Source organism: Mixophyes fleayi, chromosome 5 (genome assembly GCF_038048845.1).
Source record: "Mixophyes fleayi isolate aMixFle1 chromosome 5, aMixFle1.hap1, whole genome shotgun sequence".
NCBI lineage: Eukaryota > Metazoa > Chordata > Amphibia > Anura > Limnodynastidae > Mixophyes > Mixophyes fleayi.
Genome location: NC_134406.1, coordinates 104,688,857 through 104,760,945, shown reverse-complemented (window position 1 = coordinate 104,760,945; position 72,089 = coordinate 104,688,857). Strand labels below are relative to the sequence as shown.

At 40.6% G+C, this 72,089-nt stretch overlaps 1 protein-coding gene across 2 annotated transcripts; it reads left to right on the top strand.

The window, feature by feature from the left end:
* The first annotated feature begins 19,561 nt into the window (after window positions 1-19,561).
* Window positions 19,562-66,061, top strand: SPMIP7 (sperm microtubule inner protein 7). 2 transcript variants are annotated; one of them, XM_075211293.1, is made up of 9 exons: window positions 19,562-20,053; window positions 24,953-25,032; window positions 45,968-46,038; window positions 51,511-51,649; window positions 52,063-52,130; window positions 54,993-55,034; window positions 55,443-55,550; window positions 61,959-62,066; window positions 64,820-66,061. In XM_075211293.1, the coding sequence occupies exons 1-9, from the start codon at window positions 19,831-19,833 to the stop codon at window positions 64,953-64,955; spliced, it is 975 nt and encodes a 324-aa protein (XP_075067394.1). In that variant the 5' UTR covers window positions 19,562-19,830; the 3' UTR covers window positions 64,956-66,061. The 2 variants fall into 2 exon arrangements, with proteins under 2 accessions (XP_075067394.1, XP_075067393.1); XM_075211292.1 differs by having other exon boundaries at window positions 19,562-20,323.
* Window positions 66,062-72,089: the final 6,028 nt, after the last annotated feature.

Below are 72,089 nucleotides of genomic sequence, written 5' to 3'. Positions count from 1 at the left end.
CCTTCCAAAGGGAATGACTAGTTGATTTTAGGGCAGAGCTGTCACAATTTTTGTGCAATTCTTTTACAGCAGAGCAAATATCAAAATGTTTAGCAGACTCATCTGCATCACCACTGGGTGTCTTGGGAAAGCAATTTCTTTTACAGCAAGCAGTTGCCAGAGAAACTGAAGGAGAAGACGTCCCAACAAGATGTTGATAAGTCTGGGATCCTTGCAAAGAAAATTCAGTATTTAATCTACAATTAAAATATAGTTAGCACATTTACTTTGTTTTATTGCACACTATAATTTTATGTAGCACCTTTTCAAAATCTATTATTAAGGCAATCACTTGACTCAAGCTAACCGTGTCTGCACTTTCTTCACAGGTAACTACTTCGCTGGACTAAAGTATATTCCCCTCAAATGCTAGTCTTCTTGCAGCTGCTGCATTCTCCTACATGCTGTTGCAGAAACCAGAAATTGACCCTAAATGTTTATGGACACAAACAGCATCTCCTGCATGTCATTTTTCAAAAGTTCTGTAACACCAAGTTGATAGTGTGTGCAAAACAGGAAATGTGATGGAATTCAACCCCGCTGTAATGCTTGACCAATATTGGGGTCGTAATCAGAAATGACATATCCTCAGGAGACTCCAAGCAGGATTAGCCATCTTTCAATGACATCCCTTAGTTTTTGGAACAGTTTGTCAGTTGTATGCCTCTTAGAGAAGCTGCTGATACACAGAGTAGCCTACTTCTCAAAAATGTGATGTACCTGGGTACATGCTGCTGCTGTCCATGCTGGGGAAGGCAAATGACCAACCCAGTGGGCTTTCACAGTCATATAATCTTTTGCTTGCCCAGTTACGCTTGTACACATATCTGTGGTTAAGTATACAGTGGGTAGAATACCATTTTGTCACCCAATAATGAAATTTTTAGGAACTTTCCGGTACAGGAGAGAATTAGCTTTTCTAGTAAAATGGTATAGTGATGACATTTGCTAACAGGGACATAACACCACAATTAAATGTCTTAAACCAACTGTATTAATAGTGGACATTGGACGCAGATCTAACACTAGCATAGTATCCAGGGCGTCTGTGATCTGCTTTGCGACTGGGTGACAGGTTTCATTCTTGCTTCCTCTTGCAGAGGATTGTTTAACTGCCAATTGTTTGGGGGGAAGATTGCAGGTGCTGGGATGTAGATGAGAGAAGGGAGGTAGATTATGCTGGAATGCTTGTTGTTATTTTTTTTAACCGAAGTTTCTGATTTTCCCAACAGTTTTCCAATAACTCGCTGAAAAATGACGAAACATGGATGAGGATCCCAGATGGTTAAGGTCCCTACCTCTACTGAGTGTGGCTTTAAAAATGCTACAAATGGATAGACAACTCTTGCCAGGATTCGTGTAAAAATAATTCCACACTTAAGAGGTGGATTTTTTGGTTTTATGCCCAGGCATGACAATGGCCTTTTTGTTATCACTGGCAAGAACTGCAACAATTTTTCTTTTCAAGTGTATGAAAATCATATTGTGACATAGGAGGTGTTCAAAATTGAATAAAAAATGACTGCAAATTAGTGTTACTGAGGTTAATAATAATGTAGCTACAAAATAATACCTAAATTATGTTATTTTAGCACCAATAAATGTAATTTTTTTAACATATTGCAAAACAAAACCAAACAAAACCAAAACCAAAACCAAAACACGCAATGGCGGTTTTGCAAAACCAAAACCAAAACACGACGGTAATCCAGATCCAAAACCGAATCCAAAACCAAAACACGGGGGTCAGTGACCATCTCTAATTTTAACTGACTGTTGTATCCTCTAATTCAGAAGCATTGATAGCAAATACGTTATTAAGAGTAAATTAAAATGGAAAATATAAATGAAATGTGAAAAAAATAAAGATGAAAAACAAAAAATAAGTCCCTCCCATGCCTGAACTCTTTTTCTAGCCCATCAAAATTTTGCCAATATATCCTGCTGGCCAAGAATGCATCGTGCATTCACTAAGGCATTAATGCAAATGTGGGAGAAAAAACAAAACTTATTTGGGTAGACTAAAATATTTTTAAAAAAGTAGTTCCTATTTAAACTGACACCTCCTAGGTAGAAAAGTAGGCAAACCTACCAGATTTGCCGAATTTTACAGCATTGAATGGTGGGGGAAGGCTTAATTGAGTCATTAAACCCCGCCCCCGCTATTCCATGCCGTGAAAGGCCCACATATAGACTCTGAAAAGGAAATCCTCATGCTTACACTCCCCTAATGTGAGATCAATGCAAGTGCTCCTGCAATCTTTAAAAACAGAAATTATGATAAATATTTAGCCTCATTGAGCAACATTATTATTATTGTATATTTGTAAGGTGCCACAGTGCTCCGCAGTGTTGTGCAGTAGGGAAAACAGGACATATTTAAAACAAGGATATACATAAAACAGGGACATACAAGGCAGACAAAATAAATGCAGACATGAAAACTAAAGGTATGGAGGACCCTGCTCATTAGAAAACCTACTATACATTCTAATGTAAAGAAGGCTCAGCGGAAACAAGAGGAGTGAGTGTGGCTTAGAGTGGAGATTGGGACAGCTGTGAGGATGTATTACTGTGACTAGTACTATAAGGCATAAGGTAATCTTTAAAAAAGAGATGTGTTTTTAGAGAAAGTGTAACCTCCTGTCACTGTGTAGTGTGGGGTGCAAAGTTTATAAAGTGCACCTCCTTCTCCAGCCCTGGCTAGCTGATGGGCATGGGTGTAAATGACCAGGAGGTCCCTGCACATGCAGTTGTTTGTTTGTAAGTAGTGGGACACAGGGGATGTCACTGTGGTGCAGTGCAATAAAAGTCACAATAATTTGGGCGCCAGACCATCTCTATGACAAACTGAACTCTTTATTTACACTCCTCTTCCTCCAGCACAATAATCATAATGGTTGCGGCAACAAAGAAATACATACAGCTCCTTACCCTCTCCAGCACAGTTCTTAATGAGCAATATGAACATGGTTGCAAGTATCTCTCCTTATTCCTCCTGCACACATCTTACACTGCTGGTGTTGTCAAAGTATGTACCAGGTTTTCCTGGTCACAGTAATACCACAACTAATCACAGTTAAGCCTCTGTTTCCAGTACACACATGCAGGAATCAGAGGGCAGCTTACCTCCAGCATATACTTATAGCACTGACCCTTTTTCTGTGTAGCTCACCAGGGGCAAACGCAGTATTTGAGGAGGGGGGTTTCCACGGCACACCACCAGTATGCTTGGGGGCGTGGCTATAATTTTAGACAGCGCTAGGTAGCTCTCCAACTCTTCCAATCCCCCTTTAAATACACGAGCAATACTGCGTGCACTACTGTTAGGTGCGTGCAGCTCCCCCTTCATGAGCAGAGCAGTGTGAAGTGGGACATACCTCCCAACTGTCCCTGTAGTTGGGACAAAGTCCTGCCTGAGTGGGTCAGTCCCCAAACTCAGGACTGCCCCACCAGAACCAGGACAATTGGCAGACTGTCCTGCTCTCACATACCTGTTCTTCCTGCTTTCAATACTTGTGGCTTCTGCTCGTGTCCTAAGCTCAGTTGTGCTTATCTGGATCCTGGAATGTTGGCTCCCTGTTTGGAAACAGAATAGGTACATGAGATATAGAAATACCTAGCGATGAGTGAACACAGTAGTCCTCCCTGCCTCTATGCAGTCCGATATTAAATCAAAACAACTCATGTTTTATTATTAGTGCCCCTTCCTTATAACCAGATGGACTGTAAAATTATTTTATTCACCTTTAACAAAAAGACCTATTTCCCCCAAACATCCCAACATTAATTGCAATCACATTTATTAAATAAACCTATTTCCTACCATACATTAAATAACTTGCATTCACTTTTAGGAAATAGCAATCCTTTTTCCAAAACTCTGCCACACATTTAATTGATAGCGTTCAAACCACCCCAACATTAAATTAATTATCCCACCCTACATTAATAAGTCTGCACCAACCCCACTATTAAATTAAATTCCCCCACCATAACCACACAAACAAAATAACACCAATTAATTAGACACCATGTACCTCACACATTGCATTGCCACAAGCCCCCTGTGCCATCACACACACTACATTTCCACAAGCCCTCTGTGCCATTCCAAACACACTACATTGTCACAACCCCCGTGCCATCACACACACACACTAAATTGCCAAAAGCCCTGTTCCATCACACACACACTACATTTCCACAAGCCCCCTGTGCCAGCACACACACACATTACACTGTCACAAGCCCCCATGTCAAAGCAAACACACACACACACACACACACACACACCTGACATCAGCATCTCTCACTTACCTTTAGGTGCACTTCTGCTTCATCCCTGCTCCCTGCTCAGACAGGAAGTGAAGTGAGCACTTCCTGTCTGAGGCCAATCAGCAGGCAGGACAGGGGTTTCCAGAGACTAGGAAACCCCCCTGCATGTGCCCCTTCTCACAGCTCTGCAAGCAGGGGTAAAATCCCTTCAGCTGTAACACTCTTCACTAGTGTTCTCCCTGCTCCTCTCTGGGTTTCCCACAACTCCACAACTGCCCCTATTTGCTACAACCTTTTTTCCAGGGATCTCTGCTCTGGGGACTCTCTACCTATTCAGGGCACACATTCCTTGCCCTGGCGCAATCACTGTGCTTGCACTCCCAGGCAATGCCAGGGGAGCCTGGGAGGTCACCAGTTTCTCACATAATCTCTTTCTCTCCCTCTTTCTGTCTCTAGCAGACTGGGCTGGGTTGTCCCCATAGCAACCAGTCTTAATCACTGCTTTTTCCACAATCACCCAATTCGCCACTAGGGGGCGTTACAAACATCTAAACATTTAAAGGCTGTGGGGAAGCCTGATTGGTGTGGTAGGGAATTCCATAACTAGGGAGCAGCACGGAAGAAGTCTTGTAGGCGCGAGTGAGAGGTGGTTACCAGAGACGAGACAAGGCTCATGTCAGAGGTAGATTTAAGAGGGCGGGAGGGAGAGTATTTTGATATGAGATTTGAGATGTACGAAGGGATGGTGATACATATGAAATCTGATTAAAGCTTAGAGGCAGGGTTCAGTATCTACTTTAATAATGATTAATAAAATAAAAAATAGCGGATCCTATAACATTTTTGCTGCTTCAACTAAAAAAAACAATCCTATGCCATCTAGCTGACTTTCAGTTTATATAGTACCCAGTAACTGTAAAATAATATTAAAGTAAAATATATAGTATATTTAAATAAAGAATATATATCCTATATTTTTATATATAAGTAGCTGAACGACCAGTGTAACTGGCACTCACCATTCAGCCGCAGGGCACTAGTGAAATGGCTTGGTTTGCTGTTGGGGGAACCTATTTATCAAGCACTATTAATAGATCATCATACAAATAGCACTACACTATTTGTATGATTACCTATTTGCACACATACACAAAAAAAGCTCTTTTTTAACAATACCAGTTAAAAAGATAATATTAAAAAACTGAACATACACTTATCTGAATAAAAGTGATTGCAATTTCTTTCTCTTTTTCTTTCTTCTTGCTGTGCCTTGTTCTTCTCTTGAATAATGGCTGCAGGGGTGGGTGTTTGTCCTGCCTAAATGGGAGCCTCCTAATGTATAGGAAGCTCCCATTGTATTGGTGGGCACCAGTATATAAAGCAACAACAGCATAATATATATATATATATATATATATATATATATATATATATATATATATATATATATATATATATATATTATATATTTATTAATTTAGTTTTACTTACTTCATGGGAGCCCCTCCTAGTGAGATTGAGGCTCCCATGTATATGATTGATTGGGGCTGCCCCAATCATATTTGGAGGGCTGTACTATGGGGGGAGGAGAGGCAGGACACATGGTGTCAAACTGACACCCTGGCCCTCAGTGATTTGCTGCTACAGGGCTCCCGGAGGCTATGGGATGGGCCTTGTAGCAGTGTTCAAAATCCATTTCATTACTGTATATGTGGTGCCATCCGCATATACAGAATACTAGCCAGCAAACAGACGGCCGCATCTCATGCCACTCAATGCGGTCGCATCACATGACACTCAATGCGGCCGCGTCACTCATGATGCGGCCGCATCAGGTGTCGTGATGTGGCCGCCTGTGCGCTGGCCACATGATGCAAAATAAATATATAAAATATTAACACAATATAGAAAAAAGAGCTAAGCATTGGGTATTATGAAAATAGAATTGCATTAATGCAGTGATTGAGAAAACAGGTAAGTCTTGAATTTGGTTTTGAAAATTTCTGGAGAGGAGGCTTCTTTGACTGTTTGAGGCAGCAAGCTGCAAAGAGTAAAAGCCACAACTCCATATGAAGTATAGAACATTTTAAGTACTGTTAATAGTACTTCATCTGCGGATCGAAGTGAATGAGTGGAACTAAAGGGAATCAGAGGCTGCTTCAAGTGTCTAGGACCCTGATTATATACAGCTTTGACTAAGTCAATTTTGAAACACATTTGTCATTTTCAGCCAGTGAAGAGAATGAAGGTATTCTGAGTGGAACAGGATTAGTAAACAGTCTGGTTGCTGCATTATGTTGAATATTTCTCTGGGAGATACAAGTTTTGCAATAGTTCAAGCATGATGAGACAAATGTTTGTATGAGTGTAGGAAGGTCTTCTGGGGGGAATCAAATGCTTGATTCTGACAAGGTTCCTGTAAGTAACCAACCTTTCCACGTTCCTGCTTCCGATCTCAGTCACCGCCCTGTTCTTCCTGGCGGCGGCGTTCCTGCAGTCATGTGACTCAGGGCCAGGGAATTTGAATTCCTGTCTCCTATGTCTAGCGCGCTCTGACACCTTGCCTATGTGAGAGCAACAAGTTACCACTTGGTGTCTGGCTCTCTTTGTATATCCTGAGCTGCTTCTGGTGTTTTGCCTGTGTATGACTTTTGGCTTATTAAGACCTCTACTTCTGGATCCACTGCTGCCTGTGTACCTGTGTATTCAACCCAGCTACCCTTATTGACTACGCTGCTGCTTGTGTACCTGTTTATCTGAACCGGCTATCCTTATTGACTGCGCTGCTGCTTGTGTACCTGTTTATCTGAACCGGCTATCCTTATTGACTGCGCTGCTGCCTGTGTGCCTGTGTATCTGACCCGGCTATCCTTGTTGACTAGATGCTGTCTGAACACCAGTGTATCCGACCCAGTGACTCTCCTGAGTGTGGTGTATCCCCAGTGTATCCAACTCAGAGTTCCACTGTATACAGCTTGGTTTCTTCTGAATGTGCTGTGTTTCTTCAGCTAACTATCTTGCTCCTCTGTGCTGCTCTACACTACCTCTACAAAGCCTATTCTCCTTTACCCTGCCTCATCTCTTTCCTACCGTCTATCACCTATCACGTCAGTCGACTAACCTAAGGGTCGTGAACCTCTGGCAGCAAATCCCATCCCACCTTGCAGCGCTTCTGGATGAAGACTGGGGGGTTCTTTAGACTCCACGCCTTGGGAAGGTCTGCGTTAACACTGACTAATAGGAATCTTCCGTGAGATGTGACAGTTCCTTAGAAGAAAGAATGAATATTTGGTCATAGCTGATACCTGATGCTTAAGTGTCAAGTCACAATCAGGACAACACCAAGATTCCACACATGATCAGAGTTTGGCAATTCAGAATCCCCAAGTCTAAGCCCAGTTGATTGACCCAGCTGTAGTCTTGTTCTTTGAAGGTGAGCTCCCATCATAAGAGCTTCAGTTTTATCAGGATAGAATCCAGCAACCCAGTTGCCTGAGTTCCAGGCAACTCCTGGAACTCAGCTAGACCTTTCTTAACCATTAATATTGGGTTCTTTGTACCTGGAGAGCAGGACAGGTACAGTTGAATATCACCTGACCTGTATAGCAGTGTTAATTCAAGCCATGACATTTGATTATTTCGCCCAGAGGCAGTATATATACTATAAACAGCATGGGAATTAAAGCCAGGTGGAACGCTGCATGATAGGGACAGCAATGGAGATGAGTGCACTCCTGGAGACACTATCTGTGGCCAGCCATTGAGTAAATATTTGAACCAACTATGTGCAGTTGTATACAAACAGAGGTAATGGTATCTGCTGTTACCATCACATTCATAGTATAGTAATTGGCAAGAGAATAAGGATCCTCCCATGCACCCATTACATCAAAGAGATCCAGATTTAACGCCTCTCACTGGATGAAACCTGGTCATCTCTATGGGCATAACTCTATTTTGAGGGTTTAAGACTGAGAACAAAATGGGATAGTGGTCTGACCAAGTAATTAGGTTTCTCTTTAGGCCAGAGACTTCTAACACATTCCGGAAAACAAGTTCAAGTGTGACCACTTTTATGCATAGCAGAGGGGATATATTTTGTGAGGCAAAGAGCACTAATTTGTGCAATAAAGGACTTGACCAAGGTGACAGAGTTTATCATTAACTGACAAATTGAAATCCACTATGAGAAGCAAGAATGGCTGTGATTTCTTGCAGAAATATCTTCCCATATTCTGTATAGGAAGCTCCCATTGTATTGGTGGGCACCAGTATATAAAGCAACAACAGTATAAAATATATATATATATATATATATATATATATATATATATATATATTTATTTTAGATATTTATTAATTTAGTTTTACTTACTTCATGGGAGCCCCTCCTAGTGAGATTGAGGCTCCCATGTATATGATTGATTGGGGCTGCCCCAATCATATTTGGAGGGCTGTACTATGGGGGGAGGAGAGGCAGGGGTTGGTAGATGAGAAGTACTTTGAAACTCAAACCTAAAGAACTCCTGGCAGCAATACACTTAAAAGAGCTTATTATTCCTACTAAGTGGGCTAAAAGTTTAAATGATTTTTAAAGCAGATTGGTCCTCCGCCTTCCCTGCAGTCCTATCTTGTGCAGTGGACCACAGAGTAATTGGTTGGGGCTGCAGCTTTCAAAGTAGTGGCTATATTTTCTTCTAGCCTGGTCTTTGTACAACATGCTAGATCTGATGATTTAATATGGTGAGTATTTGTAGCTGTCTTGTTTCTTATAAATTTAGCATTACATAGGTGGATCCTGATAGGACATACCTGTGGGCCTGAGCTAGTTTCTGCATATCCAGTGAGGGGTCTCAGGGGATGGGGGTCATAGAGGAAAAAAATCACAGTCCTGTTCCTCGAAACACTAGATTGTCTGTTGGACACCAAATCTATCTGTTTCCACTTTCGAAATAAGTGTGAACATGATGAAAATGGACTTAAAGTAGTACAGGATACACAAGAATTTTGTCCTACCTGTCCTCCACAGCAACATCAGTGAGTTATATTAATGATGCCAAAGGATTAAAGGATGGAAGCCTGTGATGGATTAATAGAAACAGCAGCACGTGGTGGACTAAGTGAATAAATGAAGTTAGAGGTATAGGGATGCATAAGATCATCAAATGTTTTAATCAGACTATGTTTTGTTAGTGATAGTAGAGGGAGGGTGATACAAAAGTATGTGTGTGATCCCAAAAATATATTGAAGTAATGTGCAAAGTCTAATTTATATAGCAGGTCTTGGGCAGCACAGTGGCCTAGTGGTTAGCACTTCTGCCTCACAGCACTGGGGTCATGAGTTTGATTCCCAACCATGGCCTTATTTGTGTGGAGTTTGTATGTTCTCCCTGTGTTTGCGTGGGTTTCCTCTGGGTGCTCTGGTTTCCTCCCACTCTCCAAAAACATACTGGTAGGTTAATTGGCTGCTAACAAATTGACCCTAGTCTCTCTCTGTCTGTCTGTGTGTATTAGGGAATTTATACTGTAAGCCCCAATGGGGCAGGGACTGATGTGAGTGAGTTCTCTGTACAGCGCTGCGGAATTAGTGGCGCTATATAAATAAATGGTGATGATGATGATGTTGTGTCCAATATTTTTTTAAGAATTTACACTCAGCGTCCACTTTATTAGGTACAATTGTACACCTGCTTGTTAATGCAAATATCTAATCAGTCAATCATGTGGCATCAACTGAATGCATTAAAGCATACACACATGGTCAAGAGATTCATTTCTGTTGACACCAAACACCAGAATTAAGACGAAATGTGATCATGTGATCTAAGTGACTTTGACAGTGGACTGATTGTTGGTGCCAGATGGAGTGGTTTTCAGAAACTGCTGAGCTCCTGGGAGTCATGCACAACAATCTCTAGACTTTAAAGATAATGGTGTACAAAACTAACAATGTTTAGGCTCCAGGCCTTCCCTTCTAAGATGTTAGAATCCACAATGTCAGAATTATCGCACTATTGCCCCGTTAAACTCAGTTCTCAAAATACATGCTTAATTGGCAGAAACTAGATAAAACTCTATCCTTCCACTCTTGGCAACAAAAATAATCAAGAGAACTTTGTCCAGGGCAAACAAGCTCCCAACAAACCCCAATGAATTCTTAACCTGATTTCTTCTCATCTGGTCAAGAACCTTTAAATTTTGCTTTTATCCCTCAATGCCAAGAAGGTGAGACCCCCTCCATTGGTCCTAGCTCATAAAGTAAAACGTTTGGTTTCAAGGGACATATCCTCCAAGGTATCCTGGCTCTCTTTCCATTGATCTAGAGTGTTTAGTAACAGATTTAAATTGAAATATTTTCCAATCTCTAAGGGAACCAGACAGCGTTGACCAATTTCCCTTTATTTTTTAGTTTTAACAATGAAACTCCTGGGCACATTCACGGTATACCTAAGTCCCACTCTCAATAACTAATATATTATTGTTATTATTATTATTAATTTTTATTTATAGGGCGCCACTAGGTTTCCGTAGCGCCGTACAGGGACAGACAGAAACACTATACAGGGTGAGACAGCACGGTACAGTTAACAAAAAGCACAGTAACTCAGAAGCTCAATGTACAACTAGATGAGAGGTGAGAGCCCCCAGCGGGGTAGAGAGAGGGGTAGGAGGGCAGGAGGACCTCACGGAAGAGACAAGTAGCTGGAGAGCAGAGTTAAGGTGGTGGAGAACAGAAGGAGAGGAGGCCCTGCTCGAAGGAGCGTACAATCTAAGGGGAGGGTAGGACGGACAGAGACGTAATGGTAGGAGGAGGCAAAGGGGAGAACAGAGGCAGAGATGGAGAGGAGAATGAAAAGGAGGGAGGTAAGAGGGGGACAGGAGGGAGGGCAGGCGTGGGAGGGGGGTAGGGGGAGAAGGGAGGGGAGAAGGAGATTTTGAGATGGATGGCCTCGATTTTAGAGGAGAAGAAGTAGGCAAAGTCAGTGGTGGTCAGGGAGGAGGGGAGAGGAGGGTGTTGAAGGTGGCGAAGAGGCGGCGGGGGTTGGAGGACTGGGAGGAGATAAGGGATTTAAAGAAAGATTGTTTGGCGAGAGAGAGAGCGGAGCTATAGGAAGAGAGGATGAACTTGAAGTGGAGAAAATCAGCCAGGGAGCGGGATTTTCTCCAGTGTCGTTCAGTTATACGGGAGAATTTTTGGAGGAAGCAGGTGAATTTGGAGTGCCAAGTTTGGGGTTTGGAGCAACGGGGTTTGACAGAGTGGGCCGGGGCGATGGCATCAAGAGCAGAGGTGAGGGTGTGGTCTTAGAAGGAGACCGCCAGGTTGAGGCAGGCCTGGGAGGAAAGGGGAGAAAGGACAGTGTCAAGAGTAGAGGACAGAGTAGCAGGATCGAGGGCGTCAAGGTTGCGCCTGGAGTCAGTAGGAGTGGGCATGGGGAGGGGAGCGGGAGAGGAGGAGAGAGAGAAGGTGGTGGTCGGATAGAGGAAAGGGAGAGATGGAGAAGTCAGAGAGATTACAGAGGTAGGAGAAGACTAGGTCGAGGGAGTGACCAAGGCAGTGGGTAGAGGAGGAGGTCCATTGTGTGAGGCCAAGGGAGGAGGAGAGGGTGAGCAGTTTAATGGACGCAGGGTCAGTGGGGTTGTCAATAGGGAAGTTAAAGTCACCGAGGATGATGGAGGGGAGGTCAGAGGAGAGGTGGTGAGGAAGCCAGGTGGCGAAGTTGTCGATGAAGAGGGAGGTGGGACCAGGGGGGCGGTAGATGACAGTGACACAGAGGTGGATGTGGTAGAAGAGATGGATAGAGTGGGCTTCAAAAGAGGAGAAGGAAAGGGAGGGTTCAGGGGGGATGACATGAAAAGTACAGGCGGGGGAGCGGAGGAAGCCCACACCACTGCCTGGACGGGCTCCGGGTCTGGCGGAGTGGGTGGAGAGGCCACCATAGGAGAGGGCGGCGGGGGAGGCAGTGTCAGAGTTGGAGAGACAGGTTTCCGTAATGGCAAGAAGGTTAAAAGAGTTGGACAAGAAGAGATCATGGATGGCGGTGAGTTTGTTGCGGACGGATCTGGCATTCCACAGGGCACAGGAGAAGGGGAAGGAGGGAAGAGGAGAGATAGGGATGAGGTTGGCAAGGTGGGCAGAGTGCCCACTCTGCCCAATATAGTTGCCAAACCAGTGCTTGAAGTGGTGCTAATATGACATACCATCACTTCTCCACATTTCTTAGCTGCATGCATACATGTCCTCTGACTGTTACATCAACTTGTGACTTCACTAGTGCTATCTTTCATATTGATGGAAATCACAACATTTTAGCCACTGTTTAAAAACCAGTGAAAAAAAGTTAAATAACGAATCTACTTTCATAATCAGAACATCCAAATGCTAATTTTTTTCTAAAAAAAATAGATAGTTTTCCTAAAACATAGAATCATAACTAGCATCTTAACATTGTTAAAAATAATACAATTTAATTCCAGAAGAATAAGGGGTCATTCCTAAACATCCATTTTGACTTCATTGACAGGCATGTTGTAGAAACAATATCCATTGCCTGTAATGTATATGATATGTAATATATTCTATTTACAATTTAGATTTAATTAACTCATCCCTTGCTCTAGTTACTGTAAATATTACATTTGAATATATCAGCTGCCACATATATCATCCAGGCCCTCAATATCTTCCATTTCACCCCAGGGTTTATCTAGAATGGATAAGATGTTTATTTAACTTTGTTTTATAATATGTTGATACTGTTTTATTTAGCGGTAACCAACATGAAACTTCCTTTATTGTATTGCCTTCTAGTGTAACTCTCATCAGTTTAATCAGCAGACCAACAGCATTCTTCATTTGCAGGTACTGTATATAAGATTCAAAATGCTGTATAAAATAAACCAAGACTTGTGCCCATAATAATGGATTTATTTCAGAGCAGTTTTTACAGAGCTTGCCATTAACTTTGTTGTTTATTCTAGCTGTTGTCATGAATAATTTTATATATTCTCCGCACTAGAATATTTCTGATGTAATTAGCTAGCTTCCATTTGTCATCATAGCATACAACAAAAGAAAGAAAAAGATAGAAAAAGATACTATCTGTGGACACATCTCACATGTGTATATTTTTATTTTATTTGGCTGTATAGGGTAATTGGTCAGAATGAAGGTATCCCCATGAAATCAAATACTATGCCAAAAGTCACTGATTTGTAAAAGAAAGAAAGAAAACACATAAAATAACCTTTATTAAATTCAATTTAAAACGAAACGCGAAATATTAAAAATTTGAGTCAGTGGAAAGCTCAGGAGTATAATATTATATTCAGATTTATTAATAGTGATTTGTTATTATTAACATGGTTCAAACACTTCCCTAAGCCAGCACTCTCAGTGGTAGTCCGGTACTTAAATGTTGCATGTTACAAATTTTAACTACTGATATATTAACTGTTAGTATGTGTCTCTCTATTAAAACTAATGCTATTCTTTGGGGGACCATAGTTTATATGCATAATGCGGTCACAATAAGACACCCACTACTGATTCAGTATATCTGGCATGCAAATATCTCCTGTCACTTAAGGCATGATCCGATATCGGGCAGCAGAATATGTGGCTATATGCTTCTCTATTTAGAAATAAGTAAGATTAACATCTAGACTAGAGATGTTTGAAAAATCTACTATAAAATTGCAGAGTAAGCAGAGTTATAATAAAGGATCATACTATTCTCAAATAACAGTCTTTGAGTACAGATTGTTTAAATTTTAGAAGTTGCACTAACAGGAATAATTTCAATCAGCTTAATCTACGGTATTAGGTTGTAGATGTACATAGATTTATAAATTCACCTATTCAATTACCTAGTATAGACTTGTAAATATTGTTTTCTGTATTAAACATCTGTGAAATTAGCCGCTAATTGATAATGTGTGTATGGAATCTAACACAAGGGCTAATCCCTATGAAAGTGTGGAACTAATTCAAACATAGAATATACAAACTGCCCTAGTTATTTATTAGAACTGTATATATAGACTATTGAATTTGAAGACTCCAATTCAAATCAGATCTGTCTCACCTATATCTTATGCAGGTAATTAACCCCACACACGCCTGTGCTGGAATGCTTCAATTATCCATGGACCTGCTAATTCTAAATACCACGGCTGCATATACAACATGAAACTAATATTGCTGCAACAAGATTCTATTAACCTATATAAGGTCTCATAATAGACGATGTGAGGATCTTTAAAGCTCGACTTATAGGGGTCTATGTATCAAGGTAATTTTAACTTAAAAGATGCTGAAACGGCTGTTCCCGCATCTTTTAAATAAGTTTGCTATGTATTAACTGCCTAACGAGGAGATTTCATAGGTATCTCATCCGTTTAAGCTAACATCGTGTAGCATCGCAGTCCCCATAGATTACTATGGGGACTGCAATATTCTGCAATGCATGAAGCTTTGATAAGCTTTGCATTGCACGGACAGGTAACGCCATCTCAGGATGGCGTTACCTGTCATTTTGTATTGGATTCTGCTGAAGCCTCTGTGGCTTTGCAGAATCTGGTACTGTGGAAGTGTTGTGTGCATGCACAGCACTTCCTCCTGTCGGTAAGCAGCAAAAAATTATCACAGGAGAGGGGTTCTCCCAGAGTAGCCCCGGCATGGTGCATTTTAGCGGTACCTTAATATACATCACTGCGATGTGCAGCGATGCATATTTAGCTGTAGCGCATCTTATTAATGCATAGACCCCATAGTGCATTGCCTTGATTCCTAAAAAGGATTACATGAGAATAGAGTTGATGCCTAAGTAAATGCATGGCTTGATTTCAATTTCAGAAGGGTAGTAGAACCTAATCTCCTCAGCTAATATTCCACGACTACATTAAAACCTAACGTACGTTTCGCTAGAACGCTTCATCTTAGAGGCCTTCCACAGATAATATATTTTTCTTTCTTTTGTTGTTTACTCTAGCTGTTGACCCACCAACTTTGTTAATGAAAATAAATACAGAAATTGAGGGTTGGAAATTATGGAAATTAGAAGAAACATTTCACTAAATGTAGATGATATGCTATTTTATCTGGCAAATGCAAAAAACTGTTTGAGAGGTCTGCTTGAAGTAACAGAAAAGGTTGATACCTATTCTAGCTTAAAAATTAAGTGAACAAAATTAATAAAAAATTATTTTAGATTCTAGTAAAATGATATTGTACATTAAATATTAACCTATAATTAATGTATCATAACAGATGCTGAGAATTGAGTCTAGTGTACAGAAAAATATAATGTTCACCCTGAGGTTGTATTAATTTAAAACTAGAGATGGTCACTGACCCCCGTGTTTTGGTTTTGGATTCGGTTTTGGATCTGGATTACCGTCGTGTTTTGGTTTTGGTTTTGGTTTTGCAAAACCGCCATTGCGTGTTTTGGTTTTGGTTTTGGTTTTGTTTGGTTTTGTTTTGCTATTTTTTGGGAAAATCCATGTTTTTGGGCCTAAATTAACCCAATTTAGTGCTCCAACTGTTTTAGAGACAAGTAATCTAATTGTTGAGGTAATAAATCATCCAAAAAAACAGTTTAATTCTTCGTTGGTAGGCCTATTCTACACACAAAACAGATTGTCTTCCTCTCCATCTATGCATATTGGCAATGCAGCCATCGTCTTTGAATGTATATTACACCCTACACTTATAGTTAAATATGTAAAGAAATGGAAAAAGCCAGTTTGGTTTCTGTCTCTCAAGGCCCCCCTCCACTTGTATAAAATACCAAAAAATTCAGCCATTATAGACTGTACAATATTAATTGACATGGAGAAAGCCAGTTTGGTTTCTGTCTCTCTAGGCCCCCCTCCACTTGTATAAAATACTAAAAAATTCAGCCATTATAGACTGTACAATATTAATTGACATGGAGAAAGACAGTTTGGGGTCACTCTGTCTCTCTAGGCCCCCCTCCACTTGTATAAAATACCAAAAAATTCAGCCATTATAGACTGTACAATATTAATTGACATGGAGAAAGCCAGTTTGGTTTCTGTCTCTCTAGGCCCCCCTCCACTTGTATAAAATACTAAAAAATTCAGCCATTATAGACTGTACAATATTAATTGACATGGAGAAAGACAGTTTGGGGTCACTCTGTCTCTCTAGGCCCCCCTCCACTTGTATAAAATACCAAAAAATTCAGCCATTATAGACTGTACAATATTAATTGACATGGAGAAAGACAGTTTGGTTTCTGTCTCTCTAGGCCCCCCTCCACTTGTATAAAATACAAAAAAATCCAGCCGTTATAGACTGTACAATATTAATTGACATGGAGAAAGCCAGTTTGGTTTCTGTCTCTCTAGGCCCCCCTCCACTTGTATAAAATACTAATAAATTCAGCCGTTATATACTGTACAATATAAATTGAAATGGACAAAGGCAGTTTGGTATCTGTCTGCATCAGATCCTCTCTCCACTTGGAGTAAAATAGAAAACTATTCAGCCGTTATATAATCTAGAATATAAATAGAAATTGAGAAAGGCAATTTGGTATCTGTCTGCATCATAATCATCAACATCATCATTAGCGCCCTCGTCGCCTACACAAATCTCCCCCTCATCCTCTTCTAATTCCAAAGTGGCATCCTCAATTTGGGTATCACCGGCTACACTCGGGCTATTAAGGCACACATCAGCAGAATGCTCACGATTAGACATCCCACTGTTGGATGGACTCTCCACAGGGATTGTTGTCATTTGTGAATCAGAGCAAATATTCTCCTGTAATGCCTCACTGGTATCTTGCAGCTCAGCTTTGACGCGTAACAGTAGTTGTGCACCAATTGTAGGCTGGGTAACTTTTTGGGATCTGCCACTAATAGCCAAAGGTGAAGGCCTCATTCTCTCTTTGCCACTGCGTGTGTAGAATGGCATGCTTGCAATTTTTTTTTTATCGTCACTTAACTTTTGCTCAGTTACACTTCGTTTTCGCTTCAATACAGTAAATTTTTTTTTGGTTTTTGTTTTTTGCACTAATTTGAAAACACTCTGTTGTTTGACATCGCCTTGGCCAGATGACGTACTGGGAACACTAACATCAGGACTGGTGACAGAACCTGGTTGCTCATTTAGATCATATGTGGACTGCTTTGAATCCATTGCGTAGATACTGCTGACAGATATGACTTTTGACAGCCAGAAATATTAATGCACAATTAGAGAGGACACCCCAAAAACACTGAGGAGTGCTTAAAATTATTGAGTAGATACTGCTGACAGATATGACTTTTGACAGCCAGAAATATTAATGCACAATTAGAGAGGACACCCCAAAAACACTGAGGAGTGCTAACATTTATTGAGTAGATACTGCTGACAGATATGACTTTTGACAGCCAGAAATATTAATGCACAATTAGGGAGGACACCCCAAAAACACAGAGGAGTGCTAAAATTTATTGAGTAGATACTGCTGACAGATATGACTTTTGACAGCCAGAAATATTAATGCACAATTAGAGAGGACACCCCAAAAACACTGAGGAGTGCTTAAAATTATTGAGTAGATACTGCTGACAGATATGACTTTTGACAGCCAGAAATATTAATGCACAATTAGGGAGGACACCCCAAAAACACAGAGGAGTGCTAAAATTTATTGAGTAGATACTGCTGACAGATATGACTTTTGACAGCCAGAAATATTAATGCACAATTAGAGAGGACACCCCAAAAACACTGAGGAGTGCTTAAAATTATTGAGTAGATACTGCTGACAGATATGACTTTTGACAGCCAGAAATATTAATGCACAATTAGAGAGGACACCCCAAAAACACTGAGGAGTGCTAACATTTATTGAGTAGATACTGCTGACAGATATGACTTTTGACAGCCAGAAATATTAATGCACAATTAGGGAGGACACCCCAAAAACACAGAGGAGTGCTAAAATTTATTGAGTAGATACTGCTGACAGATATGACTTTTGACAGCCAGAAATATTAATGCACAATTAGAGAGGACACCCCAAAAACACTGAGGAGTGCTTAAAATTATTGAGTAGATACTGCTGACAGATATGACTTTTGACAGCCAGAAATATTAATGCACAATTAGGGAGGACACCCCAAAAACACAGAGGAGTGCTAAAATTTATTGAGTAGATACTGCTGACAGATATGACTTTTGACAGCCAGAAATATTAATGCACAATTAGAGAGGACACCCCAAAAACACTGAGGAGTGCTTAAAATTATTGAGTAGATACTGCTGACAGATATGACTTTTGACAGCCAGAAATATTAATGCACAATTAGAGAGGACACCCCAAAAACACTGAGGAGTGCTTAAAATTATTGAGTAGATACTGCTGACAGATATGACTTTTGACAGCCAGAAATATTAATGCACAATTAGAGAGGACACCCCAAAAACACTGAGGAGTGCTAACATTTATTGAGTAGATACTGCTGACAGATATGACTTTTGACAGCCAGAAATATTAATGCACAATTATGGGGGACAACCCAAAAGCGCTGGGGAGTGCCAAATATGAAGAAAAAATAATAAACCTCTATCCTCCTCTCTGCACTAGCGATTTTGGTTAGAGCAATTGCAAGAACAATATTGTATTCTTTCTCTGTCCCTGCTCTAATTAGCCTATGACTACACCCTGCTCTCTCCCTCTGTCAAATGGCGATGGATTGCTGTGGAGGCGTGTATTTATAAAGTTGAAGTATCGCGAGAACCGAGTCCCGAGATCCGACGACGTCACAATGACGTTCGGCCTCGATTTGGATTCGGAATTGGCGGGAGAGTACCGAGCTGCTCAGCTCGGTACTCGGATACCCAAAGTTCGGGTGGGTTCGGTTCTCGGAGAACCGGACCCGCCCATCTCTATTTAAAACACAATGATACATTATACAAAATCTGCATCACTACACATGCATAAGTGCAATACACCATTTATTTGTTAGATCATTTTGCAATGCAGAAATGAAAAATACTGTGCAAAAATAAATATGTTGGTGTGCGTTTATAGAGCACAAGTGACATGCTCTATACGGCAGAGTAAATTAGAACCATTGTATCAATAGGTCAGAACTAGGTTAACAATCATCATTCACATCTATTTTCCACGCCTGCCTGTATGACGATGGCATAATCTGGGCGTTTCTTGTTCTGTTAAGGTTGCGCGTCTCCTAGCAACAGGGACGCTTTGTCTATTTCTCAGCACTGACAGGCAGCGGAGAGGAATATACTTTAGTCCGCGGGGATCTTGTTTAGATTGCAGGCGTACTCTCCACTCAGGGCATACCACCTCACATTAAATTATTAGGGTTAAAAAAGAGAGTAGCAAAAAAAGGATCGAGTTGTTCTCTACGCTGGATCAAAAGTAATTGTGGATATATTTTTAAAATGAACTCTAATGTATTCCACTAGCTAAATTAAATCTTTAATGCAGAACTCAAGCATCGATACGAATTATTATACGAATTATTATGCCAATCACAAGTGGATACGAAAATAGACACAGATTGCCCAGTTCTCAGGGGCACATGGATCAGACCGCCCAAGACTCAATTATCAAGTTACATCCACGGTCAATCTCCTCTTCTACGCCTAGAAATTATTTAAACCCTCTCCGGGACGATGTGACATTGGTGGATCCATGTTCAGGCTTTGTTAGTCCTGGTGCAGATGCGGATTTGAGACCGGGTACAGGTAAATCCATCCCGTGTTTGGTGGATCAAAGTGACGTGAAGCCCCAGCATACTGATCCGTGGCAGCTCAGAAGTCATTTGCAAAATGTTAGATGCTTAACAGCGCCCCCTGGTAGAGCTGTAATCTGTCACGCCCAGTTCACGCCTTCGCCCCCCATGGTGTTTATTAACGGGAGCTACGAAAGTGACCTAAGAGATCTTATTCATAAGGCGGGCACGCGATGGAATTCTGTAGCCAGATCAGATGCAGCACTCAGAGCAACGCTGGGAGGTACAGTCATATCAATTACTCAACAAAAAATGCTGATTCCCTCAGCTTTACACCATACATTAATAATGTTCATCTTAACACTCTAAAACTTAGCTAAAAAAAGACATAACAACTTTGTAGTGACAAATAAAATAATCTTTTTATTTATTTATTTTATCTATTTATTTTTACCTATAAAGGGTAGCGGCGAGAGCGATTCAATCAGCTAACAACTAATATCGAAAGCCGAACAGTGTATGGCCCACAGGCACTAACCTCTGGTCCCAGGCACCACAGTCCTTTACGATCGGCCGGTGCTAAATCTGGCGTCATCGTGACCACTCCCCTCTGGGCTACCCAAGACGTACGCGCACAGTGCAGGTCAAGGGGTCCTCACACAGAGGTACCAAGAGCCAGGGTGCTTCGAAAGGAGCAGTGACGTGCGGCCAATCAGCGGTAGCGGGTGGGCGGGAAATCCTGATGCAAGAGGAAGTTGCACTGCCTAGCCAGGGATATATATGAAAACCTCCTTTCACTCCTCCCCCTAACATCCGGGAGCAGCAACTTCCCAAAACATTAACCCCTAATGTCCATGTCCTGCTTCGTGACAAGCAGCGCCGTTTATTTCCATTCAGCTTAAGGGCTTCATTCTTAAAAAACAATGTAAGCGAATGGACCTATATGTACTCTCTTTCAGATAAATGTTCCCTATGCCCATGTCAGTTTTGTTGTTGACTACAGTTCAATAGAGTTGTATGGGAACGCTAATTAAATACTTAGTATTTTGTAAAGATTCCCACTAGATTTTCTATTGCTGAGTATCAAAAAATGTCACCAAAGCAGTTAAGCGGTGACGGATCAGGCGTGCGAACTGGAACTGGAAACCCCAACTTGGGTTTCCATTTCCATATTCTGCACGAAAAAATGAAAGTTTAAAAAAAAATAAACAAAAATGAATATAAAAAGAGAAACAGAAGATATGCTTTCTTTTGAAAATAAAGCATTTTTTCCTGTGGGAAGCCTCTGCTAACGCTATCCTGAGATGGCGTTAGCAATGAAAGGACAGCTGCGGTACTTGTACCATTGCTGCACTTGGTAAATAAATATGCTTTGCCATGCTTTACATGGGGAACCATTGCAGGTGGCCCCAGCCATAGGAACCCACTGGCGCTCAGCGGATAACTGGGGGCTTTGGTTAATGGCGAGGCGCCCAAATCCTGTGAAAAATCCACTTTTTGCAGGATTTAGGGCTTATCTGACTTTAATAAATAGACCCCTCATTACAGTACACAGTTTTGTCTATACCATTAATTAGTGTTTATCAATGCTTATGCATACAAGCCTTTAGGTGACATCTCGAATAATCTTAGGGATCCTGGATGCTGGGATGAAAAGTTACCTTGAAATGTAAACCAGCACTAGATTTTCCTTTTAGTATACACTGTTAAACTAGTGCATACTTTAATCAACAATTCATAGATCGCGTTTTGTAAAAAACATTAACTCAACACTGGTTATTATACATAGAGCAATGCTTTTTATTTGCTCTGTGCTGGTGGCAAATCAAACTGGAGGCTTACTTGTATAGTAATCAAGACTCATTTCACTAGAACATTTATCACCACTAGCACTAATTTTCCCCTTTTTCGGTTTTGATATGGTATAATTGTAATTCATAGTCATAGTGTAGGCCCATTGGTTACTCAACTAGACTGTTTAGTCTTGTGTGATGGTATTTCTGATGGCTAAACTCAATGGAGTATTAAATCTGCATAAAACCTTTTTTTAGATAAGATTTTCTTGTAAATATATAGCTACTAATGCATTATATTAATGAAAAACATAATTGTGTCAAATAAAGCAGCAGATGTATTTTTGTTTTTAAATGTACTGTGTGCAATAGTAATGTGGAAATAGTACCATAGAGATCAGTGTTTTATTTAATTATTTATTTATTAAGTGTATAAATACTTAACAATGGATTGATACATCATATACAAATTGAATAAAGCATTAGAAAATCTATTATTTTGTGCAAAAAAAAAAAAAGAAAAGAAATATAAAGAATTTCAAGTATATCATTTTAATTAAGAAAAATAAGAAAAATAGAATGTAAGAAAAGGAAAGGTAAAGAAAAAGAGAAGAAACAAGGGGGGAAAAAAGGGGGGATCAGTGTTTTATAATGCATTTTTCAAAACATTGTATATCACGCAGGTACAACAAGTCCTCTGGGCTGATTTATATAGCTATGTTATCTGGAACTTTAGCACAATGGTGTGAACCAGCCCATAGAAAATTATTATTTTGATTAGTTTTTAACTGTTGTATAAACTGTTAAATATCCAGGAAAATTATGTTCATGTGCCATAAGAGTTGACAGCTGGCGATTATTTCACATTAAATGCCATGAAGTGCAGTAGGATGTGGCGAATAAAACAATATAACAGGATTTGTTATCTATAGTTTAAGACTCTACCTGTTCCTGTGGCATATTTTATGCTGATTTCCACTTACATTTATCCTATGAGGTATACAGTTACATGTGTTTCATTCTTTCTCCAGTCATCAAAGGACTTTCATTTTTAGCTCAGTGCTCTCATAGCCAATGCTATTAAATAGCTAACGACATGCTCAAGCATACAATTATACTACATGTCCTTTCTGTGCAGCTTGTTGATGAAGACGGTTCAAGAGAACTTGGATTCATTTGGTATAGTATAATCTTAATAGCCAGATGATTTTTCTGCATTTATGAACTCATTGTAGAAAAAAATCCTTTTAACACCTTTTAATATAATAAATAAGTGCTGAAATAATCCAAGCAGCAAAAATAACATAATAACCATACCTATATGCGACAATTTACTTTCTGTATATAATTAAATATGTTTTTACATTCCTAGTAACTCCATTCACCTATACATTAGACTTTACAATGCACAGGATATACATTAGTACTTAGAATACACAATGTACTAAAATGTAAATACTGTGCCTAACAGACTAAACTACATATGGCCCTCTGCCCAGCATATCAGCCTCATGCCCACCACAGCCCCATGCTCACAATATGTAAGCCCACCACATCAGCCTTATTCCTCTCACAGTCCTATACCCAATATATATACTGCCTGTTCCCAACATAACAACCTCATGCATGCAGTAATATGCTCACCTGTGTCCAATATAAGTCTCCTCCAACACAGTCCATTTTTACCATATACTGCAAAACAAAATCCTATGGTATTTATTTAACACTGACATTTGCCTAGAATAATAAGATGTTCACATCAATACTATGCCCACCATACACTGCCATAATAACACATTTGTTAGTCAACCATACACTTGACTTTATCTACTTAACAAATTCATGCCGACCACTCCTTTGTCTGCCATATACTATTTGTGCCCAGCATAGCCTCGTGCCTACCAGGATCCTGTGCTAACCATATACTCTCCAACATAGCACTATGTCCCCATACACTGCATTCTATCTAGCATAATAGCTTCCTTTTTTCACCACAGCCTTATACCTTATTTTAGGTTATAACTGTATATGATGTATAGAGGACAAACTTGAAAACGAGGGGTGACCCTCAATGTATTTCTTCCTGGTAAAATAGTATATAAAGTATATAAACTCCTGTCTCTATCTGAATTGTCATCTCTTTGATAGACAGTATTTTTTCCACAAAAGCAGGGGGGGCAGAATTAGTGTGGAGAGCCTTTACAGAGGAAACCTTCAAATTTTAATAAATTAAATTGCTAGGCATCTGTGATTTCAAGCAGTAAATGCCCAATGGTTTCACATTGAAACTACTTCTAGTTGTCAAACAGCAACAGCAGTTTAAAATAATGAAACCACGTTTTTGTATTGCATTGTAGAATTAAGCTAATAGAGTTAAACTGTGGTATGTGAAAGCTGTGGCATGTTGCAGGCTGTTTAAAGGCTGGGAGCTCTCCAGTTGGAGAGTGCTGAATACTAATGTAGCCTATATGTCCTGTCACGGTGGCTATTTGCCTGATTATTCAGTTAAATATAAAAATATGATTTCTGGGTAAATGCAAAATGTGTCTGTACACTTATGTTTCTGAGGGTGTATTTTGAGTTGCATGTACCTTAAGATATGTACAACTTTAAAACGAGTGTATAGATACATCCAATGTAAAAATGCAGCCATCATCAACTCCGAAATTTGCACCTGGCCTATAGGACACAAAAAGATAAGTGTTGAAAGTGTATTTTTAAGACAAAATCGAAGGCATCTCTAAGGAGTGTGGTTGACTTTCATCTGCACACCCTTCATATACTGAACTTACATATGAACTCTCCAACAAGCCGCAAGTATAAGATACCCCAAACTCAAGATAAGGGTGTAAGTTATGTGCATGTGCAGTGCATTAAAAATGCAAGTTAAATTATTACATGGTTTTGGGTTGGGGTTTAGTATATAAGTCACAGTCTTTAGGCAAGAGGCCAATATCTGTGGTTCCAGCAGCTCTCTTGTTAATACAGCTCTTGTTATTATCATGACTCTAATTATACCTCTAACAATTTAATTGTAATAGTTTTTTCCATGTTTTTCTTGACATTAGAATTATTTTGTGAACATCAGGAGTCATACATGTCACTGCTTATTTTAACAGGTTGGACAAGCAAAATTAAAACAGTTCCTCAAGTAAACCGTGGACCTGGAACATCATTAGCAAAGACATTTGTGCTTCAGGTAGACCAATTAAATGTTTGATTTTTATTGTTGGCTATGATTTACTATTTTAGTTGCAGAATTATATCTGAAGCTAAGAATCTGACTGCTCCTAATAACAAAATTATAGAAGCAGAAGGTTTTACCTTTAATTAGTATCATAAGATGATACCTTGTATTTTGTGATACTGATCATTAACTATGCAACATTCCTTTTCAAAACAGTAAGGCGAGGTACACACTGGAGGTTTCTCAGCCAAGTATGGGAGGCTAATCACCAGATAAACAACCACTCGGCCACATATCACTTTAGTGTGTATACTTACACGATGAACAACAGTCGTTCCAAAGTGACGATTGTAGTTTCATTTGTTTAGTCGTACTGTTTAATAATCTCGTTTCAATCACCTTCCGATCCTGCAGTGTGTATGCACTCACGATTACGATCTCCATATTGTTTACAGAGTTATGGTCTTTTCAGCTGATGCCGGCAATGAAAATGTCCTGGTGACTAAACGTAGAGAGTGCAGTAGATGGAATAATTTGTTTGTTCATTCTGAGGCTGAATATTTTTTTCAGAGTCACAGAAGCTAACGAAACTCGTTATGACATGTGGATAGCTATATAGTGTTATGTGCGTATTGTCGCTAACCAATAACGATTGTCGAATATCGATTTGTGTTTCCAACGCACAAAGATTTATTCGCAACAAGTAGAATAATATGCTCAAGCGAAGTGATAATAAATACAGCCGTTACTTATCGCAGGCGCTCTGGATCCAGTGTGCAGTCATTCAATCCTGAAGTCTGGGGACAAGATGTCTGAACACTAGATGTGAAGCTGCTGCTTATATACACACAGAAATACAGTAATACAATGAAGATGGTATAGCTTGCATCTATTGGTCCAGGTCTCAGGAAGGTCCAAGGGGTTGTCAATCATTGGCTAGTTCATCCCAAGGAATCCAAAGGAGGGGGTCATCTCTCCAGGGGGTATGCTCGGCTCTTCCCGCCAAGATTCCTTAGTCTTAAGTAGTTCATAATTTCCTATCATTCATAACTTGTGTATGCACTCTGCGATTCCTTCGCAAAGTGAACCAAACAGTAGGAAATGTAAAGAGGTTTATTATGATACCACTCATGATATGATTCCTTCAACCTGTTCCGTATATTTCACTAATATGCATGTAACTTTAATATAACATATAAATACTACTATATTTCGACATAACTGACTATGTGTTGCAACTACCATTAATGTGTACTATTTTATTAGTATGCGTGTTTGTGCGAATGTATGGTAAAAGACCAATTATTGTTGCTGCCACATGTAGTGGATGCGTACGCCCTTTCACGCCGTAGCGTGCCCTTGTACGTCGTAGCGTGCCCTTGTACGTTGTACGCATCTTTTCAGACAAAGACAACCAAGTTTGCTCGACTTTAATTGAAATGACTTTATCCAATTTGCTGACTTCAACAGCTCCACCCTTTGATAGTGTAACAAACTATCACCCAATCACCGTTTCAAGTTCAGGATTATACAATACTTCTTCACAGACCATGATCTCTGTATCTGGTACCACCCTTTCAGTCTCTTTCTCAGTGTTACTCCTATGAGACCGTTTTCCACACTTCAACACAGTAGGAACACATTTGACAACTAAACCAATTGCTAAGATGACACCCAGTATAAGGAGAAGGAGCTTACCTACACTAGCAACCATTTCCTGTACCCACTCCCCCAGACCGGAGAACCATTTCACAGGGTTCAACCACAAGAACCAACCCGCCACCTTCTCCCCGACCTCATATAATGAAGAATTGTGACTCTTTCGAAATTCCCATTACAGCTGCAAAATTTCATCCATCTTCCGGTCTATAACCTCTTTAGGGTCATCCGTATTATTAGTGATGTACGTGCAACATTTGACACCGAACTGGGTGGCCAGTGTTAAACAGTACCCACCAGTAATAGAGGTGAGATAATTTAGTACCAGTCTATGTTGCACCAACTCCTTCTTGTACGCCTGTAGCTCCCTTCCAGTATACCTGAAAGTGTCATCATACATCTCGGTGATATTATCTATTAATTTAGCTAGGTCTTGGATATATTTAAAGTTTAATGTTCCCCGAGCGGTCCTGGTGAGATCTAGAGCAACCATAACTTGGAAACCAGCAGTTTCACTAATCAATTTTGTAGCTATGGGTTCCTCACCAGGAATCATATTTCTCTTGCCACGGTGTTCATACTTTGTGTGTATGTATGGTGGTGATGTAGTCTTGTGAATACCAACCATTTCTTCATGAGTAATAGTCATGATTTCAGGAACCAGTTTAGCGAAGAAACACAAGCCCTTGGAACTCGGAGTCACCCAGGAATAAGCTTTCCTTCCACAAACAAAATACACATCATCAGGGAGAACATAAGGAACAGTATGCCCATGAATTATATCACACAGAGTTTTGATAAAACTACCCATGCCTAGTGTCTCCATTTGCTCTAGACACGTGTCGGCATTAATGACATTTTTACATTTGTCTGTAGAGACTTTTCCAATGGATACCTTCTTATGTTTGGTTATACGCCCTAATTTGTGACTTCCGTCAACATTCCTGCCTAGTAGTGACCTTGTGAGTCTCCCTCTAAAATGAGTGTGGCGAGCCATTGTCTGATCTGATAGGTCAGCCTCCCAATTCTTCAGGCGCTTTGCACGAGATATATTTAGGCACAGCAAAGATCTGCTTATGGAGTATTGTCGAAGCGTCAGACTAGGGGACCTAGTGTTATTGTACCTCCCGTCTATGGGCCTCCCACCCCTCAATTCGAGTACTTCGGATATGTTTAGAGGGAATGGCACTAGTCCTATATTATGCTGCCCTTGCGGCACGTGAGAGAACACCCAACACTCGGTTTGGTTTAGCACCTTACCCACCAGGGAGTGATAATCCTCCAAAGGATGCCCGCCTATATTCAGAGTACTGGGGGACTGGCATCGTTGGATGCATCTCTCTTCAACTAGGGAGTCGCAGAACTTGCAGATACAATACTCATCAGACAATAGCCCCTCACACTGCCTCCCAGTTCCTGAGCTAGCAGACCTTTTCATAACCCCCGGACCAAGTTTGATAATGGGCTGCTCTGAGTATCCTAATAACTTTTCCTCTGCCTCCATCTCATCCGTATCACTCTCAAAACCTTCCTCCGTCCTCCATCCTCCTTCACAAAAATAGAATGTCCTAGAAAGAGTCAAAACAAGGAAAATCCTGGAACAAAAGAAAAACAAAAACCGCCACTCCATCGCTGGAAAGATAGTTCTGGGGCAACGTCTCTGGTTCAGGTGCCTTAACTGCAGGCTTTAGGTCTCCCGGAACAGACTCACAAGTGACAGATCTATGTCGTCGGTCTTAGTTTTATCTTGCACTTTCTCCGGATTATGGACTCTCCTGCAGTGGGTGGAATGGACCCAAGTGTCTCTCTCTACAACCTTCAGTGATGTAGTTCTGGTCAGCAGCACTTGGTACAGGCCTTCCCAACGGTCTGTTAAACAACCTGAACGTAAGAAATTGCGGATCATAACATAGTCTCCAGGTTCAACATCATGACAGTTCGTTTCTGGCATACCAGGTGACAGCATTTTTAGTTTTTGTTGTTGTTGTTTTAGCTGTCTACTCATTCTTATAAGATATTGTACAGTCACTTCATTATTACACTTCAAATCAACTTGTGGACTCACAATCAAATGAGGCTGTCGTCCGAACACTATCTCAAAGGGGGACAGATTAAGAGGAGGTCTAGGAGTGGTCCGAATGCTATGGAGGACCAATGGAAAAGCCTCAGGCCATGCCAACCCAGTTTCAGCCATTATCTTACCAAGTTTGTTCTTTATAGTACCGTTTACTCTCTCCACCTTACCACTGGCTTGTGGTCGGTAAGGGGTGTGAAGTCTGCTACCGATTCCCATGAGTTTACACATATTTTGGAAGATATCACCAGTAAAATGGGTACCCCTATCACTTTCAATGATTCTAGGGATACCGAACCTACACACAAAGTCTTGTACAATTTTCTTTGCAGTGAACACAGCAGTATTAGTGGCTGCCGGATATGCTTCTACCCAACAGGAAAACACATCAATACACACTAACACATACTTTAGATTCCTGCACGGTGGTAATTGGATATAGTCAATTTGTATTACCTGAAAAGGTCCGTCTGTAGGAGGGATGTGGGATGGCTCAGTTGGAATGGTTTTCCCAACATTTTTCCTCAAACAAGTAAGACATGACATTGCTTTCTTACCACTCTGAGAGGAAAATCCGGGAGCACACCAGTATGCTCTCACAAGTTTGCACATACCTTCTTTACCCAGGTGAGTCAGACCGTGTGCTGCTTCAGCCAGGCTTGGATAGTATGTTCGGGGAGCTACAGGCTTACCTTGTCCATCCCTCCAGAGTCCTGAGGACTCTTGACCACATCCCTTCGCCTTCCAGACCGCCTTTTCCTGCAGGGAACACAAATCTTGCATTTCAATTAATTTCTGCATGTCTAATGTCTGAAAAACCATCATAGTCTCGGTCGATACAGTCATAGGTTGCCCTGCTGCCCATTTAGCAGCTTCGTCTGCCCTGTTGTTGCCCACTGACACTGGGTCTTCTTTAAAGGTATGGGCTTTGCACTTTATGATGGCTACTGTTCTAGGTAACTGTATCGCTGTCAGAAGTCCTTTTATGTGTTGTGAGTGTGCCTCTGGTGTACCTGCTGCTGTCGTTTCTAAGACGCCAAAGGGCCCCAAAATCGTGCACTACCCCGAAGGCGTCCCTAGAGTCAGTATATATATTGGCTGATTTACCCTCTGCCAATTCACACGCTCTCCTTAGTGCTACAAGTTCCGCCACCTGGGCTGAGTGAGGTGGGCCAAGGGGTTCATCTTCTACCACATCCTGATCGTCTACAACAGCGTAACCAGTACATAGCTCTCCCATCTCTGTCTGTCTATGACAACTTCCGTCTGTATAAAACGTAAAATCTACATTTTCTAAGGGAGTGTCACGTATGTCGGGCCTTGCAGTAAAGGTCTGATTCAGGTGTTCCATACAGTCATGCGTGTCAGTATTCTTGCCTAACTCATCATCAACCAGTGTCTCCTCACCTCCCACCCTTTGTGTCTCTAGAGACACATACGGAAGGTATGTAGCTGGATTTAAGGTGCTACATCGTTTGATGATGATGTTTGAGGGTGCCATCAGGGCTAGTTCCCACTTTGTGAATCTAGCTGAAGAAACATGTCTGGTTTGGGCTGAATTTAACAGAGCTGATACAGCATGGGGTGTATAGATAGTTGAATTATGTCCTAATACTACGTCCTCGCTCTTACTTACCAGAAGAGCCTTTGCTGCTACACTTCTGAGACATGTTGGGAGTGATCTTGCCACATTGTCTAATTGTGCACTGTAGTATGCTACCGGTCTGCTAGCGTCACCATGTTTCTGTGTGAGGACACCTGCTGCACGACCATCAGCTTCTGTACAAAATAGCTCAAAAGGCTTTTCATAATCAGGTATTCCCAATGCAGGTGCTCTAGTCAGACTATCTTTAAGATTAAAAAACGCTTGCTCTGACTCTTCTGTGTGTACAACATGTTCTGGTTTTGAAGAAGAGACTAGCTCCTGTAATGGTAAAGCCAGAATACAAAAACCTGGGATCCAGGATCTACAGTATCCACACATCCCCAGGAAAGTACGACTCTGCTTCTGGCTATGCTGCAGAGTCATGTGTTGTATGGCCTCAATCCTGTCGGTTGTCAGGTGTCTTAGCCCCTTAGTGAGGCAGTGTCCTAAGTATTTGACCTTAGTCTGACATGGCTGTAATTTATCCTTTGCCACCTTGTGCCCTGTTTGTGAAAGATGAAGCAACAATAATTTAGTATCATGTAAACATGACATAAAAGAATCAGAGCACAACAACAAATCGTCCACATATTGAATTAGAACAGATCCATTGTGGGGTTGAAAGGATTGCAAACAGTCATGTAAGGTTTGGGAGAAAATACTGGGACTGTCAATGAACCCCTGGGGTAGTCTGGTCCATGTGTATTGCACTCCCCCGTAGGAGAATGCAAAAAGGTATTGGCAGTCAGGGTGAAGAGGGACTGAGAAGAAAGCAGAACATAGATCAATGACAGTAAAATGACTGGCAGACGGTGGAATCTGCATGAAGATGACAGCTGGATTCGGCACTATGGGGAATTGGCTCTCAACAACTTTAATAATTCCCCTTAAATCCTGGACTAATCTATAGCCCCTCCCCCCATTCTTCTTCACAGGGAAAATGGGACTATTTGCTGTACTGGCTGTACGAATTAAAATCCCTTGTTGTAACAGCCTCTCAATAACAGGATATACCCCTAGTTCCACCTCCGGTTTTAATGGATACTGTGGGATTTTTGGAGCTATCCTACCACTTTTTAGATTGACCATGACAGGGCTACGTTTGCCATCAGTCCAGTGTCCTGTCCATCTCTGGTCCATAGTGAACCTGGTATTTCCAGCAACATCCCCTTTACTTGAGATGTACTTTGTTCTATAACAGTAGAGTGTAACATTAACCTTTGAGGGGTGTCCAATATATCCTGTACCTCATGTGCGACCTTCTCCGGTATATCTAAGAACACACCATCAGAAGTACAGTATATGACACATTCCATTTTACATAACAAGTCTCTCCCTAGCAAGTTAGTAGGAGCCGCCGCAGCCAAGAGAAACGAATGCTTGGTATGCAGGGGCCCGATAGTAACCTCAGCTGGTTTAGTTAGTGGATAATGCAACACTTTTCCCGTTACCCCGATGGCTAAAATTGTTTTACTGGTCACCTGTAGATTGAAAGGAGAGGTTATCACAGATCGGGCCGCCCCTGTATCTACAAGAAATTTTTTTTTCCTACCAGCTATGTCAACTATCATTGTTGGTTCTTCTCTCTGACTCTCAGTTAACCTCACTGGCTGTAGACTACAGGTATGACCTGACCCCTAGCGCTGACTATTGCTTTCCCGCGCAGCATTTGCTGCTATAACATGCGCAGGTAACGGTGTGTTCTCTTGCCTATGTGTGTTTCTCCGTGGAGGATACCTATATGATTCCCTATCCATATGTGTATCCTGTCTTGCTTTTTTACAGTCTCTTGCAATATGGCCTTCTTCGTTACACCTGAAACATGTGATCACTTTAGGTTTCTTGTTATATGGGTTGTATCCTGGTGGTCGTGTATGCATCCCCTCTAGAGCCTGTATACTCACCGTCATTAACCTATCACCTTTCTCCTCCTTCTGTCTAAAAAGGTTTTTGTCATGCTCCATAGCAGACTCCCTAAGAGAATCTACTGTGATGCCTCTCCAATTAGGTAATGTGGTTTGTACTCTGGTTTTTACATTTTCTCTAAGGCCATCCATTAATACTCCTACAGCTACTTCCCTATGATGTGGGTCCTCCCTTATGTTGGATATCCCAGTAAACCGTGTTATCGCTGCTATAGCTCTAGCAAAGTAATCTGAGGCTGTTTCACTATCCTTTTGTTTTATGGTGAAAATCTTACTCCAATTTACTACTACTGGAAAATAGATGGCTAAGTGTTTGACAATTTGTTCTATATTTTTTTGGTTAATCTCTTCAGTCAAGGTGTTATCTTCTTCCAACAAACAATCTTTAATAAATTTTTGTATGTCAGTATTGGGAGGAAGACACGCCCTCAACACTACACGCCAATCCTTATCGGTTGGTTCGTGTGTATTTCCTAAGTCTTTAACAAATTTCTGACAGTTTGCCAACTCTTTTCTAGGATCTGGGAATTCAGTCATAATGGAACGCAATTCTGATCTAGTCCAGGGACAATGCATTGTAACATTTCTTAAAGGAACTACACCATCCTTATCCAGTTTCCCATTGGGAACTGATATTGTGCGGACTGGGTACGCACCCACTGGTTCACTGACTTCAGGGGACACTACAGGATTTCCTGTTTCAAGATTTAGAACGCTTTCACTCCTAGTGATCACGCTACTCTCACCTATCTCAGCCATTTTCTCATACTTGCGCTGAGCCTCTAGTACACTAACAGCATGGGCAATGGCCGAAATCACAGTGGGTTCATCTTCATCTTCAGATACACTTGATTTAAACTGGCTTAAAACAGGATACAACTTAGCATTTTTTCTTTTTTCAGTTTTAATAACGGCTGTACTTACCGCTCCCGCCACAGAAGGTGTCGGGGGCGCGCTTGCGCTGCGTTCGCCACGCTTCTCAACGGCCACGTCTGTTGTGCGCGCGCTTTTAGCCACGCCTACTTCCGCTGTGCATTCGCTGCTCTGCCACGTGTTACCTTCCATTTGCCACAATTTTAAACAATCATTATTTCTATTTCTCTTTTTCGTTGACTTGATCAACCATACTTTATCTTTTACAGTATTTAGTACCTCTGCATTAAAACTTCCTATTGTTGGGAAAGGCCTATCACAATCTTTGGTCATCTTGACCCACGTGTCACAATACACAGTTGCATATGCACCATATTTCTTACACATGAGAAACCTCGCTGAACCAATAGGACCTTCCTTAGGCAGTACACTGACCTTCTCTAGCGTATGCTTAGCACCAATGTTGAACAATAAAATAAAAAGTTTCCAAAGGCGCCAATGTGGTATTCAGTATACTAATACAAAGTATATTATGAATTTTAATACAACATATAGTTATATAAATCAGTGCACTGATATAAAATCAAAATACATCACATGTATATATATATATATATATATACACATCAAGTCTTTATAGACAAGAGCCTAGTAAATAATAGGCCACTCTTATTTACAGTCCGTGGTAGATTGGTTGCAAGTAAAGAGTTCAAAAGCGAAGATCCCAGGAACCAACAATAAAAACAAACATCCCGTGTCAGGTTCCACAAGCAATGTTAATAATTGGTCAAATGTTGGAATCGGTGTCCCGTTATATACAGTGCCGCCTTTTGCTGGTATGATTACAGGTAACCTCTGGTGTATAGTCCCTCTGAATTTAGGGCTGTATTCAATATGAGGATTTCTTAATCTCACAGTAGCAAACTGGCGTGATTGGAGACACAGTGTGCAATAAATGATAGGAATCCGAGGGATCGCTTAACCTATATTAGAGTTTCCTCCAAGGTGCCGATCCTCGTCATAGTTCAGTTTGATGTGCAGTATGATTATCCGTTTCCTACACGTTTTTCGCCAGGATCTATCTCTGACGAAGCCGTTCTGGCGAAACGCGTATGTAATGGATAATCGAACAACTCACGAGGATCGACACCTTGGAGGAAACTCTAATATAGGGTAAGCGATCCCTCGGATTCCTATCATTTATTGCACACTGTGTCTCCAATCACACCAGTTTGCTACTGTGAGATTAAGAAATCCTCATATTGGATACAGCCCTAAATTCAGAGGGACTATACACCAGAGGTTACCTGTAATCATACCAGCAAAAGGCGGCACTGTATATAACGGGACACCGATTCCAACATTTGACCAATTATTAACATTGCTTGTGGAACCTGACACAGGACATTTGTTTTTATTGTTGGTTTGTCACTCACCGGACCGTGAGTGCCTCTTCCCGGACATTTAGGAACCGTGGCCGTCCTCCATCCTGAGGGTCTGCGCATGTGCAGCCCTTTCCTATACTTCAGTGTATGTCCCTTTAACTCAATTGGCAGATCAGGCAACACTCCCTATATTAAGCACCTGTGGTCAACACCACGTGGCCTGATCTTGGAGTCTCATTCCCCATGAGCCTCTGAAGGTGTTCCTGTGTTTCCTCGTGTATTCAGCGCTGCTGATTCCTGTGGTTTCCAAACCACTTCTACTTCTGTGGTTTCCTAACCACTTCTACTACTGTGGTTCCCATACCACTTCTACCATCAACTGCATCATCGTGACTGTTTGCTGATTCCTATCCGCTGCCTCCGTGCACTACAGTCTCCTATACCACTTCAATGCTATTATATTCCATAGTGACTGTTTGCTGATTCCTATCCGCTGCCTCCGTGCACTACAGCCTTCTCTCCTTATCCACTCACCTGTTCATCATCAAGTCTGTGAGCTGATTCCTATCCGCTGCCTCCGTGCACTACAGTCTCCAGCTGGCAACTCGCCTGTGTTCATCATCGTGACTGTGAGCTGATTCCTATCCGCTGCCTCCGTGCACTACAGCCTTCTCTCCTTATCCACTCACCTGTTCATCATCAAGTCTGTGAGCTGATTCCTATCCGCTGCCTCCGTGCACTACAGTCTCCAGCTGGCAACTCGCCTGTGTTCATCATCGTGACTGTGAGCTGATTCCTATCCGCTGCCTCCGTGCACTACAGCCTCCAGCTGGCAACTCGCCTGTGTTCATCATCGTGACCGTGAGCTGATTTCTATCCGCTGCCTCCGTGCACTACAGCCTCCAGCTGGCAACTCGCCCGTGTTCATCATCGTGACTGCTAGCTGATTCCTATCCGCTGCTCCTGTGCACCTCAGCCTCATCTCATCTCTCCCGTGGGTCCGCAGAGTCCTGCTGCCGCTGCCAGTCCTATCGTCCATCTACTGCTGATCCGCTCTCCACGCCTTCCTGGTTCCCCTGGTCGCTACCCTCCTGTCAGCATTGGATTCGTGTCCCTGTTGGTCTACTTACCTGTGCGCTGCACCTACTAGACTCCTGCTTCTTACATCCAGGGACTTCTCATCCTGTCGGCCTCCTGCCGCCCAGGTATCACTGCACTCCTGTCTGACTGCCTTCTGAACCACGGTATGCATACTTCTCATTGACTGTGCTGGTGTATTGCATATCTTGCTGGACTGTGTTGGTTCTCCTCTGGAGTCTGCAATCCGCTGAGTCTTTTGCCATCATTGACTGTGTTACCTTGTGCTGGATTACTTCAGAGACTTCCTACATTTGCAGACCTGTTCAGTCATTTATATATATTGTGCATATTACTGTGGATCGTGTTTAATGTGCCCGTGTACATCCTGTGTTGCAGTCTCTCCCCGTACACCTCCTCAGATATATTTTCAGTGGTACAACTTGCTGAAGGCAGACCACTGATTCCTGTTCCGGTATCACCTGTTCCATTCCTCTCACATAGCAGTGGTACAACTTGCTACCGCAGACCACTGACTTCCCGGATACCTCCACTTGGATTCCATTCCTTCACTCAGACAGCGGTACCACTTGCTATCCGCAGACCGCTGACTCTCATCACCTCCTCGTTTCTGTTGGACATTCCTCCTCACTATAGCAGTGGTACAACTTGCTAACGCAGACCACTGACTAACTCCACTTGCCCTTGTCCATACAGTTCCTCGTGTATTATTCCCTCCATATTACCAGTGCTGCTAGTCATAGACTTTCCTGAGCATCTCATCATCTACTATTGCCTGTTCCGTGATCACCCTGCTACCAGAGTACACTATTACCATCTACATTGCTCTGGTAAGCTTACCACCTGGTGATCCCTGGGTAAAGACTCCTAGTGCCCGTGACAGTAAGATCAGGCCATGACAGACCCAGATACGGAACCTACCGCCAAAGAGATGCTGCAGCATCTGGTCAGCCGTGTGGAGCAACAGGATGCCCGCCAACAGCTGTTACTTCAGTGTTATCAGTCATTAACCTCCCAAGGAACATCTGGACAGACTGTGACAGCTACTCCTGAGGCTTCTGTGCTTTCCTCCGTTTCCCCAGTGCCATCCCAGGTGTCTACAGCTTCCACGCTTCACCTGCCTACTCCGTCAAAGTACGATGGAGACCCCAAAACTTGTAGGGGTTTCCTTAACCAATGTTCAGTCCATTTTGAGCTCCAACCTCAAAATTTTTCTACCCATCGTTCCAGAGTGGCCTATCTTATCTCTTTGTTTTCAGGACAAGCCCTGGCTTGGGCCTCCCCTCTGTGGGAGAGAAATGACCCTATATTGCAAGATAGTGCCAAATTCATTTCTACATTTCGAAGTGTGTTCGATGAACCAGGTCGTGTGACCTCCGCTGCTTCCAGCATCCTCCGCCTACGACAAGGACCTCATACAGTAGGCCAGTACGTCATTCAATTTAGGATCTTAGCCTCTGAACTTCAGTGGAACACTGAAGCCCTAGTTGCCGCCTTCTGGCAGGGGCTCTCCGATAAAATTAAAGATGCACTGACTACTCAAGAGCTTCCTTCGTCACTTGAAGATTTGATCTCTCTTTGCCATCGTGTTGATATGAGATTTCGTGAAAGGGAGGCTGAGAGAACAACTTCTGCTAAAGCACCTCTTCGTTCTAACCCTCAATTTCGTCCAGTTTCACCCTCTGTGATTCCCATGGAGATAGGACGTTCCAAATTATCTTCCGAGGAGAGAAAACGAAGAGTAAAGAATAGACTCTGTATCTATTGTGCTGATTCCACTCATATTCTCAGCTCCTGCCCTAAGAGATCGGGAAATGCCAGGCCCTAACTAGTTCTGGAGAGGTGAAGTTAGGGTCCCTGGAGTCCTCTCCATCTTCCATGAAATCTAAAGTCTGCGCTTTTGATGTTACGATTTCCTCTGCTACCACAACCTTTGAGTCACAGGCATTAATTGATTCCGGAGCAGCAGGAAATTTTATTTCCAAATCATTAGTAAATCAATGGTCTCTACCAGTGATTACCTTAAAAACACCCATTACTGTGACGGCTATAGATGGATCACGTCTCATCAACGGTCTCATCACTCAGAGTACGTCTCCAGTAACACTTCAGATTGGTGCCCTGCATCATGAAGTAATATCGTTTTTAATCCTTCCTGTTACGACAAGTCCGATTGTCTTAGGCCTTCCATGGCTTCAGTGTCACTCTCCCCAGATTGACTGGCGCACCCCTCAAGTCACGTCTTGGGGGCCTGAATGTCACCATCGTTGCCTTTCCCAAGTTATTCCTCTCAAAGTACAGCAATCTTCCATCTCATCTACCTCACCGGGACTCCCTCCTCAATATGCTTCATTTACTGATGTGTTTGATAAAGCTCAGTCTGAACGTCTTCCTCCTCATCGTTCTTGGGATTGTCCGATCGACCTTCTACCTGGCAAGACTCCCCCCAGGGGCCGGGTCTATCCACTTTCGTTACCTGAAACTCAAGCCACATCTGAGTACATACAGGAGAACCTCCAGCGTGGGTTTATTCGACCTTCCACCTCTCCCGCTGGAGCTGGGTTCTTCTTCGTCAAAAAGAAGGATGGATCATTACGCCCTTGCATAGATTTTCGTGGACTCAATGCCATTACTATCAAGAATCGGTACCCCATTCCGCTGATTACTGAGCTATTCGATCGCATCAAGGGAGCCCGTATTTTTACTAAGCTGGATCTTCGTGGTGCCTACAATTTAATCAGAATCCGTTCCGGTGACGAATGGAAGACAGCGTTTAACACCAGAGACGGGCATTGCGAATATCTGGTAATGCCTTTCGGGCTGTGTAATGCCCCCGCTGTTTTTCAAGGCTTCATCAATGAGATCTTTCGGGACTTATTATATGTATGTGTCGTCGTCTATCTGGACGACATATTGATCTTTTCTCAGGACCTGCCTTCTCACCACCAACATGTGGCAGAAGTCCTCTCCAGGCTACGAAAAAATTCATTGTTCTGTAAATTAGAAAAATGTTCATTCGAATTGCCCCAGATTCCATTCTTGGGGTATATAGTTTCCGGAGTTGGCCTGAAGATGGATCCAGACAAGGTGAATGCTGTACTACATTGGCCCCAGCCAACTACTCTTCGTGCTATTCAGCGTTTTTTAGGTTTTGCCAATTACTATAGACGCTTCATTCAAGACTTTTCTTCCATTGCATCTCCTATTGTGGCCCTGACTCGAAAAGGGGCTAATCCTAAGCAATGGTCCCCTGAGGCTTTTCAAGCCTTTCAAACACTCAAAGAGTCCTTCTCTTCGGCTCCAATCCTTCGACAGCCTGATGTGACACTCCCCTTCTTTCTAGAAGTAGATGCCTCTAATGTGGGCTTGGGAGCTATTCTCTCCCAACGCTCTGAACAGCAAAAATTCCATCCTTGTGCCTTCTATTCTCGGGATCTTCTGCCCGCAGAGAAGAATTATACTATCGGGGACAAGGAGTTACTAGCTATCAAAGCTGCATTAGAGGAGTGGAGATACCTATTGGAAGGAGCTCGCCATCCGGTGACGATCTTCACGGATCATAAGAACTTGTCATATCTTCAGTCTGCCCAATGCTTGAACCCTCGCCAAGCAAGATGGTCTCTTTTCTTTTCCCGTTTCGAATTAATAATAACCTTCAAACCAGCTGCCAAGAACAAAAAAGCTGACGCTTTATCTAGAGCTTTTGTGACGTCCTCTGATATAGAAGAGGTTTCCAACCATACCATTCTAGACCCCAAATGTATCTCACTGGCTGCTTCATCCACCAAAACGCTACCATTTGGGAAGACTCTCGTGCCTCCTACTCTAAGGAGGAAAATCCTTTCGTGGTTCCATGCCTCTCGTTTTTCTGGACACGCCGGTGAACACAAGACCTTTGAGATGCTCTCTCGAAGTTACTGGTGGCCTTCAATGAGGAGAGACGTCAAAGAGTTCATTGCTTCCTGTGAATTATGTTCCCAATTCAAATCTTCCCGCAGAACTCCAGCAGGGTTGCTGCGACCACTACCCATTCCGTCCAAGCCGTGGACCCATATTAGTATGGATTTCGTTACTGACTTACCACCTAGTAAGAATCATAACACTATTTGGGTGGTGGTGGACAGATTTTCGAAGATGGCTCATTTCGTCCCTCTGTCTGGTTTGCCTTCCTCGTCTATCCTGGCCGAACATTTCATTAAAGAGATCTTCCGCATCCATGGATGTCCGTCTGAGATTGTGTCAGATAGAGGAGTACAATTCGTTTCCAGATTCTGGCGAGCCCTTTGTAAAACCTTGGGCATACGATTAGCACTCTCATCTTCTTACCATCCGCAATCTAACGGACAGACTGAGCGTGTCAATCAAGATCTTGAGACTTTTATAAGGATGTTCTCTTCAGCCAATCAAGACAACTGGGTAGAGTTGCTTCCTTGTGCCGAATTCGCCCATAACAACATGTACCATGAGTCATCATCCAAAACTCCATTTTTTGTGGTCTACGGTCACCATCCGTCTTTTCCGGAATTTCCTGCCCTCCCGCCCACCCAAGTTCCAGCGGTGGAGACGGCCTGTCAGACCTTTAAAAATATCTGGTCTCAGGTCAAAACCTGTTTGAAGAAAACATCTATCAAATATAAATCTTTCGCAGATTAGAAGAGGCGGGCTATTCCACCACTAAAAATTGGAGATCGTGTCTGGTTATCTACTAAAAACATTCGTTTGAAGGTCCCATCTATGAAATTCGCTCCTCGTTTTATTGGTCCATATAGGATCATTCAAGTAATCAATCCAGTATGTGTGAAACTTCTTCTTCCTAAGAATCTTCGGATTTCTAATGCCTTCCATGTGTCCTTACTCAAGCCTCTTATTATCAACCGTTTTTCAAAACCTCCCTCAGCTCCGCAGCCAGTTCAAGTTCATCAGGAGGAGGATTTTGAGATTACTGAGGTATTAGACGCAAAAATTTCGCGAGGAGTACTCCGTTTCCTCGTTCATTGGAAGGGCTTTGGTCCTGAGGAGCGCTCTTGGATCAAAGCTGAAGATCTTAATGCTCCTGCCCTTTTGAAGAAGTTTTATTTCAAAAATCCGGACAAGCCCGGTTCCAGGCGTTCTGTGCCCACCTTTAAAAGGGGGGGTACTGTCACTCACCGGACCGTGAGTGCCTCTTCCCGGACATTTAGGAACCGTGGCCGTCCTCCATCCTGAGGGTCTGCGCATGCGCAGCCCTTTCCTATACTTCAGTGTATGTCCCTTTAACTCAATTGGCAGATCAGGCAACACTCCCTATATTAAGCACCTGTGGTCAACACCACGTGGCCTGATCTTGGAGTCTCATTCCCCATGAGCCTCTGAAGGTGTTCCTGTGTTTCCTCGTGTATTCAGCGCTGCTGATTCCTGTGGTTTCCAAACCACTTCTACTTCTGTGGTTTCCTAACCACTTCTACTACTGTGGTTCCCATACCACTTCTACCATCAACTGCATCATCGTGACTGTTTGCTGATTCCTATCCGCTGCCTCCGTGCACTACAGTCTCCTATACCACTTCAATGCTATTATATTCCATAGTGACTGTTTGCTGATTCCTATCCGCTGCCTCCGTGCACTACAGCCTTCTCTCCTTATCCACTCACCTGTTCATCATCAAGTCTGTGAGCTGATTCCTATCCGCTGCCTCCGTGCACTACAGTCTCCAGCTGGCAACTCGCCTGTGTTCATCATCGTGACTGTGAGCTGATTCCTATCCGCTGCCTCCGTGCACTACAGCCTTCTCTCCTTATCCACTCACCTGTTCATCATCAAGTCTGTGAGCTGATTCCTATCCGCTGCCTCCGTGCACTACAGTCTCCAGCTGGCAACTCGCCTGTGTTCATCATCGTGACTGTGAGCTGATTCCTATCCGCTGCCTCCGTGCACTACAGCCTCCAGCTGGCAACTCGCCTGTGTTCATCATCGTGACCGTGAGCTGATTTCTATCCGCTGCCTCCGTGCACTACAGCCTCCAGCTGGCAACTCGCCCGTGTTCATCATCGTGACTGCTAGCTGATTCCTATCCGCTGCTCCTGTGCACCTCAGCCTCATCTCATCTCTCCCGTGGGTCCGCAGAGTCCTGCTGCCGCTGCCAGTCCTATCGTCCATCTACTGCTGATCCGCTCTCCACGCCTTCCTGGTTCCCCTGGTCGCTACCCTCCTGTCAGCATTGGATTCGTGTCCCTGTTGGTCTACTTACCTGTGCGCTGCACCTACTAGACTCCTGCTTCTTACATCCAGGGACTTCTCATCCTGTCGGCCTCCTGCCACCCAGGTATCACTGCACTCCTGTCTGACTGCCTTCTGAACCACGGTATGCATACTTCTCATTGACTGTGCTGGTGTATTGCATATCTTGCTGGACTGTGTTGGTTCTCCTCTGGAGTCTGCAATCCGCTGAGTCTTTTGCCATCATTGACTGTGTTACCTTGTGCTGGATTACTTCAGAGACTTCCTACATTTGCAGACCTGTTCAGTCATTTATATATATTGTGCATATTACTGTGGATCGTGTTTAATGTGCCCGTGTACATCCTGTGTTGCAGTCTCTCCCCGTACACCTCCTCAGATATATTTTCAGTGGTACAACTTGCTGAAGGCAGACCACTGATTCCTGTTCCGGTATCACCTGTTCCATTCCTCTCACATAGCAGTGGTACAACTTGCTACCGCAGACCACTGACTTCCCGGATACCTCCACTTGGATTCCATTCCTTCACTCAGACAGCGGTACCACTTGCTATCCGCAGACCGCTGACTCTCATCACCCGGTTTTCGCATTCGGTATACCTGCCCTGTATACCGTCCTTCAGTTGGGCAATCCGCCTCGTCAGACAGCAACTGAGCACAATGAAGAGTAAACAGTGTATCTACGTTACAAAATCACACACTATACACCTTTTCTGCGCAGAAAATCAAAATTCCCAACAACAGTAATAATGTCTCAGAGGTTTTCACAAGTAATTATACTATATACATATAATAACTATCAAAACGATTGTTTAACCACGTGGCAAATCTACCGGAAGTTTGCGTACGCACAGCAGGAAATACACATACGCTAAGCAATGCAATACAGTTAAAACGCACAATGACCGTAAAAAGAAACAGTTTTCTCTTTTGTCCCTAGGTTCTAGTTAGCGTGCCCTAGACAATGCAAAATGGACATTCGGTTTCACAACACAGAGTAAAATTCAGGTTTTGAACACATTGCGTTCTTACCCGTATATGACGCGTCTCCACCCTTTGTTGCGGAACCGAAATCCGTTGGTCTTGCGTATCATCGGCAACGAAACCTCCAAAGCTCACGAGCCCCCAAATTGTTATGTGCGTATTGTCGCTAACCAATAACGATTGTCGAACCTCGATTTGTGTTTCCAACGCACAAAGATTTATTTGCAACAAGTAGAATAATATGCTCAAGTGAAGTGATAATAAATACAGCCTTTACTTATCGCAGGCGCTCTGGATCCAGTGTGCAGTCATTCAATCCTGAAGTCTGGGGACAAGATGTCTGAACACTAGATGTGAAGCTGCTGCTTATATACACACAGAAATATAGTAATACAATGAAGATGGTATAGCTTGCATCTATTGGTCCAGGTCTCAGGAAGGTCCAAGGGGTTGTCAATCATTGGCTAGTTCATCCCAAGGAATCCAAAGGAGTGGGTCATCTCTCCAGGGGGTATGCTCGGCTCTTCCCGCCAAGATTCCTTAGTCTTAAGTAGTTCATAATTCCCTATCATTCATAACTTGTGTATGCACACTGCGATTCCTTCGCAGAGTGAACCAAACAGTAGGAAATGTAAAGAGGTTTATTATGATACCACTCATGATATGATTCCTTCAACCTGTTCCGTATATTTCACTAATATGCATGTAACTTTAATATAACATATAAATACTACTATATTTCGACATAACTGACTATGTGTTGCAACTACCATTAATGTGTACTATTTTATTAGTATGCGTGTTTGTGCGAATATATGGTAAAAGACCAATTATTGTTGCTGCCACGTGTAGTGGATGCGTACGCCCTTTCACGCCGTAGCGTGCCCTTGTACATCGTAGCGTACCGTATGCATCTTTTCAGACAAAGACAACCAAGTTTGCTCGACTTTAATTGAAATGACTTTATCCAATTTGCTGACTTCGACAATAGCTATAATAAGGCTGTTAATCAGTGTGACAGGAATGAATGAATGCATATTGTGCTGTCATTTTCTAAAGGACTATAGGACCAGATGAAGAGCACAGATCTTAAAATAAGTGTTTAGTGTATATACATGAATCACTTGACTGATCGGACCTACAGTCGTAAGCACAATCGTTGTAGATAACAGATTGGTGGGAAAATTCTCCAGTGTGTACCTAGCCTAAGCAAATGAACCATGATGCATCTCAAAATTATAATGTCAGACTCTATATACCTTGGCCATTATCTTTTGACCGAAGCTCTCATCAAGATATTCAGTCAAATGATTTGTAGAATTGCAAGTGATTTGTTCCATACATGCAACAAACCAAATATAAATAATGAATGATCTAATGTGATTGACTCTTGAAATTAGGAATACACAGTAAGCTTTAAGGACCAACATAATTTAAACTCTAGATTTTATTTTGGAATATTAATATACTTTGACTGATCCAAATACTGTAAGAATGATAATTTTCCACGTGAAACATATATTAGATCCACATAAAAGAACAAAAATGATGTCATAGGAAGTCTTGTGGGCCCATAAGAAGTTACTATCTTAGTAACTGAGGCTGTTGACACCCTACTTAATTCCTGATTTGTATAGTACAAAGACACACAGGACGTCTGAACAGTGGGTCAGAAGGGCATTGTCTTTGGGCTATGCTTGCTATAACACGTGAGAGCAGGTACTAAGTGCTCAGTTACTGTGCATAGCACAGGTGTCTGCATGGTTATTTACTTGGTCTCTATTCCATACTAGAAGTCACAAATGGCTTTGGTAGTAAATCATACACCTTTAATGATACCATTTTGTACAGGGCAGTCTCAGTTTCCCACAATCAAAAAGATTACGGCCTTTTAGACTTGGGGTGTGGCTAAGTGAATTTGGGTTGTGTTAGGTGGTGTTCTGTAACTATGAGTATCCTGCATAAAGACACTAAAGCCTATGCAGTCCTTTCCATAATCAAATATTGTAAATGTGGGGATATGAATAATAATGCTTGCCTCATTTGTGTGGTTGGCAATCCTCCCTTGCTAACCCAGTAACACTGATATAAGTACCTCTCTCTGACAAAGTTGCCTGAACTAAATATACATTTATTTCATATGTGAAAACTTCTAACTCTATATATCAATATACAGCCAAATGGAGAGGTCCTTAGAGGCTCATGTTTTTTCTAGATCTAAGGCTGAGTTGACCGGCTGATAAATTGCTCTATATCGGTTCCATGGCCTGTTATAGCTATTATGCTGAGCTTGACTTTTGTCCAAGGCTTAATACTGCTTAATGCAAGCTTCTCTTAGATAATACTTCACCCTAATACAATCTTGTGGTATTCTGGTTTAATAATCAGTTTAATAAAAAACTGATGCAACATTATGTACATTGAGCTCACTTAGTGAAAGGTGCAGATAGTAAAGGGCTGGCTACTGTTTGATTTACCTATCACTTCCCACAGATAGACTGTATGACAGGTTCAACATACCAATTTTTCCTACCTACAGGGCTGTTCTGACCACAACTAAAACAATGCCCAAGGTTGGCACAAGCAGCCTCTTCATTGTTAATGTTATTACTGGTTTATGGAGGAAGTAGACAGCCCTCTTAACCCCAAGTAACAGGGGCTATTGCCAACATACCACCCATGCCAGCCACTCTTGGTGTACATTTATAAGTGAGGACACATCCATGTAATAAAAATATTTAAACACACTCATGTAACGCATGCAATAAATACAGTCATGGGGTCCCTTTACTTCAATGATTAATTTGAGGAATACATGAGGTTGGCATGAGCAGTATTTTAAGACTTTTTTCTGTCTAGTGGTTTTCTTCACCCCACATAAATTTATTTAAAATATGTTCCCTTTAAATCCATACCCACAAGGTTCAGCTAAGGAGCTGCAGTCTTCTGCATGGAATGTTAGTGAAAGGTGGCCAGGGAGCACCTTAAGGATGAGGGTAGTATCTATTTTTGCTTGTCTCTTCTTTATGAATGTTTTATTGTTCCCATTATTAATCATTCTAATCATTCTTGTATTATTTCTGACAGCGGTCACATGATGCTTCATGTTCAAGAGATGACATTGTCAGAAAATTCATGTATACGTCATCTACACAAAGGTGAGGTAATAATTTTGGGTTAAGCTTTAATGTCCACAATAAGTATTGTGTCTTGCAATTTTTTGACAATACTGTTACATGTTACAAGATGTGGACATCGCTGTTTGACTATTCGACTTTGGAATTTAAACTACAGATGAGTTACAATCCTATATTGAACAATTTACTTAAATATATAATATGTATCTTGAGAGAAGCGGATATATCAGTAATATAGTAACAGGCCCAAGCTCTGAGCTACAGGTTTGCTTTTCAGTTTGGCTGCTTACATCAGTTGCCTTTTAGTACAGTCTGCATATTATCGCACACACAGGTTGACAGCTGTCATCTGCCAACTTTATTCACGAATATGGTACAGAATGGTACAGAATGATTCAGTTGATTTTGCTTATCTTATTCTTGTCAATCATACTTAATTTTAGGGGGGACATGTGACAGCATAGGGCCACATGGCATATATTGCTATAAACATTGAAATAGGTTTAGACAATGAACTCAGTTAATGTACTAACAACCATTAATTAATTATTATTACTATTACATTATTATTTGAACTTATGTTTAGATAGATTGATGATATTGTAAATTAGCATAAAAAAAATGCCTGTTGACCTGTAGAGAGGAAGTCAGTTTAATAAAAACTAGAAATATAATAAAATGAAGATGTGTTTTCTTCCATGTTTGACATATGAATAGATGTTTGTGTGAAACCCTTGCTGGTCATGTGTTGTAAGTTAGGAACCATGGTGTCATGTAGTACCCCATTTGCTGTTGACCTACTCTTCTGCTCTTATGGCGTGGGTGTGATATCTACAACCAGAGTGTCCCCTGAATACTCAGGAGTTTAAACACGAGTGGGCAAAGCTTAAGCTTGCCGCCCCCCCCCCCCCAAATAAAAAAAAAATCTAATTTCCCAGCCACTAACACACTTAAAAATAATAACTCTTACCTCCCCTTGGCTGGCTACAATGCAGTCCAGATGTCTGACGCAGCACTGATGTCTGATACAGAATGCTGTCCAGGCTTCACTGCTGCCCAGGAGCAAACACAGGATATCTAGAGGGGAGGCTCCAAATGCTAGACTTCAGAACAAAACAAATGAAAGAAAAGAAAACATGACATCACTCACCTGTTACACACTGACATGTACCCCGCTGCCCACCAACTTCACTCACACATGCCCATCTGCCCACTAGCTGTTCTCACATATGTCACCCCTTGCCCATCAGCTTGTGTCACATATGCTAGCCACATAATACCAGCTTTACTCACATGCCCCCCTGCCCACTACTTGGCTTTTTTTTTTGGTATTTGGCCACTACTTGGCTCTCCTCTGTTGCTGTCTATTAATGTATTCTGTAGATGATATATTAAATATACTAACACATGCAAATAAATAGAGAAAGGTAATCTAAATGACAGATAATCCAGACCGTTCTATTTTATTTGCATTTGTTAATGTACTCTGCAGATGTAAAATTAATTATACTAATAGAGGGCAACAAAGGAGAGCCAAATAGAGGGCAAATACTAATACACATAAATGGTTCCTTAACTATCCTAGAGTAGCCCCAGCAAGGTGAATTAAAGCTGTGCTTCATTATGCATCGCTGCATTTTGTCACGGCACTATTTTAGTATAAAGACCCCATAGTCTCTAACTCAAGGACATTTCTAAGTGTAATCCCCCGTCTCCCTATTTTCTCCAGCCTCCTCCTCCCCCCCCCAATTTTCTGTAGCATCCATTCTCCCCCCTTTCTGTAGCCTCCATTCCCCCCCTTTGTATAGCCTCCATTCTCCCCACTTTGTATAGCCTCCATTCTCCCCCCCTTTGTATAGCCTCCATTCTCCCCCCCTTTGTATAGCCTCCATTCTCCCCCCCTTTGTATAGCCTCCATTAACCCCCTTTGTATAGCCTCCATTCTCCCCCTTTCTATAGCCTCCATTCTCCCCCCTTTGTGTAGCCTCCATTCTCCCCCCTTTGTATAGCCTCCATTCTCCCCCTTTGTATAGCCTCCATTCTCCCCCCTTTGTATAGCCTCCATTCTCCCCCTTTGTATAGCCTCCATTCTCCCCCCTTTGTATAGCCTCCATTCTCCCCCTTTGTATAGCCTCCATTCTCCCCCCTTTGTATAGCCTCCATTCTCCCCCCTTTGTATAGCCTCCATTCTCCCTCCTTACTGTAGCTTCCATTCCCCTCTTTCTGTAGCTTCCGTTCTCCCCCTATGTATAGCATCCGTCCCCCGTCCCCTCCTGTTATCTGTAGCCTCCTCTTTCCTGTACTCACCTTAACTTCTTCATTTTCCTTCCTTTCTCTTCTTCCTCGCTTCTGTCTTCTTTCTCTGTCTCCTCTACACTGGCAGCGTCGTGCCTCGTGACGTCACGACGCTGCCAGGCGCCGGGTAAATTTTAAACTGCGGTGCTGCTACAGTGCAGCACCGCATTATAGCGATCGAGCGGGCGGGCGGGCGGGCGGGCGGGAGCATTTATTTAATTATCACTGGGTCCCCCACTTCAGTGCCGCCCTCCAGAGCCCGGCGCCCTAGGCAACTGCCTAACGTTGCCTAATGGGAGCGCCGGGCCTGGGGGGGCTGCAAAACATGGTGTTGTGTATGCAGTTTGTGTGCTTTGTGAGAGCAGTTTATCATGAGGGTTGGATGATTTACACAGTAATTATATAACAATACTAATATGTATATGTTATAAATTTTGGTTTAAGTAAACTATACACAAATACACACATATTGATAGAGCCAATAACCGTACTTTAGCAAGGTGTTAAAATATAAATACAGACCCCATTCTCTTGTTACTAACAAATGAATAGCGAAATTTCCAAAACTCTTCTGAAAAATATTTGCCTTGTTCTGCGTTTGCCCTCCAAATTTTGCACATTTTCCCATGTGGAATTTGTCCGTAAGCGTTCCCATGCCTACCACACTCGTGCCACATAGCAGAGTTAATTGAGTGTTGTGGTCTCAGCACTATTCAATCCACAAAATGCAAAGTGCAAAGTAAAGTGCAGAATAGCATTCCTGGAATGGTGAAGCAAAAGCAAAATGCTAAGATTGTTTTGCCAGAACTTTGCTCTCAGGGCCAACAGAACACCCCGTCATCCCTGTGCTCATTAAAATATTTTTTTTTCAGCAGGGCGATGTGCTCCCTTATGTTTTGATTCTCCATATCGGGGAAGTGCATGAACAGTGAAGCGCCACAGGGACTTCACTTTGCATGTGCCAACTCTGGGCAAGGGGGCGCTGGAGATACCGGCCCTGTTTGCACGTCTGCCAAATGACCTGCTCCACAGAAAAATTTAATTTCCACTGAATTTTCTTTCTACTCTATTCTCTGATACCAGTGTTGTGCAATATATGTCTCCTGTACTGTCCTTTTGCATGTATAATAACAAGAAAATGTTAGGCATTTAAATCTATATGTTGCATGTGCTATAAATCATGAATACAGTGGACCAGAATAGAACTCACATGGGGAATCTCCCCTTTCATGTATTTCTTTTATTGAAATGTATTGTGTGTTTGTGTATGTGTGTCATGGCCACTTGAATATCTGACTTATTTATTGAACAAAAATAGAGTAATAACATCAGTGCAACCCTGTATTTTCACCAATATCAAAAGCATCGGTAGCATCTCAACTTTTGCACAAAACTTTTGTCCTCTTTTCACCTTGAGGTTCAGATGTTGGTTATGGAAACTTGCATCAATTGTATAAACACATCTCATGTACTATTTAGTCAGGAGAGCTCAGTGATGAAGAACTTTGAGAAACCAATTTCACAGGTGATTAACAGAATGATTATCCTCCTTGTGAAATTCTATAAAGAAAAGATGACTATTTCATTGGTAACCCATACAAAAACATATTTGTTTAAGCAATGTCTATTTGAATTACCAGATAATTGATAGGTAAGCTGTAGCATTTTCTTCAAAATAAAAGTCCATTCTTTAATAGACTACACAAAAACTGCAATTACATCCTCTAACAACATATTTTAGAAACTCTTCTCATATTATGTTTTCTGAAAACTCAACAAACTTTTTTTTCACCCTGGTTTTTTGTAAGAATTGGCTGGACAGCAAAATGTCCTGGGGCTTCTGTGCAAAATTGTAAACAGCATTCGACTCACACGATTAGTATTTTTTTTAAAATAAAGACAGCCACCACCTACCCATCCACACATTGTAACATTTCACGCTGGTACACTTTCCTGCACATCCCTCTCCTTACTGCTGTTAGCTGGCCTCGAGCGTATCTTGCCCTCTTATTTCATCTATGAGACTGGCCTTTAGAGAAATGTTTACATCCCCCTCTGCATCACCCAATGATTATTGCATCTTGATGATTCATTTTAACAATCGTGCAAGTATTTGGGAATAACTAGTAGTAAAATTCTTTTAAATGTGTCAAAAAAGTAAAAATAACTCCATTTTGGCTCATTTCCTAGTTTGAATATGAAATTCTTTCTTAAATAACCATGTATCTGTCAAGGTTTAGTTGGAGTTAGAAAATTGAAACATGCATTCTGCCACCTGTCACCCCCCAGGGTGGATTTGGTTATCTTGAATGTGTGGGGAACAGACTGATTCATCCACTGGAAGGATAGGTAGATAGAGTCCATGTTTCAATTGGTGCCCAAATACAACTCATCTTCCCGTCTATTTATATTGTACTTGCGGGCACAAGTATCTGACCCAGACCATCATGGACATTGCTTTATTTGTGTCTCCCTTTGGCTCCTAATATAAAGCAGTGTCAGCCAAGGGACATTTTATGGCTAGCATGAGATGGTTTAGTGAGAGAGCTACAGTCCAAGTAGCTTCTGTCCAATCTGGGGATTAGGGAGTGGTCCCATAAGTAATAATGGCTAGTGGTTAGTGCCTTGGTGGTGCAGAGGAAGGAAAGGGTATAAGGTTGAATCTTGGCTAAAGGGGAGAGGGATCAATGATTCAACAAAGTTTTTCACATGGTAATTATAGGAGGTGCTACTACAAAACACAATTTGAAATTGTAGGTGGGCACAGTCTATGTTTAAAGTTGCACCCATTTAAATAAGTGCCTTTCTAGCTTTCTGCAATTTAAAATGAAACAAAGTTTAGCCTAGTAAAATGCTTAAATTGATTGGTTCAGTGCATGTAACAAAACAAACATCTGACCCCTGAAACATATGTCCAGGACAACAATTAACAAGGGATGGGTTGGCTATACCTGTACTAAATAGACTTCAGCATGATATAGTGTACTATGTAATATACATGACAGAGACATTCTCTCTTGATTAAATATGTGTATACTAAATTCAAGAATATTTTCTTTGCCATGTTTAATCAAAAATATTTTGGAAAGACTAGATAACGTCTTTGCAAATGTGATTAGTTAACATGAGAATCTGATTATTTAAAGGGTACTTCATATTTTCACCACAATCTCACAGTTGCTAAATTTGACTACACAGAGCATATGAAGAGGTTCCTTGGGATATTAAGCTACCCACAAAGATACAAGCGCCTGAATCAACAACAGAGAAAGTGGCTGCTCCTATCTCACAACTCATTACTTTGAAAGAATACGAGCTTCAGCCTGAAATCTGGCAAGTATGTAGCATGCATCATGTAAAGGGGCTTCCATAGCTATGCGATCGTCCTTTGCTCTTTCTGTTATACATTTTATGAAAGTTGGCGTGGCCTCTTTAGAGTTTCAGAGTTCTCTTAGAGAGGGGGCTGAGCTTTACATTGTGATGTAAAAATAAATCTATCTTATTTGTTTGCTACATTCAAAAGCACCCAGTATTTTCCCTGCATGCATAAATGCATTTGCACAATTTGCATGGCATCATGATTTGCCCAGGAGCTTATGTGCTCTTGTTTTGCTGTGCTCCTAACACTGAATGAGATCCTTAATGTTCATTTTAATGTAATATAATTATATTATATAATATAATTTTAATATAATTGTAATTTTAGGAATTATCTCTTTAAATCTTCCTTATTGTTTCATCATATTCCAGGACCCCTGTGGAATGTGGGATGGATTGCAAAAAAGGATGTTTCATGCGCATAAAAAACCTCTTACATTGTAAGTTTTTATATTAATAGTCACTGCCCTTGTTTCATAACTGTGAAAATTAGAACTCACCTTCCATGTAAAGTATATGCTAACCTGTCAAAAAGCCCCAATTAGTATCTATGTTAAGTAGACAATTATTAATAAATGTTATCCATACTGACCATGCTCATTCATTAATTGCTGTGTCTACTGTTCATGAATGTGCGCATCCATTTTATATTTAAATCTGCACAGTTGATTGATAATCCATTGTATGAGGCTCTATCCAAGTATTGTTGAACAAAGCATGATTTGATAAGAACTTCGGCACTTGAGTAGGTAATATATCTTCCAGGGGCATTTAATAGTGTAAGTTGTCTAATTGTATTAGGAATCACCAGGGTGACTTACAAGTGATGCTGTATTTCACAACTTTATACATCTTTATTACATGATTGGTAAGATCATCCTCTTCTCAATGGTTTGGGTATGCTTTTAGAGCGGTGAATATGTCAACATTTATACCATACACATCAAAATGGTGACAGTGTAAATGTCGACATTTTTATTCAGTCCACATGTTTAAAATAGTTACATTGTGACTGTCGCAGCCACAATGTCGACAGTCACAATACTGGCAGACTCGGGTATACAGCCGGCGGTTCCGTGGCTTTACAGCCAGCGGACCCGCCGACAAAAAACAGTTCTAAAAAACAAATGCAAACACTAATACTAATAAAGCTTAAAACTACCCATGTTTCGAAATAAAAGGCCTGATTCATTAAGGAACGTATATGCCGATACCTGCTGTATTTATGATTAAAAAAAAACCTGCACATGCCCAGAACCGGACCATAAGCTAGTGAACGCAGTAACGTCCAATTCATATTCGAGCAGAAAAGTACCCTTACTACAGCCTACGATTACATGAGTGGAAAGGAGAGGGGACTGGGCGGATAGACATAGTCAATGTGTAGTAAGGGCGTGCCAAGCTTGAACACATACAGCAACGTCCAATTCAAGCTTTGTGCATCTCAAAGGTACGTGTTTTTCTGTCGTATCATTTGCACCAGCTAGAGGTCTGGTGTAGGTGCCAATTACTAGTGATGATGGTCGCTTATGCCTCCTAGAACATGTGTTTGTAATCAGGAGCAACTGTAAAAACACATTTTATGTACAGTAGAAATTCATAACATCCTAATAAATGTATTTTATGGAAAAGGTGACATTAATTGGAAAAAAAAATTCTGTGCGTTTACTTGATATTCCACATAAGTACTTGTCGTATCCTGCAGTGTGTTGTCTTTCAAAGCAGAGCAGACTTAGACCCGTATTCATCAACAGACGTATCTTTACATCCGCTCTTTGTTGAATACGGATGGGCATATGTCCAATTGACATGTGTTTAAAAAGACCCACAATATGTTCATTTTGGCGTGCCTTAAAGAATCAGGCCTGCAATCTTTTTATGACTGAAGCAATAATCTAACTTCTCTGTGAATCAATACTCTATCTTGCTAAATACATTTTTAAAAGATGTATACTAAACATACGGGGCCTGATTCATTAAGGAAAGTTAAGTAAAAAATTGAGTAATTAGTCTCATGGACAAAACCATGTTACAATGCAAGGGGTGCAAATTAGTTTTCTATTTTGCACATAAGTTAAATACTGTCTGTTTTTCCATGTAGCTGTCTCCGCACTGACACTTGGTGCAGGAGACAGACGCCTGCACCTTCTCGGCAGCCGCGTCCTGTTGCCTAGCAGCGGGACGCTATATCTGCTCACCTGTCGGCAGTCAGCATGTCTGACCGCCAAAATCTCCCTTACCCAATCAGGATGCACCTTATTTTATATAAAGCACCCTCTGACACATGTCTAGTGCCAGAGTATTGGTTGACTCCTGCTCCAGCGCTTCTTGAACTTCTGATCCATTGTTCTTTGGTTCTGACTCGGCTTCCTGTTACTATTCTCCCGTGTTTCGTTTTGGTACCTCACTACATGGCTGGTTTGACTATTTGGCTTGACCTGACATCTCTCTGGATCCTCCCTGTGTACTGCACCGCTTGGTTGGCTCTGACGTGGATTGCCTGACTACGCCTGTCTAGTACTGTCGTTACACCAGTGACTATTCCTTGCGGGGGTCCCTGGTTTATACCGGGGGTACGTTAGACTCCGCGTCTCCCTGTTCAGTTGCGCCAATACCGGTTAGCGGCCATCTCTGCAATTCTGTGACAGTAGCACACAAATATCAACTTTAAATTTCAGTGTAAAAATAAACTATCAACTTGATATTTGTGTGCTATATGAAAAAAACAGACAGTATTAAAATGTGTGTGCAAAGTGGAAAACTAATCTGCACCCCTTGCATTGTAACATGGTTTGAAAATGAGAATGCGGGCCTAATTCATTACGGAAAGTTAAGCAAAAAAATTAGTACATTTTCTTACTCAAGTTTTCTGGACAAAACCAAGTTGCAATGCAAGGGGTGCAAATTAGTTTATTATTTTGCACATTTAGCACACAAATACCTCATTGCTTATTTGTACACTGATCTTTAAAGTTGTTCTAGGATATGCCCTACCCCAAATATAAATCTGCCATCACATTTTAAATTTACCTTCCTCTCCAATGCAACATTTGCCTTACTTACTTACTTCTGCTTAACTTTCCTTAATGAATCATGCCCACTTTGTCCAAAGCAAAAGCACAGCTAAATAAAATAATATGAGTATCAAAGAGTGCACAACAGAGGATACTATATTTGCAATTATACCAATTATTTCTGCATATTTACACCTTTTGCAGGATCTGTTTAACTACATTTGGTTGATTTGTGCAACATTTTTTAAATATCCTTTGGTATTCTAAACAAATTCTTCTGTAATCTAGCATATCACCATATCCTCGCATGGAGCACATTCCGGGTTACTGGTAAGCTTCTCTTCATATTCATTTTTGTTTCTAAATGTCCCAGGGTATTGCTGCTTCTGGCACATCAGTTCAAACAGCTTCTTATTTGGATACCCAGAAATTGAAGTTGGTAGAGCAGTTGTAGATAAATCTGTCAGACAGATGCTACTCAGAAACTGTAAATCAGGACACCCGTACAAGGCATTTTCTTAAGATGCACTATGAGGAAAAATGTAATCATTTTCTTTGCAAAGTTTTCCTATTTAATATAATGTTCATTAGAATATGTCTATCCCAAAATTCATCAAAAGAAAAATTTCAGTATATGTCCTAAAATTCTTGAAATAAATGGATAGATGAAAAGGTTATACCAGTGTAGCACAATCAATGTAAGTGCAAGCCACCTCTGTTTTTTTTTTATCCAAACAGCGGCTTTACTGGTTCTGTCAATTCAGAAGACATGGATAATCCCAATGCCACCTTCACACCCTTCACTAAAGTTCGAACTGCACAGCCTGGCTACGCAAGCACAGCACAGTATGTATTTGTTGCTATTCTATATAACATTTTATTGATTATTAAGTTTATTATGTTAAGACAGCAAAGAAAAGGGAGAGGGAGCAGAGGGCACTTCTAAATTAATGTACTTTTAAATAGCATGTTTCACACTAAATATATTTATCTTTAAATTTTGATTAATGTAGAAATAAAGTGTAGATCATTCTGTAATAAAATACTGTTCAATTATGATTCAAACATAATAGTGTTAGAAAATAATAATCCCGGAGTTCTAAATATTTTCCATCTGATTTCTAATTTTGTATGTGGATATATTTCACAACATATTTTCAGTATTTCATATTTTACTAACCTTTTGATTGTCTATTGAATTGTATTTGTTAATTAGTAAATAGTTAGTAGTAATCAGTAGCGCAGCGTTTTACACAGAATATTTACAGTGACCCACAGATAATTGCACGGCGACCCATGTGCAATACAATTTACCTTTATCTAAATGGAGAAAAACAAATTGTAATCAGAGAAAAAACATAAAGTGCATTTATAGAGTTTTGCCACAAGATGTCCCTAGGTTGACATGCAGTAAATAGGATTCCATTGCCCAGTATAAGAATTGACTATTCTTTACCAAGCTATGCAATTTCTTATGATGACAGAAGAAAGGCCATGGCATTCAGTACCTGTTTTTAATTTGACATACAATATTGATGATTTCCTATAAGTGTGTTATTTGTAACATTAAACTGATGTGTCATCTTTAAAAATACTGATATAGCGGTTGTCATTTTAAATGACCTCAAACACACTGCCGTCATTACTGGTGCTCGTGATTTGTTACCACACTTCTTTTGTCATTATAAAGGTCAATCAGCATTTCTTAACTGTCGGGCAAGTCAGCTTCGTGAATTTTTTTTCGTGGTACTCACTGTCGGTCTAATAAGCTCTGTTAAATCGTACACCACTCACTTTTATATATAACTATCCATACCTTGACTGTTTTATATTTGTAAACATTCCATGGACTAGCTGAGTCCAGTCACCAGGCAGACATCAGGGCAACAAGAGTGCAAACGGAATCCAGTAGCCCGACAGAGGTCAGGGTCACAAGTGAACAAACAGGGTTCGGTAATTAGGCAGAGAGTCACAACGGGAGATTAAACAGCAGTAAAGCAAACTGGACCAGGGATAGCAGAAGACAAGCAGCAGCTATGAATAAACGATTAACTGCACCAAACACAGACTGAGACAGGTATATGAAGCCGAAAAACAGGTGTAGGTACTTAATCAGGTAAGAGGATTAACTTCTACAGACGAGGTGTAAAGTTCAGGAGCAAAACAGCAGCACCGTCGTAACAAAGATGCCTACTCTTCCTGGAATCCGACTGGACTACCCGAAGTTCGGGAGTTTGCCAGAAATTCCGGGAGTGTAGGCAAGTATGCTTAAAATAAAAATTATAATGTCAAACAGCAGTATGGTGCCACAAAACTACACATTTATTAATTTCGTATTACATGAAATGGTTAATTGTGTGCAGGAAGTCACTATTCCCCATGGAGAGACCACAAATTTTCTCTATGGCAAGACCCTGCAGCTCCATTGCTTCTTATAATGAGCTGATAAGTTTTGTACTTCACCAGTAGTTACAACAGCATTGTTAGGTATAAAATTGTTATTTATTTAATCTCACAACTGCTAACTAAAATAATGTTTTTTTGGGGTCTATTTATTAATACTATGCTGTGATTGAAGAGATGCGTAATGAAACGCAGCTGTATTTTACAGTACCGGCTGATATAGGAACCCCAGTGCAGACCCCCCTCCTCAATTAATTTTTTTCCCCTCTTCACCAGCAGTCTAACACAGCTGACAGATGAAGAATGTGCTATATGCAAGCCAGGGAGAGACTTCAGCTACATCCCATTGAAAAAGAGCTGTAACACCATCCTGAGATAGCGTTACTTTGCTAATAAATTAACAAATGCTGCTGTACCTATAGAGATCTATGGAGACAGCGCTAAGTTATGATATTTAGATTAATGGTGGAAGAATTTATGATATATTCATATAGAGCACCAATAGGTGAGCAAGATTCTATTATAGTTTTGTAGTTGTGACTTTGAAAACATTTTTCCTCTCTTTTTCTGATCCTGACTTGAATTTCCATGGTTTCTTGATCTACCTGGTGGAGTGACTAAAGGGGTCCTCAGAATCACATTTAGTAGTATCTAGGGGTTTTGAGACTTTAAAGGTAAAAAAGTGCAGATTCCTGTGGTGGCACCTGTTAGGAGAAATTATTCCTCCAGAAATCACTACATACTGTATATGTCTAACACAAGAGAATAAACTTTGGATTTAGACAAAGGAATCTAATTTTCATACAAAACAGGTTAGGGAAAATATCTTTCAGCAAAACACACACACATGCACCAGTTCAAAATGTGATTGAATCAGTCAGGTTTCAGCTGCCTCGAAATTTTTGACAAACCAATGTTGTAAATATCAAAATTAAATTTTGACTTGACCACCACAGTATGTGTTTTAAAACTGCTAAGCTGTTGACTCGAGAAGTTCGCACTCAAAGGTCGTAATTTGCAGTTAAAATATGTTAAATTAATAAATGGCTACATTTTATAGTGTTTTAATATTTAAATTAATTTGAATTGTGAAGATTACTGTTCGAGTTTGAAGTTCTTATTTGCAGTTTGAATGAGAAAATCTTAAAACAGTACTATACAATGCAACCACCATCATCATCATCATCATCATCATCATCAACATTTATTTATAAAGCGCCAGCAAAATTCTGTAGCGCTTTACAATTGGGAGCAAACACTGATAAGACAATACTGGGTAATACATACAGACAGAGAGGTAAGGGAACCCTGCTCGCAAGCTTACAATCTATAGGACAATGGGAGTTAGAAACACAAGGGCATGTGCTACATCATATTGCACAATGGACCAGCTAGAACGCAAAGGTAAAAGTATTGAGTGGGGTGTGTGTGTTGCAGTGTTGGTCAGAGGGTTGTTGTCTTGCGTTAGCTGTGTAGAGGATGGTAATAGGGTAATCTAGGGAAATTAAGATGGTGGTTAAGCTTGAATATGTTAAAATCGGCTTAAATATAGTGAAACCTATTTGCTTACTAGAATTTAGCTAAAAATGTATAGTCTAGCTAAAGTTTGTCAACGAATGATGAATTCTTAAACTTTAGAACCGGTTGAGAACCAATTTGGTGCATCCCTACTTCTGACCAGTACAGATGAATGAACATATGCAGCAAATGAGAACTCTCTTTAGACTAAATTGTTAGATAGCAAAACTATGGGTCATAGACTGAATCCAGCAATTGGAATAACACAAATCAAGACAAATATGTATATGTATCTCTTCATACCAATAAAATGTTCTGCGTAATGAGTTCACAAAAAATATAAAATAGCAATGTTAAAGACAATGGTAACAAAATACCATTATTAGTAATATTGTTATGCTTTATTTACAAATTGGGGATATTTTCTGCAGTACTATATTCATATAACAAACCAGATAGACTCATCTTTGTGTTGACAGTTTGCATTTGGTGTCTACATATAGGAAGTGAAACTGAAGCACATGATTTACCATTGCTGATGTCATTGTTCTTCTGTCTATGAACAAAACAGTAAAATATATCCCAACAGTCCTGATTTAGGCAGGAGATTTTCGATTTAAGAAAACTGTCCCTACTCCCAGTGAAGGTGGGATGTAGGTCCCTGCTCATCATGGCACTGGTGCATGCGGCATTTCACAGTTGTTTTCAAGAGGGAGGTTGGGGGCAGCCTAGCACTTCGGAAGTGCTAGGTCTGCCTTAGGGCGGATGTGTCATAGCCCGACGTACATTAGTCACACCCCAAACACCTTGTCCCATTCTCCTGCTGAACAATGTTCGGAGATATGGTAAAGTTGAACATTTCAAAACTGTTTTTAAAAATTAAATATTATCTTCCCTGTGAAAACAAATTTTCTCTCTCTTGCTAAAGACACACACGTTTTTTGTTGCTTATTAATGTCATTTTTTTCTGCTTTTACACTTTTATGAGTATGTAAAGACACAGTCCATTAACGTCAGTAATGCAAGGCATAAGAGCATTTGTTTCTACATTTTTTATTCTTGCGTTGCAATTTTTAAAGCATAGCTTGCATGCTTTTTTCCCAGTAAAGACACACACATGCACACATGCACTCAATTTGTTTTTCTGTCTATGTTTTACTCATTAAACATGTTGGAACTCTCATTGATTAAAATTAAATTAGTTTTTTATTCAGGTTTTAAATTAATATTGGATCTTTTTTTACGAAATGGCAGCAGGGGGATCTCGTTTCTTGTTCCTTTCTAATAAAAAGGCACATGTGAAGATCACTCAATTAAAATCAATAATGCTAGATATTCCTATTATGTTTCTTTCGCTTTTTAGTTGGTCTTTGATTTTGATTGTTTTTTTTAACACAAACTGCATGGTCTTTCCCCAGTAATACCGAATATTTCTTTTATTATTTACAATTGAGGGGCCAAAATTTTAGCAATGGGCTTTTTTTTTTTTTTTTTGTATTTGTAGTTATTTTACTGGAATTTCCACATTTAATGGGTGTCGTGAACATAGACAGTTATTTATAATAACCCATCACATAATTGTGGGGAATAATGCCTAAATCACTGCAGTATAAATATGGTATATTAATTGAATCCATTATTAAGTTGAGCTACTAAAGTGTAAAATGTGAAGTCACAAAGTCTGTTGTATGTGTATTTGATGGCTCTGCACATTCCAGTGTGAGAAGATAACAGTATCACCTGTGGCAGCTTCAAAGAGCCCCTACGAAATAGACTTTTAGGAACCGCTCAGCAGGGTGTCTGGCTCAAAGAGGCCATGTGCTGACTTGGCTATAATTTTATATAGACAAAAGAAGTCAGTTAAAATATGCCACTTAAAATCAATAAAAGTAGTAATCAACCACATATTCCTCAATAGCATTATGAAGGGCAACTCATATGCCAAATTAAGCATTCTGCCACACACAGAGAAGTTAAGGAAATGAGGGTAAGCTCTACAAAGACACTGTATCTAGGCCGGTTTGGTATCAAAAGATGGACAAATTCATAGGGGATTTATTAATAATAAAATTGGGTCTGTGTGACGCTCCACAGAAAAGTTAGGTCATATAGTAGAATTGGGTAGTAAATCAGACAACATGTAAATGGTGATTGAAAAAAGTATCACAGACCACACCCTTGGGGAGGTGGGAAAGGTGTAAAGGTGTCTTTAAAAAGCTAAGACCAGTTACAACAAATTGTTAGTCTTTTAGGAAAATCAATAAACATTGATAAGCTGTCCATCTTCCTAGCCAATTTCCCATGGCACAGATTATACAACTCATGTAACTTATACTCTGAATGTTACCCTTTTTATTTTAAACTGCTTTGCTTGTGTATGTTATGTCAATTGTTTATTAATTCTTTTTTATATCCGAATGCTCTGTACTTTTGTATAATGGATCTATAATTTAATAAGTGGCGTCTTTGATACTCTTAACAAATTCATTAGCATGTTAAGAAGAATATAGCTCGACCAAGTTTACCCTGTGAATGCTGGTGTGTGATTTGTTGATACATTTGATTAACAAGCTTAGTGTGTGCTTGCATTTACATTTGTGTAACAGTCTGGAGGTGTGAAGAGTTAACCCTTTGTTTGCTGGTGTGGGCCTTGCTAGCCTGTGGGTAGCCAGAAGCCTTGTGTACCAGTGTGGGACAGTATATTGGGGTCTTATTGCCCATATTCAATAGGTGGTGGCAAAATCTGAAGTGTGTGGGGGTGTGAGAGCGCTGTGTGGGTGATAAGTAGAGAGAGAGACTGCTAGCTGGGATGGTGTGTTACAACATACAGCAAACACCCGAAGTCACGGCAGCTGGGAGTGTGTTCGGGACAATGGGTTGTCCTGATGATATAACACATTTAGAGCTAACCATTCTTTCACGAGTAATGTCCTCATTTTTATTTTAGGGATACAGTAATGTCTTTGTCTTGGGCTCCTTTTCAGGGAACTCTAATTCGCATTTTTTGTTGTTATTGCTATGTCACAGTTGATCTTATATTCAGTAAACGTTTAGCTTCAGAACAAAACTGAGGAGTTGCTATTTGCACAAAAACATCTCCTGAAAATCTTTTCAAATTATAACCTTGCAATGTCCCAGGATTACTGTAATTGTAGTTTGTAGGTGGACATTGCTAACTAATGTGGTTTATTTAATGAAAAATTATAGGAAAAATATGACGCAAAATGAATCAGTATGTTTGTTTGTTGATTTATCTGTGGTATAACCTTGAAGGTGATGGTATCTCATTGTCATCGGCATTACTAATGTTATTTACTTTTCTTTTTTTTTCAGCACTCCAAACATCCCTGGATACACTGGCAGGGTTCATTGGATGGCTATCCACCCAGCAAATTCTAATCTTCCATCTCCCTTTTTATCAGCAGACACAAAAATGAATGGGTATGTGTGAGTTGCATTTCTGAAAGAGATTTCATGTGCTTCAGTGTTAACCCTCTGGAGTGCAGCTTAAATGTGTACTTTCTGCAGTTCATGAAGAGCTTCTAAACTGTCAGTGACCATTTACAGCTGTTATTAATGTATGGAAAGAACTATCACAGAATGTATAAATTAATGTAATGGCAACAATTAAACATAGTTAATTTCAATTATATATGGGCGATCTTAAAGCAACATGGTCCCAAACCAGTTTTAAACATAGCAAGAAACCTAAAATTGCACAGTCTTTCCAATATAAGGAAAAGGGGCAATCTGGGGTAAAAGCACTAGTTGCTTTTAAATTAGTGCCATTTGGACAATGACTCAGGGCATTAACCAATACCTGTCCTTCATCATCACTGTTATTCATACTTTTTAGCTCATGACACTGACCTTTTCTACCGCCCAACACTCCAGGGTGCTTTTACTGAGCTGGGATGGTCAGCTGGCAATAGTAACATTTTATTCTGCTATATGAGTCTCTTTGTGGTGCCACCCAAACCCTTGTTGTTGCACTTCTATGCAGCCAGTGACCACACTGTGAAAGTAAGCCGAGTGCCAAGAGGTGATGTAACAGAAGGGAAGACACATGCAGTCAGCTCGGGTCTTATAACGCTAGGTAAACACTACAGTGTTTTCAGCCAGCTATCGGGCCAATAACCCTATAAATGACCGTTCAGCCAGATATCATATTAGTGTGTATACTTACACAATGAACGAGAGTCGTTTCAAAGTACCGATTGTTGTTTCATTTGTTTACTCATCCTGTTTAAAAATCTCGTTCCAACCGCTTTTTGAACCTGCAGAGAAAAGGATTCACGACCAATTCCTTGACCAACTGCCAATAGTTCCTCAAACAGTGACTCCTTTCTGGGCATGTGTATGCCTCTCCTACATTGTGCGGTGTCCGAACATCAAGCAAATTGGAATAAATATGCACCATTTTTTTATTATAATGTAACAGAATGCACCTTATGTTTCATTAAAGTTTTACAAGGATTTATATATATATAAATGTGCTGTAGAATGAACAGCGATGACGTGTTTCCTTTTCCTGAATCTGAGTTTGTGGGAGTCTTTTTGCCAGTGATGTTTAGCCCTTTTTTTTTATTTCTTCGGCATAACGCTGCAGGGAGGCCAGATATCATTTCAGTGTGTACGGAATCTTTTGAGCCAACGTTATACCTGTCAAAAAATCGGTGGGTGGACGGTTGCAAAAATTGTTTAAAACATGTATAGTGTGTACACATGAATCGATCATCCGATCCGACCTTCAGTCGTATTTACAATCGTTGTTGCTAACACATTGATCAGAAAATTCTGCAGTGTGTACCTAACCTAAGAGTGTGTACATGGTATCAGCCCTGATAGTATAATGTAAATACATTCCTTACATATGATTAGCACATGTGAGTACAAATATGGATATGAAAGTAGACATAAGAGCAGATACATAGAAAATGTAAACCATAATACAGAAAAGAAAATATATTTTTTATAATACATACATAACCATGATGAAACAATCTTTAAGGAAACTCACGTGCCTCACCTGTTTGCACCAATTAGATAGATTGTGATCACTCATTTTCAATTAAACAAAATGGGATAAACTGTAACATGCTGTGATAACTGCACCATGGTCTATCATATGAAGTGCAATAAAGTCTATTTCATCCATTATAGAGCATATTCCCTGTCCTTGTGTTATTGATGTGTGCGGCTGTACTGTAGCATGAACAATGGACATGTTTCATTTAAAAATAATATCGACATGAGTTTTTTCTTGTTTTCATAATATCCCTGTTCTAAAACTTATTAGGTAACTGCTGCATGCTTGTTTTAAACAAATAGGATAATCGAGTGTAAATTGCATAGCACACTGTTCACACTTGTCAATTTAAATATATGCAGGGATTATGGCTACTCAATTTAGTGAGTTCAGCTCCGGAGTCACCAGATCGCACCCTTAGCCTAAAAGTAACATGCTCCATCTGTACAAGTGCAAAAATGTAATACAAAATGTAGACCTAATTAAATCATCCTCTTATAATCGCTGATTTTCCTTTTTTATTTTAGATATTCATGGTGTGCTTCTTGATTTCAGATAGTGATCAATAGCCTACAAACAGCCCTAGCAACTGTTTGTTACTTATTTGCAGATTCAGATAAATGTTCACATAAGAGTTTGAGTACTAAGAGGGTGAATGGAAAGTGGCACTAACACAGTGCTTAGTGACACCAAGTACATTACCTATACACCCTCAAAATGGTATCTATTGCTGTTGGCATTGGCTTAATCATAAAGGCAAGAAGAAACAACATTAGAGGGTATATTTTCTAAACTGTGGGTTTGAAAAAGTGGATATGTTGCCAGTTAGCAACCAATGCAGTGACGTACCTATATACATGCTAGCTGTAATTGTTAGCTCATGACTATACATATTTGTATTATGATGCTAATTGTATTCATGTATCTGTTATTATGTTTACTGCATTCATATATGTCATATACAGTATGTACAATGATTGTCCGGTGCTATGTAATCTGTGGCTACCTATAAAATAACGCTGATGACAAAGAGATAATGGAAGCCCTGAAAAGTTTAGACAAATATAATCTGAAAATGTATATAAATATAAAACTATTCTGTTTCTCTGTGGTTTGTATAAAGCCTAAATTATATAATAATACATTCACTTTACTGTGTTTTCAGATCTCCTCTTGGAAGTAGAATTGGAACTGCATTTCAACACCACGGACCTCTTTCAAAAATGGTTACTACAGTTTCACCAAGAAATCCCTTCAACAAGGTGGAGAAGAAACAAACTGTTGAGTACAGTACCATATAGTTGATGTCAGCAGAAAATAAAATTAGAAACACAATAAAGCCACATACATTTTTCTGGTGATGCCTTCCGTTGTAAAGTCTGAGTGCAATATGCAGCAATACCCTACACAAATCTGTTTTTATATGCACAAAAAAATCTTAATAGTTAAATTTTGACTTAAATTTTGTCATTTTTTTTTCCTCCAGTCAGAGCCAAGGGCGGGGGGTATATATATTTTTTTTCTTATGGGATCTGTGCTGTATGCCCTTATGGTATTTTGGGTAGATCCAACATTTTTTTTTCAGTCACTGTTACATTTTTTCATATTCGTACATTTATCTGTGAAAATGTAAAACCGCCAGATCCTTAAACTATTAGCAATATTTTTTATACTGACTTCTCAAAAAGCATGTTCTTTCTATTTGGAAATGTCTTTCAATGAGCTGGAACTACATTGTATTATTGGCAAATTATTGGGTTCAGCAACCCTGACTGCTGAATAGAATGCTAACTGAAATATTCAGATGTATTCATAACAACATCTGTGATATTTTGAAAGGTTTCCAAAGTAAAAAGCAAAAAGTAGTACTGCACTGTTATAATAACTGTAAAGATTAAGCAGTATAGAACAGATAGAATAAGATATAAGGACTATAGTCTATACAGTGATGTGTAACTTCAGACAATTGTAAAAACCATATGGTAAAAACTGACCCAGAACATTCTTGGTGTAGTATTTAAAATCACATATGTCACAACATTCCTGACTTAGAATCTGGACAAATGAGGCTACCCTCCCGAACTGCCCAAATAATGCCCTGATCTACCCTTGCCATGTACATATCGTCATGAAACCCTGTACCAATAGGCCACACTCATTTAGAACTGCGTAAATATGGACTGTTGGGAAATGTGAAATAATTAATTGAAAGTTACACCAAATAGAGGTGCTTTACTTAGTCGCTTCATTATATTCAAGGACACCATAAAATCTATAGGTTTTATGCACAATATATTGCTAGCATTCACATTACCAAGCTTACATGACTTTGTGAATCTTTAATTCTCATGTAAAGAAAAGTTTGCAATTTATGTTAAATACATTTGCATGATCACATCAAACTGTTAAAAAAGCTGCATAAAGATTTTCAATAATAAGTAATCATGTTATATAGTACTATTTAATTTCTGAAAAAATGAAATCCTGATATCCTTTGGAATGCATTGTGCCGTGGGATGTCTGAGTAAATTAAATTCTCCTTTGCACACTAAAGCATCAATTTCCTTATGGTAATTATCTGCAAGATTGGATCTGTCAGTAGCATGGAAGCAAAGCCTGACACTATACCCTCTTTACAGAAAATGATTACAAAAAATTAAGACGAATGAGTAAAATTAAGGATGCGTCTGCTAAGCTAATATAACGCTCTCATAGATCACTTTATGGAGATACAGTTCTAGTGGATACAAGACTTTTAATGACTGGTTGCATAATGAGGTGAAGTCCATTAGATCGCTCAGAGGCAACTGATTGTGAAGGTAAGGGGCTTATAAAATGATTTATTTAGCCAACAAGTAATAATTTATCATATGAGGATATGACGAGTTAAATAAAATATTTAAAAAATCAAAGTAGTATAGGATCAATTTCAATAAAATGTAACTTATTCAATGCTCCGTAAAAAAAACACGTTCATAATATTAGGAACACTTGTCAAAGACATTCTATGGTAACAAAAACATTTATTAGTGACCTTTGATACACTAAAGTCCCATTGTCACAAAAATATGAATCTCCCACTCATTTTATAACACATAACAAGGCTTTTGATGTTCATTTCACTCCTGACTGACATTTGGTTCCAGATTTTTCCTTTCTTTGTCAAGGACAATTTAAAGAAAGTAAATGGAAAGTCAACTTTGTGCATTCTTTAAGGCAAACATAAAGTACCTGCATACCGTTTCAAAAGTATATGCAAACTTTATTACCTACAACCTCTATTGCTTAACTTCATCATAAATCTTGGATATTTTGTAACATATAGAGCTCATTTAGAGTTGAACATACATCTGTTTTTGTTTTTGTACAATAAACACATTATTTTTATTATTCTTTATTTATATGGCACCACAAGGTTTCTGCAGCGCTGTACAAAATATAATACAAACAGTAGACCATACAGGGTACAACAATAAAGAGGAAAAAAAGTAAAACCAAGACTCCAAAAGCTCCAAGCAAGGAAAGGACAGTGACGTTGGAGAGGAGAAAATGTTTTTGAGATAGAAGGGAAGAGGACCCTGCTCATAACAGCTTACATACTAAAGAGGGGCATACATTAGGCAAAAGAGGAGTCAGTGGAAGGGATCAAGCACAAGGGGAGTGTGAACAGGGAAGTGGGAGGTGAGGAAAACAAGTATGGAGAAGGTTCGGTGGATGGCTGGTAGGCTTTTAGGAAGCATTACGCATTTACTACAAAATATATTTTGCATATGTGGACGTGTAGACAGCAGTGGCAGGTAAGCATAGGCCAAGTACAGTATGGACGCGTTCATGTAATTGCAACACAATGTGGACATCTAGATGTGGTGATGGTGCACACGCTGATGCACATTTTAAGAACATGGAATGTACAGCAGCAATTTAATTTTGTTTGTCCCACTGACTCACACTCTGGTATTAGCTTTTGTGTAATTGTACACTTTTTTACAGTAAAATATCAAATTTTGTTAACTACAGAGGAGTATTTAAGTTTAAAAGGTGCTTTATAATAAAGTTTAGTAAATAAGACATGATGGGAATTGTAGTTAATTAATAAGTGTCTTGCTCTTTGTCCAAATGCTGCTTTTGCTGCCCCTAAACTTGTGCTAATGGAGGAAGGTGGCTCATTTCAGAGATGGTCCAAAATGGGAGTCATTTGCTCTTAAAAAAAAAAAAAAGCACAGGAAAAATAGCATATTGCCGTCCCTATACAGGGTTGTACACCTCTTATAATGCGCCTGTCTGCGCAGCAGCAGCATATGCGCCTGGCATATGGCAAGTCATCATCATCAGCGAGTATTTGCACCTGTCCAAGAGCAGGTGCAAAAGATATGTCTCCTAACAGGCATATATGCGTGCCTCTGCAGGTCTGAATGAGCTGCATTTTACTGTACTCGGACAACATTAGAAATCCTCTTCCCTCCCCCATCCTGCCTCTCCAGGTACAGGTGTAAGTGCCAGAATCGCGCATGTCTGCAATGGCGTATATGTATGCACCAACTTTCTAGGTATGCACAGAGTAATTTAACGCAAGATAAGTCCCTCTCTGCACACTAAATTTCAGTATGCTGTGCACAAAGTCAGAGACAGTGAGTCTGGCATGTACAACTGACCACACACATCCCATTATAAATTTGTGAAAGACAATTACTTAATTCAAGAGCACATAAAAATTCTCACAGCCGTGGTCAAAACAATGAATAATAAGTAACATCAATTATTGTGTATCATATTAAGATCAATTGTACGAGTTTCAACTGTATTTAATATTATTGCAATACTATGATAATCCTATTCTTACTCCTATCCCAAGATCCAGCTCTATTTACAGACAATAAAGTCCATATATGCAAAATGTATTGCGGAATGGCATTAAACGAATGTAGAACAGGAAGTTTGTATTGCAGAAAAACTTAATTCACACAAACTTTCTCACAACTTAGTTTATCTCTTGTTTAGTTTAAGTGAATATAGAAGTACATCTATGCTTTATTATTCTTGTGGTAAGTTTCTATAAAAAGTTGTAATTGATTTTAATATCCCCTCTTTTCCCTTTGAAAATCATGCGAGAATCTTCTTTCCTGCGGTGGTCCAAATGTAAAACATCAAGTAATGAGAATAGATAGACACAACTTTATATATTATAGCCACTAATTATTTAATTATTGTCAGCTGGAAGAGTCAATACGCACGCAGCCAATCAGAAGAGGCTAGATAGTGCTGCTGAAAGTAATCATTTTTGTCTATTGTTGCACCAGTCTTCCAGCACACAAAAGAGATCTGCCTCCTAAAAGGCCTATTTGTTCATCCACATCTAATTGTGTCTTAATTACGTGAGCATGTACTAACTGTATTTAGCCTACAGCTGGCCTTCCCTGTTTGGACTCTGCAGGCGTAATTAGATGCAAGTTAACACTATATAAGGACATATGCATGCACATTATTGGTTGGGCTGTGCAGTATGGAAATGCAAATATTATGCAAGAAAAACAGACATATGCCAACCAGGGGCGCACGGAGGATTATCGGGGGTTGGTAGGGGTTCTCTCCGCCGACCAAAAAAAAACAACAAAACCGCGAGAGAGCTCCGTTTAGCCAGCGCTCTCCTATACAGCAGCCGCGGCGCTGTCTAAGAAGCGTCTGCGGCGGTGCTGTATACAATACAGTGGCAACTTAGTTAGCACAGGGGGGGTTTCTAGAGACTCAGAAACCCCCCCTGCGTGCACCACTGCCAACTTTAAATGAGCTCCATAGAGAATAGTTTGCTGCTCACTTAGCAGGCATTTATCAGATCTAGTGTAAAAGGGGGTAGAGATGTTGGAGAGCAGGATCCTGAGGATGGCACCTGGATTATAGAAGAAGGGGTGGATTGAAGAGTTTTAGCGAGCTGTGTCCTGATCTGATAAACCCCAATATATCAAATTGGCTGATAATGGGGATGTCAGCTTAGGAGTAGCGACAGGATAATTCCATTACCAACCAGGGTTCTCCCAGGGCCAGCGTCGCCCTTCCGGCAATTTGAACATGTGCATGTGACCCTTTGGGTCCATCAAAAAGTACCAATGCTAAGTTAATAACTATACTATTTACAAATTAAAGGAAATACATTTGGGGAGAACAGAGATTGAAAACGAGGTAGTAATACAAGGTGACAAAAATGAGTATTAGCTCATAGTTAGGCAGCAGCTGCAAAGGAAAATAAAACCCTACAATGCATAAAAATGGGGAAAATGCATGTGTCGCAAAGATAGTACTACAATTTTATAAGCCACAAGTTATACCACATCTTGAATACAGGACATTTTGTTGGACACCTCACTATAAGGAGGACAAAGAACAAGTCATGAGAATTCAGAGGCAGGCACCCTTATTAATAAAGGGAATGGTTGGGTTAGATTATAAAGAGAGGTTAGAAAATCTTGGTTTGTTTACTTCAATAAAGGTCAACTGATTAATATGTATAAATGTAACAAAAGTCAATAGAAGTAAACATCTAGTGAGCTTTTCTTATCAAGGACCATACAGAGGACAAAGGGTTATGAAATGCTAATAGAGGAAACAAGGTTTCACCATCACATAGGATGGGATTCTTTGCTCTAAGGGTGTTTAATCTCTGGAATTGTTTTACCACATCAGGTGGTGATGGCAAATTCTCTAACCAAATTTAGGAAGCTATACTTATAAGAGGACATCTTGGAGGTAGTTGACACAGGGGATTTATCAAGTTGCCATTTTTTTTGCGTTCAGGAACGATTTTTTTCCCCTTTGTGAGACTAAACTGGCATCTGTAACACTACATAGTTCTGTGCTCTACTATATGTATTTAATTATATGGAAACAAAGGAAAGCTCACATGTAATAACATTAACGATTTTTTCCCCCTTTGTGAGACTAAACTGGCATCTGTAACAGTACATAGTTCTGTGCTCTACTATATGTATTTAATTATATGGAAACAAAGGAAAACTCACATGTAATAACATTAATCCTCTTGTCACGGGCACTAGGAGTCTTTACCCAGGGATCACCAGGTGATGGACTTACCAGAGCAGTATAGATGGTAATATGGAACTCTGGTAGCGGGGTGATCACGGAACAGGAGACAGTAGATGGTAGAGAATGCTCGGGGAAAGTCTATGACTAGCAGCACTGGTAATATAGAGGTAGTAGTACACGAGGAACTGAATGGACAAGGAAACGTGAGGGTAGTCAGTGGTCTGCGGTAGCAAGTTGTACCACTGCTATAGTGAGGAGGAATGTCCAGCAGCAACGAGGAGGTGATGAGAGTCAGCGGTCTGCGTTTAGCAAGTTGTACCGCTGTCTAGGTGAAGGAATGGAATCCAGGTGGAGGTATCCAGGAAGTCAGTGGTCTGCGTTAGCAAGTTGTACCACTGCTACGTGTAAGGATACTGGAACAGGTGACTCAGGAAACAGGGATCAGTGGTCTGCCTCTAGCAAGTTGTACCACTGAATATATATGTGAGGAGGAGCACGGGGAGAGAATGCAATACAGAGGATACACGGGCACACTGAACTTGATCCCACGATGATATGCACAATATAGTAATGACTGAACAGCACTGCACAATAATACAAAGTCACAGGAACTATCCGGGCAAAAGATAACACAGTCAATGATGGCAATAGTCTCAGCGGATAGTAAACTCCAGAGGAGAACAACTCAGTCCAGCAAGATATGCAATACACCAGCACAGTCAATGAGAAGTATGCATACCGTGGTTCAGGAGCAGGCTGTCAGACAGGAGTGCAGAGATACCTGAACGGCTGGAGGCCGGCAGGATGCGAAGTCCCAGGAGAGTGGAAGCGGTAATCAAGTAGGTGCAGCGCACAGGTAGGTAGACCAGCAGGGATAGAAACAAATACTCAGGAAGCAGTAGTATGTAGAACTGGATTCCTGGAGAACCCTGAAGAGTAGAGATGGTCTAGACGAGATGAAAGCAGTGAGGCGTAGATCCGATGCGGACTGGCGAGTTGACACCGGCAGGAACACTGAGAAGCACGGAGAGCGGATCAGCTGCTGCAGACACGAGTAGAACTGAGGGGTAGCAGCAAGCAGGACTCTGCAGGTACACGGAGGTAGCGGACAGAAATCAGCAGGTGCAGTCACGATGAAACACGGGAGAGTAGAGCTGAGCTGGAACTGTTGAGCACGGAGAGCAGCAGATAGGAATCAGCTGGTGCAGTCTCGATGAAACACGGGAGAGTTGAAGTGAGCTGATAACTGTAGTGCACGGAGGCAGCGGATAGGAATCAGCTAATACAGTCACGATGAAACACTGGAGAGTTGAAGTGAGCTGAAGACTGTAGTGCACGGAGGCAGCGGATAGGAATCAGCTAATACAGTCACGATGAAACACAGGAGAGTTGAAGTGAGC

What these genes read in the sequence shown, in the direction of transcription:
- SPMIP7 (XM_075211292.1), top strand. Translation starts at nt 19,831, where the DNA reads ATGCCAATCACAAGTGGATACGAAAATAGACACAGATTGCCCAGTTCT. An exon ending in TATACGTCATCTACACAAAG is followed by an intron (nt 46,039 to 51,510) that starts GTGAGGTAATAA and finishes TTGACTACACAG; the next exon opens with AGCATATGAAGAGGTTCCTT. An exon ending in GCAGACACAAAAATGAATGG is followed by an intron (nt 62,067 to 64,819) that starts GTATGTGTGAGT and finishes CTGTGTTTTCAG; the next exon opens with ATCTCCTCTTGGAAGTAGAA.